The following is a 72,089-nucleotide window of genomic DNA, read 5'->3' as shown; positions in this document are numbered from 1 at the left end:
AGGATCTGACAAGTGGTTTTCAGCAAGGAAATATCTGCACGCACTGAAATTGTTGGTAACAAGTGATTGTGTGGTGAGATGATTCGTAGCAAGCAATAAGTAACAAAAGTAGCAACGGCGCAGCAAAGTGGCCCAATCCCTTTTGTAGCAAAGGGACAAGCCTGAACAAAGTCTTATAGGAGGAAAAACGCTCCCGAGGACACACGGGAATTTCTGTCATGCTAGTTTCATCATGTTCATATGATTCATGTTCGTTACTTTGATAGTTTGATATGTGGGTGGACCAGCGCTTGGGGACTGCCCTTACTTGGACAAGTATCCCACTTATGATTAACCCCTCTTGCAAGCATCCGCAACTACGAAAGAAGTATTAAGACAAAGTCTAACCATAGCATTAAACTAGGGTATCCAAATCAGCCCCTTACGAAGCAACGCATAAACTAGGGTTTAAGCTTCTGTCACTCTAGCAACCCATCATCTACTTACTACTTCCCAATGCCTTCCTCTAGGCCCAAATAATGGTGAAGTGTTATGTAGTCGACGTTCACATAACACCACTAGAGGAAAAACAACATACAACACATCAAAACACCGAACGAATACCAAATTCACATGACTACTATTAGCATGACTTATCCCATGTCCTCAGTGTAACGACCAAGATGCGGTCCTTTCCGATCTGGGGGTCGAGGCCCCCGAATAGGAAAGAAGCGCATCTAAGCGTTTCGCAAGCAAGTAACATAGCACAAATAATAATACAAGTAGACAATTCGGGATTCAACTGTCTTCTTATTAATAACTCAGAGTACAACACAGATACAAACAAGGTAGTTCCGCTACGGACTACAAAACATGGAAAATGCTATGCTACCCTGCCTGCACGCCCACGATCACGACCACGCCTCAGTCCTCTGGATAGTTCACGTAGAGGCGGTCTGTCTCCTCGTCGTACAGCCACGCCAGCTGGGTGCCGTCGGGATCATCTGTCTCTGGGGTACCTGTACTTGCTGGGAGTTTCGGAGGAATCCGTGAGCCACGGGGACTCAGCAATCTATGACCTTGGTGCCAGAACTAGTCATGTTGTTAGGTAGGGTAAGGATGAAGGGTATCAGGCTGCAGCATCCTATGCTTGATTAAGTGGCTAACTTATGCAAAGTAGAAGTGAAGGTGGTCTATACTAACGGTCGGGACTACTTGATCAGTAAGTGATCCTGAACACCTACCTACGGCATTCATAACCCCACCATGTTCCCGATCGAAGAGAGATCTTCGAAGGGACAGTCACGGTTACGCACACAGTTGGTAGTTTTATTAGTTTAAGTTTAAGTTCTCTAATACCGGATGTTAACAAAATATTCCACGTTGCCACATAACCGCGGGCACGACTTTCTGAAAGATTAAACCCTGCAGGGGTGCTCCAACTAGTCCATCACAAACGAACACAGGCCGCAAAGGCACCCTCTATCACGAATCTCGTGATCTCGTCGGATTCCTTAGAGGAAAACCTCAACTCAGGGGGAACCCAAAGCTTCACTGGGATTCCTATACGCAAGATATACCGCTAAGGTAAGACAAGGCTAGCAGGACCTCCCGACGTGTCGACGACCCCGATAAGAGCCGCTTATCTCAGTCTCAGGACACGCCGGATGGAACTAGCTACATGTACCAAACCTCAAGTTTCCTTGTGGTGGCCCCGCAGGCAGACCAGTTTGGACCAACACTCATGAGGAGCACTGGCCCGGGTTTGTTGATTAAAGATCCTCGGGGTAGCTACTCCCTATGCAGATTATTATTAAGTTATTAGCAAATTAACACCAATGTTGGGTCCTGCGGGACAAGCCTTAGCACTACGCGATTTATCAAGGGGGTCCCCATAACAACCCCGAATGTGTTAGGAGCGATCATTATGGAATCAAACACCGGTAACCGGTAACTAAGGCGGCAATAACGGGACAAAGCACCCGGCAAAAGGCTAGGCCTCCCGTCATTTACCAAGTATATAGGTGCATTAATTAAATAACAGAATTTAAGATAATGATATCAAGCTCATGTTATCACATGAGGCAAAGCACCTGCAACTAGCAATGTTACCATTAGTAGCTGAGCAAGCCTACTTAGCCACACAAGTTTTGCTAGGAAGGAGAACGGTGTTTGGGCTCATGGCATAAGTAGAGGCAATTTAATTTAAGTGGTAGGCAGCGAGCAATATGACATGGAAACGAAACTAACATAACAAGTCTAGAGATGGAATCAAGGTCATATCATCTTGCCTGTGATATCCTCAGCTTGGAATGGTTCTGGTTCGTCCTGCACGTACTCTCCTGACTCCACATATTCGTTCTCCGATCCCGGTGCTACCCAACATAAGAATAACAGCCAATGAACAGGAGCACCACAAGATGCAACAATCACATGATGCATGAGATGCAAATTGAGCATGCACCACTATTTCTATCACTAGCACAAGCAAAATAAACTTCTGCAAGTTTCTGGACATAACTATACACTAAGCTATTTTTCAACAGAATGACCAGCACATCGTCATCTATAAGAGAAGAAAATGTTTCCAGGATCCCAGACTTAGTGAAATTTCAGGTTTAACTAATCTGGAATTTTTCAGCCACATGCCCACTTTGTCTAGGCATAGTTTGCACACACATAACACCAAGTGATAAATGACACCACTATGGTGTAGAGCAAAACCCCTACTACTATCACACAAAAACTCATGCCCTTGGGCTCCACCTATTCCATGGAATCAAGGGTCAAACTTGCAACAAAACTGAATATGTCAACTCCATAGGGTATCCTACTAAGACAACAACTACAAAGGTTGGGTTCATGTGCACAATGACAAGGTGACATGGGGGTTTGAACCCCATGTTTGTGTCATGCACATCAACATCACAAGCACATCTACCAAACTATCCCCACACACAAACACCATGCCCTCTCACATATAGACATGTGAAGGTGCATAGTTTTGCAAAGGTGGGGAAGTTCCACACACACACATATATTCCACATCATTCACAACAACATCATGCTCTTACCCAAGAACAACTTGAGGGGAAAAAATACTAAGCAAGTAACTTGGAAGCATCACCTCTCAACACTTTTAGTAGGTACCACAAGTGGTGTGCACTCACTACAACACATCTCCATACCTACCCCATCAACTTCACTTACAACCTCTATGCACACAAGCCTATTTGCAATCACACCAACAACATAATCTAACAAGACCACATGCACACACCTACCACTTAAGCCACCAACACCATCTATCATCATACTAGTGTCTAAAACACACACACAATACAATCTGCACCCATCTACACCAGCAGGAAAAAATATTAACTAGGACACCTTGCTGTCTATGCATAAGGAAAAGGAAGTAACAAAAAAAAATAAAGGAAAGCAAAAAGAAAACAGAAATATGCATCAGGCTCCTGGGAATCGAACCCAGTACCCCTGATACACAGCAGCAACTCCTAGCCACTACACCACTGCCACTGTGTCGACAGGTTAGGGGAAGAAAACAGGGTATCATGACCCTGATGCTACTGTGCAGGAAATCAGAAAACAAAAATAGCGCCGAGGGGGGATCGAACCCGCGCCCTCCAACAGGCACGCAACGCTAGTTACCACTGGGCTACGAAACGGTGTCTGAACCACTACGCGCTGCGAAACAGAAGAGGTAACCTCCCTGCTCATCTGCTACCGGTGACTGACCGGAACAGGGGAGGGGTCTCGCCGGCGATGAGAGCCAAATTCAGCTCCGGCTCGTGGAGGGGAGGAAGCCCACACCCACATTAATCCATCCCCGCAATCATCTATGCCCAAGGAGCTCTACAGCGACGTGGTCACGGCGACCAGCGGCTCCGGCGACAGGGACAACTCGCCGACGAACTCTACTGCTTCGGCGCCCGATCTAAGACAGGGAGGAAGGAGGAGGTGCACTACCTCGCGTACGGGTCAAGGAGGGAGTGACCGTAGAGGAAGTAGCAGGAAGAAGAGCGCGGTGCGGCGGAGCTCGTCGGAGATGCGTTGCCGTCGGGAAGTAGTGGAAGCCGAGCGGGGGAAGGCGATCCAGCGGCGGGAACGGGCTCCTGGAGACGCCCTCGAGCTGCTGGCGTCTTCAAAGAGGAAGCAGGGGTAGCAGAACGACGGCGGCGACGATCTTCATCCGTCGGCCATGGCGGACCTGAGCTCCTCCTACCTTGCTGCGACGAGAGAGGGAGAGGGGATCGAGATCTGGACGGTGCGGCAGCGGGGAGGAACCCTAACACGGATGCACGGACGCCAAGGGGGTTAAATAGAGGGAAGGAGAGGTGAGGATCGCGACGCTGCCATGTGCGTGCGGGGAGCTTCGGTGGAAAGCAGAGAGGAGCGAGGTGAGAGGCTGACTTGTGGGGCCGCCTGCCTCGCTGGAAAGGGGAGGAGGACGACGCCCGCGCGCGTGAGCTGGGAAGGAGTGGGCCGGGCCGCGCTGGTTTGCTTGCCACCGGCGTCAGATAGAAGAGAGGGGCTGAGAGGGATTTGAACCTTTTTAAATAAACACAACTAGGACTTAAATCCACTCGCAGTTCTGTTGGGGTAAAAATCAAAGAAAAAATGCCCCTGGCCATAAGGAATTATGGCCTATTAGAACAAAATAGGAAAACAATATTTGGAGCAATTTGGAATAAATGCAAAACAGTAATTAATTTACTGTTTTGGGTTTATTTGCACCCTTAAAAATCAAGATACAATACAGCAAATACACACATCATCATTCCCACAATAAACTCTAATCACAAGACATTTTAGAACAACTTTTGGGAAGATGGAATTTTGAACATGAGATAAAAGGAAAGGAAAAGGGTTTGAAATAGCAAGGAGCTTTGAAATTACATAGCACTCACTCCTACACTCCACACACCATCATCACATGTGCATCAACACAAGAAATTACAAGACCACAACATCACACCTAGCAAGATCACATGCAATCATAACAGGACATAGAATCATAAGGTATGGCAAGGATGGTATGGCATGGATGCATGCATGCAAAAGAAGAATAGAAGGTGACACATGAAATCATACATGCCTAGAAACTCTCATGACAAAGTCAAGGTGGTCCCACATGGAAGGTTACAAAAAGGGAAAGTCCTACACTTGGGGCACTACACTCAGGAACAAAAGTAACTACTCACAAAGCATAATCATATTAATGACCAGAGAGGTAATGAGTAGCATCAAGGATCTGAACATAAACTCTTCCACCAAATAATCCAACTAGAATCAACTACAAAGAGTAATCAACACTACTAGCAACCTTACAAGTACCAATCGGAGTCGCGAGACGGAGATTGGTTACAAGTGATGAACTAGGGTTTGGAGATGAGATGGTTCTGATGAAGATGTTGATGGTGACGAGTCCCCTCTGATGAGAGGAGTGTTGGTGATGACGATGGCGATGATTTCCCCCTCCGGGAGGGAAGTTTCCCCGGCAGGATCGTCCTGCCGGAGCTCTAGATTGGTTCTGCTCAGGTTCCGCCTCGTGGCGGCGGCGAATCCATGAAAAAGTTCCTCCTTTATTTTTTTCCTGGACGAAACCCTTCATATAGCAAAAGAGGGGCGAAAGTGGGCGAGCAGGTTGCCCACAAGCCCTCATGGTGCGGCCTGGGGGGTGGCCGCGACGTGCAGGCTTGTGGCCAACCTCTGGCGCCCCTCTGGCACTTCTTCGGCCCAGTATTTTTGATAAATCCGGAAAAAAATCCTCGTTGATTTTTGCGGCGTTTGGAGTTGCGCAGAATAGGTATCTCAACTTTGCTCCACTTTTAGGCCAGAATTCCAGTTGCCGGCATTCTCCCTCTTCATGTAAACCTTTCCCTTGTATGTAAGAGAGAAAAGGCATAAGAATTGTACCTTGAAGTGAAATAACAGCCAAAGAAGCGATAAATATCAACATGAAAACATGATGCAAAATGGACGTATCAACTCCCCCAAGCTTAAACCTCGCTTGTCCTCAAGCGAAAGCCTAGCTCAATAAATGTGTCCACATGTTTAGGGAGACAGGTGTTGACAAAACAAGATACGAACATGCATGCATCATGATCAAGATCAGAACAGCAATACCAACATATAATCTCTCATGCTAAAGTGACAGTTCCTTCACAAAGTAAAGTATGTATCAAGAACCTTACCGAGAAATAGCAACCGATAGCCTTTAGTCATTGAAGCAATTGCAATTTATCACAACATCAGAAAGAGTCAAATAAGAGCTTGTAAAGCAAATCTGCACAATCAATCATTCTTTCGTTCTCTACAATTGCTACAACTCACATGGTACTCATGAGATCAAAGTTTCAGCTGGACACAGAGAAAGATAGGGGCTTACAGTTTTGCCTCCGAACTACTTACCTCAAGGGTAATGTCAACAATAATAATTCATGAATACTTACCTCCAAGTTGACATATGAATATAGATCTTTCCCAAGCATATGACGTTAGCCAAGATAAAGGTGAAACAAGGAATTGGTGAAGATCACCATGACTCTTTCAAGGGCAAAAATTAAAGGTAAAAGATAGGCCCTTCGTAGAGGGAAGCAGAGGTTTTCATGCGCTTTTGAGGTTTGGATGTGTGTCCTCTTAGTGCGGAGGAACGTCACTTTATATTGCCTCCTGTGATAAAGAACTTTATTATGCAGTCTGTCACTTTTATGTCTTCCTCATCACAGGTTCGTACAAAGTTTATTTTCCACACACTAATAGATCATACATATTAGAGAGCAATTTTTATTGCTTGCACCGATGACAACTTACTTGAGGGATCTTATTCAATCCATAGATAGGTATGGTGGACTCACATGGCAAAACTGGTTTGATGGTTTATGGATGCACAAGTAGTATCTCTACTTAGTGCGGGAGTTTTGGCTAATATGAGGTGGAAGCAATCGTCGCATGCTAAGGGATCTCTAATCATATAACATTGTTCGAAGCCAAGCAAACACAATTCATTATGTTGTCTTCCTTGTCCAACATCTACTTCTAGGCATGCAATAGTTTAGTGAGTGTTCACAATCATAGATGATGTTAGAGATGATATATTTATATGTGAACCTCTCCTTATTTATCACTTCCTATTAATTGCAACAATGACCAAGGTCTACGTTTGTCTACCCTCGACAAGTTTCAATCCTCATTCTTTTTATATGTGAAGCCATCACTTCCCATAAGATCATTACATGATCTTTCATGCTTTTGTTCTATTCTCACTCTTTTGATCATGGCAAGAGGCAAAGCCCTTCAACTAAGACACTCTTTATTATATGGCTCACGAGCAAGAATACATCGGGGGTGACACAAAGCAAAACTCAAGACTAAAACACTAAGACTTTTAATCTACTTGAGAAAAAGAAAACTGAAAAGGAAAACTAAAACAAAGGTAAAGGCAAAAGATGTGATGGTGATATGATACCGGGGCAACTCCCCCAAGCTTGGCACGAGCCAAGGGGATTGCCCATACCAATGCTCAGTTGTCTTCCTTTGGTGGTGATGGTGGTGGAGTTGTTGCAACATGAGTTTGATCCTCCGTCTTCCAAGGCATAGGTGCTCCATCATGGAAAGATGAACGAGTCTCCGGAATCCTCAAATCTGCAGCCAACCGTATTGATTTAAATCTATACTCATACTCACAGTTTTGGTTCTGCAGGTCATAGATCTGGGCCTGGAGTTGATCAATCCTGTCATAGAGCCTGGAGAGGTGCTTCCCAATGTCATTGGCATCAATCCTGTGCTTGTTGGTGAACTCCGTGATCATCATGTGGTTGGCGTTGAGTCCACGCTCCACCATCCCTTGGCATTTGAAGACTTGTTGCTCCATTGCTTCGAGCCTCGTCTCAATGCTTCCAGTCTTCTTAGGCCCCTCAACATCACGGATGTGCAACATTCCCTCACACATCTCGATAGATTGAGGGTGTTGCAGCACTCTCGTGAGGTAGGGATTGATGACCTTCTTGAAGAACTTGTCCTTCTAAGCTTTTGGGGAAGTCATAGCGACCTAGATCTGCAACAGAAATAGGCTCGAAATGAAAAACAGAGGAAATCTGCGTGATGCAGGGGTTGTTGGAAATATGCCCTAGAGGCAATAATAAAATGGTTATTATCATATTTCCTTGTTCATGATAATCGTCTATTGTTCATGCTATAATTGTATTAACAGGAAACAGTAATACATGTGTCAATAAATAGATCACAATGTGTCCCTAGCAAGCCTCTAGTTGGCTAGCTTGTTAGTCAATAGATGATCATGGTTTCCTGGTCATGGGCATTAGATGTCATTGATAACGGGATCACATCATTGGGAGAATGATGTGATGGACAAAACCCAATCCTAAGCGTAGCACTAGATCATATTGTTCGTATGCTAAAGCTTTTCTAATGTCAAGTGTATTTTCCTTCGACCGTGAGATTGTGCAACTCCCGGATACCGTAGGAGTGCTTTGGGTGTATCAAACGTCAAAATTTAACTGGGTGACTATAAAGGTGCACTACGGGTACCTCTGAAAGTGTCTGTTGGGTTGGTACGAATCGAGATCGGGATTTGTCACTCCGCGTGACGGAGAGGTATCTCTGGGCCCACTCGGTAGAACATCATCATGAGCTCAATGTGACTAAGGAGTTAGTCACACGATGACGTGCTACGGAATGAGTAAAGAGACTTAGCGGCAACGAGATTGAACAAGGTATAGGTATACCGATGATCGAATCTCGGGCAAGTTCTATACCGACAGACAAAAGGAATTGTATACGGGATTGATTGAATCCTTGACATCGTGGTTCATCCGATGAGATCATCGTGGAGCAAATGGGAGCCACCATGGGTATCTAAACCCCGCTGATGGTTATTGGCCGGAGAGGTGTCTCGGTCATGTCTGCGTGTCTTCCGAACCCGTAGGGTCTACACACTTAAGGTTCGATGACGCTAGGGTTATAGGGAATTGTTATAAGAGGTTATAGAAATTTGTTCTAAGTCCCGGATGAGATCCCGGACGTCACGAGGAGCTCCAGAATGGTCCGGAGGTAAAGATTGATATATAGGACAGATGGTTTCGGACACCGGAAGTGTTTCGGGCGTCACCGGTAACGTACCGGGATCACCGGAGGTGGCCCCAGGGGTCCACCGAAAGGGGGCAACGACCCCGGGAGGCTAGATGGGCCAAGTGGGGAAGGGAACCAGCCCCTAGGTGGGCTGGTGCCCCCCCCTCAGCCCATGGCACAGGAAGAGGGGGATGGGGGAACCCTAGCGCAGGTGGGCCTAAGGCCCACCAGAGGGGTGCGCCACCCCTCCTCCCTGCCCTGGCCGCCGCCCCCTCTCCCATCTGGGGCTGCCGCACCACCTAGGGGGGAACCCTAGGGGTGGTGCACCCCCCTCCCCTCGTCCTATAAATAGTGGGGTTTTTGGGGCTGTTGGAGACAGACTTTTCCCTTTCCCTCGGCGCAGCCCTGCCCTTCTTTCTCCTCCTCTCTGTCGGTGCTTGGCGAAGACCTGTCGGGAGACCTCGTCTCTCCATCGACACCACGTCGTTGTGCTGCTGGAGTTCTTCCCCAACCTCTCCCTCCTCCTTGCTGGATCAAGGTGCGGGAGACGTCACCGGGCTGCACGTGTGTTGAACGCGGAGGTGCCGTAGTTCGGCACTAGATCGGAATCACACCGCGATCTGAATCGCCGCGAGTACGACACCATCAACCGCGTTCTTGTAACGCTTCCGCTTAGCGATATTCAAAGGTATGAAGATGCACTCACCCCTCTCTCGTTGGTGGTCTCTCCATAGGAAGATCTGAATATGCGTAGGAGTTTTTTTGAATTTATGCTACGTTACCCTTTAGTGGCATCCGAGCCAGGTTTTCTATGCGTAGATTCTATGCACGAGTAGAACACAAAAGGTTGTGGGCGATGATTTGTCAATTGCTTGCCACTACTAGTCTTATTCTTTTCCGGCGGTATTGTGGGATGAAGCGGCTCGGACCGACTTTACACGTACGCTTACGTGAGACTGGCTCCACTGACAGACATGCACACCGTGCATAAAGGTGGCTAGCGGGTGTCTGTCTCTCCTACTCTAGTCGGATTGGATTTGATGAAAAGGGTCCTTATGAAGGGTAAATAGATTTGGCATATCATCGTTGTGGCTGTCACGTAGGTAAGAAAGCGTTCTTGCTAGAAACCCAAATCAGCCACGTAAAACTTGCATCAACAATTAGAGGACGTCTAACTTGTTTTTGCAGGGTTTGACATGTGATGTGATATGGACAAAGTTGTGATGTTGCATGTATGATGTATGAGATGATCATGTTATTGTAATAGGTTTCACGACTTGCATGTCGATGAGTATGACAACCGGCAGGAGCCATAGGAGTTGTCTTAATTTATTGTATGAGATGCAACGCCATGTGCTTACTACTTTTACTTCATTGCTAACGGTTAGCTATAGTAGTAGTGATAGTAGTAGTTGGCGTGACGACTTCACGGAGACACGATGATGGAGATCATGATGATGGAGATCATGGTGTCACGCCGGTGAAGATGATGATCATGTGATGCCTGAAGATGGAGATCAAAAGAGCAAAGATGATAATGGCCATATCATGTCACTATATGATTGCATTGTGATGTTTATCATGTTTTTCATCTTATTGCTTAGAACGACGGTAGCATAATAAGATGATCCCTCTTAAAATTTATAGAACGTATTCCCCTAAGTGTGCACCGTTGCGAAGGATCGTTGTCTCGAAACACCATGTGATGATCGGGTGTGATAGATTCTAACGTTCGCATACAACGGGTGTAAGCCAGATTTACACACGTGAAACACCTAGGTTGACTCGACGAGCTTAGCATGTATAGACATGACCTCGAATACAAGAGACTGAAAGGTCTAACATGAGTCGTATGGTTGAATACGATCACCATGAAGTTGCTCACCATGGTGACTAGTCCGTCTCACGTGATGATCGGACACGGGTTAGTCAACATGGATCATGTATCACTTAGATGACTAGAGGGATGTCGATTTAAGTGGGAGTTCATACTTAATCTGATTAAATGAACTTAATTGTCATGAACTTAGTCTAAAAGTTGTCTTTATAAATATTGTAGATGGCCAACGTCAACCTCAATTTCAACGCATTCCAAGAGAAAAACAAGCTGAAAGATGATGGTAGCAACTATGCGGACTGGGTTCGCAACTTGAAGCTCATCCTTGAAGCACCTAAAAAGGCTTATGTCCTTGATGCGCCGCTAGGTGACCCTCCCGCTCCCGCAGCAGCCCAGGACATTCTGAACGTCTGGCAAACACGGAGTGATGACTACTCTCTGGTTAGGTGTGGCATGGTATACAGTTTAGAAACGGGGCTCCAAAGGCGTTTTGAGCAACACGGTGCATATGAGATGTTCCAAGAGCTGAAGCTAGTTTTTCAAGCTCATGCCCGTGTCGAGAAATATGAAGTCTCCGACAAGTTCTTTAGCTGTAAGATGGAGGAGAACAGTTCTATCAGTGAGCACATACTCAAAATGTATGGGTTACACGGTCGTCTGACTTCACTTGGAGTCGAACTTCCGAATGATGCTATAATTGACAGAATCCTCCAGTCTCTCCCACCAAGCTACAAAGGCTTTGTGCTTAACTACAACATAAAAGGGTTGGAGTAGACCATTCCCGAGTTGTACTCAATGCTCAAGTCTGCAGAAGTAGAAATCAAGAAAGAGCATCAAGTGTTGATGGTCAACAAGACCACTAGTTTCAAGAAGGGCAAGGGTAAGAAGAACTTCAAGAAAGACGGCAAAGTCATTGCCGCGCCCGGTAAGCCAGATGCCGGGAAGAAGAAAAAGAATGGACCCAAGCCTGAGACTGAGTGCTTCTATTGCAAGGGAAAGGGTCACTAGAAGCAGAACTGCCCCAAATACTTAGCGGACAAGAAGGCCGGCAACGTTAAAGGTATATGTGATGTACATGTTATTGATGTGTACCTTACCAGCGCTTGTAGTAGCTCCTGGGTATTTGATACCAGTTTTGTTGCTCACATTTGCAACTCAGAGCAGGAACTGCGGAATAAGCGGAGACTGGCAAAGGACGAGGTGACGATGCGCGTCGGGAATGGCTCCAAGGTCGATGTGATCGCCGTCGGCACGCTACCTCTACATCTACCGTCGGGATTAGTTTTAAACCTTAATAATTGTTATTTAATACCAGCTTTAAGCATGAACATTGTATCAGGGTCTTGCTTAATGCGAGACGGCTACTCATTTAAGTCAGAGAATAATGGTTGTTCTATTTATATGAGTGATATGTTTTATGGTCATGCTCCGCTGGTGAATGGTTTATTCTTGATGAATCTCAATCGTGATATTACGCATATTCATAGTGTGAGTACCAAAAGATGTAAAGTTGGTCATATCGGCGTTAAGCGCATGAAGAAGCTCCATACTGACGGACTATTAGAGTCTCTTGACTTTGAATCATTTGACACATGCGAACCGTGCCTCATGGGCAAGATGACTAAGACTCCATTCTCAGGAATAATGGAGAGAGCAACCGACTTATTGGAAATAATACATACTGATGTGTGTGGTCCAATGAACGTTGAAGCTCGCGGTGGCTATCGTTATGTTCTCACTCTCATCGATGATTTGAGTAGGTATGGGTATATCTACTTGATGAAGCACAAATCTGAGACATTTGAAAAGTTCAAGGAATTTCAGAGTGAGGTCGAGAATCAACGTGACAGAAAAATTAAGTGTCTATGATGATTGTGGAGGAGAATATTTGAGTCACGAGTTTGGCACACACCTAAGGAAGTGTGGAATCGTTTCACAACTGACGCCGTCTGGCACACCGCAACGCAACGGAGTGTTTGAACGTCGTAATCGCACTTTATTAGATATGGTACAATCTATGATGTCTCTTACCGACTTACCACTATCATTTTGGGGATACGCATTAGAAACTGCACCATTCACTTTAAATAGGGCACCGTCTAAATCCGTTGAGACGACACCGTATGTACTATGGTTTGGCAAGAAACCTAAGTTGTCGTTTCTTAAAGTTTGGGGCTGTGATGCTTATGTGAAGAAACTTCAACCAGAAAAGCTCGAACCCAAAGCGGAGAAATGCGTATTCATAGGATACCCTAAGGAAACTATTGGGTATACCTTCTATCTTAGATCCGAAGGTAAAACCTTTGTTGCCAAGAACGGATCCTTTCTAGAGAAAGAGTTTCTCTCGAAAGAAGTAAGTGGGAGGAAGGTAGAACTTGATGAGGTAATTACACCCCCTCTCGAACAGGATAGTAGCGCAGCGCGGGAAGTTGTTCCTGTGGCGCCTACACCAACTGAAGAGGAAGTTAATGATAATGATCATGAAGCTTCGGATCAAGTTACTACTGAACCGCGAAGGTCCACGAGGGCACGCTCCGCACCAGAGTGGTACGGCAACCCTGTGATGGAAATCATGTTGTTAGACAACGGTGAACCTTCGAACTATGAAGAAGCGATGGCGGGCCCGGATTCCAACAAATCGCTTGAAGCCATGAAATCCGAGATAGGATCCATGTATGAGAACAAAGTATGGACTTTGGTGGACTTGCCCGATGACGGCGAGCCATAGAAAATAAATGGATCTTCAAGAAGAAGACTGATGCAGACGGTAATGTAACCGTTTATAAAGCTCGACTTGTCGCAAAGGGTTTTCGACAAATTCAAGGAGTTGACTACGAAGAGACTTTCTCTCCCATAGCAAAGTTGAAATCAGTCCAAATCATGTTAGCGATTGCCTCCTTTTATGATTATGAAATTTGGCAAATGGACGTCAAAACAGCGTTCCTTAACGGGAACCTTAAGGAAGAGTTGTATATGATGCAACCAGAAGGTTTTGTCGACCCTAAGGGTGCTAACAAAGTGTGCAAGCTCCAGCGCTCCATCTATGGGCTGGTGCAAGCATCTCGGAGTTGGAACATTCGCTTTAATGAGGTGATTAAAGCGTTTGGGTTCATACAGGTTTACGGAGAAGCCTGTTTGTACAAGAAAGTGAGTGGGAGCTCTGTAGCTTTCCTCATACTGTATGTGGATGACATATTATTGATGGGGAACAATACAGAAATGTTGGAGAGCATAAAGGCCTATTTGAACAAGAGTTTTTCAATGAAGGACCTTGGAGAAGCTGCATACATATTAGGCATCAAGATCTATAGAGATAGATCGAGACGCCTCATAGGTCTTTCGCAAAGTACATACCTTGACAAGATATTGAAGAAGTTCAATATGGAAAACTCAAAGAAAGGGTTCTTGCCAGTTCTGCAAGGTATGAGATTGAGTAAGACTCAGTCGCCGACCACGACAGCAGATAGAGAGAATATGAGTTGTGTCCCCTACGCTTCAGCCGTAGGCTCTCTAATGTATGCCATGCTGTGTACCAGACCTGATATAAACCTTGCTGTTGGAGCATATATCTCCATATGTGGTTTTGGTACTTGATGACAATTCCTATGGACTAATGGTTGCCTTAAGTTACATTTATAGGATTTGTCCATAGGCACTTCTTGAAGTCCATCAGTTGGGTTCAAGGAGTTTATATGATGACCAAGATGGTATTCAAGGTATTATCCAAAGAATGGTCATAGAGACACATGGTTGATCAAGATCTCAGACAAAGAGTAAATCAAGATGATCAACACACAAAGCGTACAAGATGTACCGAGAGGGATCAAGTGATCCCATGGTATGGATTTATCCATAGGCACTTCTTGAAGTCCATCAGTTGGGTTCAAGGAGTTTATATGATGACCAAGATGGTATTCAAGGTATTATCCAAAGAATGGTCATAGAGACACATGGTTGATCAAGATCTCAGACAAAGAGTAAATCAAGATGATCAACACACAAAGCGTACAAGATGTACCGAGAGGGATCAAGTGATCACATGGTATGGATTTGTCCATAGGCACTTCTTGAAGTCCATCAGTTGGGTTCAAGGAGTTTATATGATGACCAAGATGGTATTCAAGGTATTATCCAAAGAATGGTCATAGAGACACATGGTTGATCAAGATCTCAGACAAAGAGTAAATCAAGATGATCAGCACACAAAGCGTACAAGATGTACCGAGAGGGATCAAGTGATCCCATGGTATGGTAAGCATTGTCCATTACGTGTTTGTGTACTAACCCATGCTCTTCGTGAGAGTTCTATGTGGGGGTTAGGTGTGTTTACATGGGCTTGCGTCAAAGGGAAGATCTCATACAACCCATGGAGTATGACGTCAAGTTGTGATCATCATCAATGGTTGATCAAGATCTCAGACAAAGAGTAAATCAAGATGATCAACACACAAAGCATACAAGATGTACCGAGAGGGATCAACTGATCCCATGGTATGGTAAGCATTGTCCATTACGTGTTTGTGTACTAACCCATGGTCTTCGTGAGAGTTCTATGTGGGGGTTAGGTGTGTTTCCATGGGCTTGCGTCAAAGGGAAGATCTCATACAACCCATGGAGTATGACGTCAAGTCGTGATCGTCATCAAGATTGCGATGTGCAAGTTCAAGTGGATCAGCACGAAGATAGCATGCTTGAAGCTTGTTGTCCATTGTGGTGGCAATGGACTTGTGAAGATATGCTGAAGAGTGGCTCACCCATAGTGAGTATGGGGGAGCAATCAACTAGTCTTCATCAAGCCAACACAATCAAGAAAGGTGGTCCATCTTGAGGAAGCCAAGATCATCATCATCTAGCTCAAGAGGACGAGGTGCAAGGTATAGGTTTGCCCTTGATAGGTTTTCTGGTTAGGATAGATTGTTGTTCTATCAAGGGGGGCTCTCAAGTGAGTAGCTTGATCGTATCATTCGTTGAGAGCTCAAACCATTTGCATCCTTGCATCATACTTCTTGGTTCTTGTTTGGTGTTTCTCTTTGTGAGTTTTAGAGCTTATGGTCATCTTAGTGACAAGCTCGAGTTCATCGAAAACGGAGTCAATATGCATCTACTATGATGTTTTCGATGTTGGAGTTTTTTGCCGGTTCTTCATTCATAGAGGACTCACATCTCTATATCTTTGGCATTTTCATAACCGCATGGTCTTAAGATTTCCATTCGCTGTTTGGATAGCCCTTGTCGTCCTGAATCCAACAAGCTTGGGTTTGCTCGATTCGGAGCTCGTATGCGAAAGTTATGGCTGTTTCAGTGGCGAGCGGTAGTACCGTTGGATCTAGCGGTAGTACCGTTGGACCTAGCGGTAGTACCGCTAGAGTTGGCAGTAGTACCGCTGGCCCTAGCGGTAGTACCGCCCCTGGTCAGCGGTAGTACCGCTCCAGGAGCTTAGTACCGCCTGCCTAGCGGTTGTTCGTGGACGGACCTTTTTGCGAAGACTTTCTTGCCGGTGGTAGTGTCGTTGCACTACCAGGGGCCCAGCGGTAGTACCGCTGGGGCCAGCGGTAGTACCGCTGGAGTGCCGGCGGTAGTACCGCTGCAGCCAGCGGTAGTAACCCATGGCTGGCGGTAGTACCGCTGGCGTGCCAGCGGTAGTACCGCTGGAGCTCGGGCAGAAAGTGGGGGTAACGGTCTGATTCCTTCCCCCACTATATAAAGGGGGTCTTCTTCCCCCTTGGTCTTATCCATCCGTTGAGCTCTTGTTCTATCTCCATTGTTGACATTCTTAGAGCTTGATTACTCTCTATCCCTCCAATGATTCTTGCTTGTTCTTGAGGGAAAAGAGAGAGGAGATCTAGATCCACATCTCCACCAATCACTTTCTCCTCTATGTGAGGGGAACCCCTTGGATCTTGATCTTGGAGTTCTTTGTGAGCTCCTTGTTCTTCCTCTCATATTTCTCCATAGCTTTTGTTGTTGTGGAGGGATTTGAGTGTGAGGGACTTGACCACTTCGTGTGTTCTTGCCATTGCATTAGTTGCATCGGTTTGAGTTCTCCACGGTGATACGTGGAAGTGAGAAGTTGAGAAGCTTACTACCTTTGGTACTTAGTACCCTTGATATTGTTCTTCGTGGATGCTTTGGCATCCTAGAAGCTTGGTGGTGTCTCGGAGCTCAATCAGTGTGGTGTGAAGCTCCGGGAAGCGTCGGGGTCTCCAATTAGGTTGTGGAGATTGCCCCGAGCAATTTGTACGGGTACCGGTAACCGCCCCCAAGGGTTGCCACGTGTACGGGTTCGGTGACCGCCCCCAAGGGTTGCCATTTGTACGGGTTCGGTGACCGCCCTCAAGGGTCCCTTAGTGGAATCACGGCATCTTGCATTGTGCGAGGGCGTGAGGAGATTACGGTGGCCTTAGTGGCATCTTGGGGAGCATTGTGCCTCCACACCGCTCTAACGGAGATTAGCATCCGCAAGGGTGTGAACTTCGGGATACATCATCGTCTCCCCGTGCCTCGGTTATCTCTTACCCAAACCCTTTACTTATGCACTTTACTTTGTGATAGACATATTCTTTATTGTAATATATCTTGCTATCACTTAGTTGTTTATCTTGCTTAGCATAAGTTGTTGGTGCACATAGGTGAGCCTAGTTGTTTGTAGGTTTTGTGCTTGACATATTAAACGATTAGTTTTATTTCGCATTTGTTCAAGCCTAAACCTTAACTATTTTAAAGCGCCTATTCTCCCCCCCCCCCTCTAGGCGACATCCACGTCCTTTTCACTTGCCATAAGTTTGGTAGGGAGGTACCAAAGTGATCCCGGTATGGAACACTGGACAGCGGTCAAAAATATCCTTAAGTACCTGAAAAGGACTAAGGAAATGTTTCTCGTTTATGGAGGTGATGAAGAGCTCGTCGTAAAGGGTTACGCCGACGCCAGCTTTGACAAAGATCCGGATGACTCTAAGTCACAGACCAGATACGTATATGTTTTCAATGGTGGGGTAGTGAGCTGGTGCAGCAGCAAGCAAGAAGTCGTGGCAGCATCCACTTGTGAAGCGGAGTACATAGCTGCTTCAGAAGCGGCTCATGAAGGAATTTGGATGAAGGAGCTCATCACCGACCTTGGAGTGGTTCCAAGCGCGTCGGGTCCAATGACACTCTTCTGTGATAACACTGGGGCCATTGCCATAGCCAAGGAGCCCAGGTTTCACCGGAAGACGAAGCACATCAAACGCCGCTACAACTCCATCCAGGACTATGTCCAGAGTGGAGTGATAGATATTTGTAAAGTACACACGGATCTGAATATTGCAGACCCGTTGACTAAACCTCTTCCACGAGCAAAACATGATCAACACCATAATGCTATGGGTGTTCAATACATCACAATGTAACTATATTATTGACTCTAGTGCAAGTGAGAGACTGTTGGAAATATGCCTTAGAGGCAATAATAAAATGGTTATTATCATATTTCCTTGTTCATGATAATCGTCTATTGTTCATGTTATAATTGTATTAACAGGAAATAGTAATACATGTGTGAATAAATAGATCACAATGTGTCCCTAGCAAGCCTCTAGTTGGCTAGCTCGTTAGTCAATAGATGATCATGGTTTCCTGGTCATGGGCATTAGATGTCATTGATAACGGGATCACATCAATGATGTGATGGACAAGACCCAATCCTAAGCGTAGCACTAGATCGTATTGTTCGTATGCTAAAGCTTTTCTAATGTCAAGTGTCTTTTCCTTCGACCGTGAGATTGTGCAACTCCTGGATACCGTAGGAGTGCTTTGGGTGTATCAAACGTCACAACGTAACTGGGTGACTATAAAGTTGCACTACGGGTACCTTTGAAAGTGTTTGTTGGGTTGGTACGAATCGAGATCGTGATTTGTCACTCCGCGTGACGGAGAGGTATCTCAGGGCCCACTCGATAGAACATCATCATGAGCTCAATGTGACTAAGGAGTTAGTCACACGATGACGTGCTGCGGAACGAGTAAAGAGACTTACCGGCAACGAGGTTGAACAAGGTATAGGTATACCGACGATCGAATCTCGGGCAAGTTCTATACCGATAGACAAAAGGAATTGTATACGGGATTGATTGAATCCTTGACATCGTGGTTCATCCGATGAGATCATCGTGGAGCAAGTGGGAGCCACCATGGGTATCCAGACCCCGCTGATGGTTATTGGCCGGAGAGGTGTCTCGGTCATGTCTGTGTGTCTCCCGAACCCGTAGGGTCTACACACTTAAGGTTCGATGACACTAGGGTTATAGGGAATTGTTATACGAGGTTATCAAAAGTTGTTCGGAGTCCCGGATGAGATCCCGGACGTCGCGAGGAGCTTCGGAATGGTCCGGAGGTAAAGATTGATATATATGACGGATGGTTTCGGACACCGGAAGTGTTTCGGGCGTCACCGGTAACGAACCAGGACCACCGGAACCACCGGAGGTGGCCCCGGGGGTCCACCGAAAGGGGGCAACAACCCCGGGAGGCTAGATGGGCCAAGTGGGGAAGGGAACCAGCCCCTAGGTGGGCTGGTGCCCCCCCCCTCAGCCCATGGCACAGGAAGAGGAGAGAGGGGGGAACCCTAGCGCAGGTGGGCCTAAGGCCCACCACAGGGGTGCGCCACCCCTCCTCCCTGCCCTTGCCGCCACCCCTCTCCCATCTGGAGCTGCTGCACCACCTAGGGGGGAACCCTAGGGGTGGCGCACCCCCTCCCCTCCTCCTATAAATAGTGGGGGTTTTGGGGCTGTTGGAGACAGACTTTTTCCTCTCCCTCGACGCAGCCCTGCCCTTCTTTCTCCTCCTCTCTGTCGGTGCTTGGCGAAACCCTGCCGGGAGACCTCGTCTCTCCATCGACACCACGCCGTCGTGCTGTTGGAGTTCTTCCCCAACCTCTCCCTCCTCCTTGGTGGATCAAGGTGCGGGAGACGTCACCGGGCTGCACGTGTGTTGAACGCGAAGGTGTCGTAGTTCGGCACTAGATCGGAATCACACCGCGATCTGAATCGCCGCGAGTACGACGCCATCAACCGCGTTCTAGTAACGCTTCTGCTTAGCGATCTTTAAAGGTATGAAGATGCACTCACCCCTCTCTCGTTGTTGGTCTCTCCATAGGAACATCTGAATATGCGTAGGAATTTTTTTGAATTTATGCTACGTTACCCTCCAGGGGTCAAACCAAACGGAAGTATATATAATGATTTTTTTTTCATACCAGAAGGAGTACCTTCAACCAAAACGGAGTCTGGGAGGCGCACGAGGTGACCACAAGCCCTCACGGCGCGGCCAGGGGGTGGCCCCGCGCCGTGCAGGCTTGTCGCCTCCTCGCGCACTTTCTGGACTACTTCCAAATTTTTTATTTTTCAAATATTCCAAAACGGAGAAAAATTCCTACTGGAAAAGTTTTGGACTCTCTTTTCTTACCGAATCACATACCTCTTCGTTTTCGGAGTCTGAAACAGGCTGATAAATGTCCCTTAGGTATTCTTCTGGAGTTATGGTATTGATGATATTGCTTTCAACATTTATGGGAGTACCTGAGATATAATGCTTGATTCTCTGCCCATTTACCACTCTCGGACAATTACCTTCCGTGTTGTTGATCTTGATAGCACCAGAAAGATATACTTCCTCAACAACATAGGGACCTTCCCATTTAGAGAGAAGCTTGCCTGCAAAGAATCTTAAACGAGAGTTATATAGCAAGACATAATCACCTACATTGAACTCACGCTTTTGTATCCTCTTATCATGCCACCTCTTAACCTTCTCTTTGAACAGCTTGGCATTCTCATATGCCTGAGTTCTCCACTCATCAAGCGAGCTAATATCAAATAACCTCTTCTCACCGGCAAGTTTGAAATCAAAGTTGAGCTCTTTGATTGCCCAATAAGCTTTATGCTCTAGCTCAAGAGGTAAGTGACATGCTTTCCCATACACCATTTTGTACGGAGACATGCCCATGGGATTCTTATAGGCAGTTCTATAAGCCCACGGTGCATCATCGAGCTTCTTAGACCAATTCTTTCTAGACCTGTTGACAGTATTTTGCAGAATTAGTTTAATGTCTCTGTTGCTTAGCTCTACTTTACCACTGGACTGAGGGTAATAGGGAGACGCAATTCTATGGTTGACATCGTACTTAGCAAGCATTTTATGGAAAGCACCATGAACGAAGTGTGAACCACCGTCGGTCATTAGATATCTAGGGACTCCAAATCTAGGGAAGATAACTTCTTTCAGCATCCTGATAGAGGTGTTGTGATCAGCACTACTAGTGGGGATAGCTTCTACCCACTTAGTGACGTAATCAACAGCAACTAGGATATGAGTATACCCGTTGGATTTTGGAAAAGGTCCCATATAATCAAAGCCCCAGACATCAAATGGTTCAATAACAAGTGAATAGTTCATAGGCATTTCCTGATGTTTGCTAATATTACCGATTCTTTGACATTTGTCACAAGACAAGACAAACTTACGAGCATCCTTGAAGAGAGTGGGCCAATAGAAACCTGATTGCAATACCTTGTGTGCAGTTCTATCTCCCGCATGGTGTCCTCCATAGGCCTCGGAGTGACACTTCTGTAGGATCTGTCCATGTTCATGTTCAGGTACACAACGTCTAATAACACCATCTACTCCTTCCTTATAAAGGTGAGGATCATCCCAAAAGTAATGTCTCAAGTCAAAGAAGAATTTCTTCTTTTGCTGGTATGTGAAACTAGGTGGTATATATTTGGCAACAATATAGTTTGCATAATCAACATACCACGGTACACTACGTGAAGAATTGATGACATTCAATTGCTCATTAGGAAAGCTATCATCAATAGGTTGTGGGTCATCAAGAACATTCTCCAACCTAGACAAGGTATCTGCTACTAGGTTATCAGCACCTTTTCTGTCGACAACGTGCAAATCAAATTCTTGTAGAAAGAGAACCCATCTGATAAGTCTAGGTTTAGCGTCTTTCTTCTCCATGAGGTACTTAATAGCTGCATGATCAGTGTGAATAGTTACTTTGGAATCAACTATGTAAGACCTGAACTTTTCACATGCAAACACGACTGCTAAAAGTTCCTTCTCCGTAGTAGCATAGTTTCTTTGGGCATTGTCTAGAGTTTTACTAGCGGAGTGAATAACATTCAACTTCTTATCGACTCTTTGCCCTAGAACAACACCAACAGCATAATCACTAGCATCACACATGATCTCAAAAGGCAAGTTCCAATCAGGTGGTTGAACAATAGGTGTAGTTATCAAAGCCCTCTTAAGTATTTCGAAGGCTTCCTCACAATCATCGTCAAAAACAAAAGGAATATCCTTTTGTAAGAGATTGGTAAGAGGCCTAGAAATCTTAGAGAAGTCTTTAATGAACCTTCTATAGAAACCAGCATGACCAAGGAAACTTCTTATCCCTTTGATATCTGTGGGATATGGTATTTTCTCGATTGCATCAACCTTATCCTTGTCGACTTCAATACCTCTTTCAGAAATTTTATGTCCTAAGACGATGCCTTCATTAACCATAAAGTGGCATTTCTCCCAATTCAAGACAAGATTGGTGTCTTTACATCTCTGTAAGACTCGATCAAGGTTGCTGAGGCAATCATCAAAAGAAGACCCGTAAACGGAAAAGTCATCCATGAAGACCTCGACAATCTTTTCACAAAAGTCAGAGAATATAGCCATCATACATCTTTGAAAGGTGGCAGGTGCATTGCATAAGCCAAAAGGCATACGTCTATAAGCAAAGGTACCGAAAGGGCAGGTGAAAGTGGTTTTCTCCTGATCAAATTGTGCAACTGGTATTTGGGAGAAACGAGAATATCCGTCTAGAAAGCAGAAGTGTGTGTGTTTGGACAGCCTTTCTAGCATTTGGTCGATAAAAGGCAAAGGGTAATGATCTTTCCTAGTGGCTTTATTCAATTTCCGAAAATCGATCACCATCCTATAGCCAGTAATAATCCTCTGTGGGATCGATTCATCCTTATCATTAGGGACAACGGTAATGCCTCCCTTCTTAGGAACACAATGCACCGGACTCACCCAATCGCTGTGAGCAACAGGATAAATGATACCTACTTCCAGGAGCTTTAGTATTTCTTTTCTCACTACTTCTTTCATCTTAGGATTTAATCTCCTTTGATGATCAGCAACTGGTTTGAAATCATGATCGGTTTTAATCTTGTGCTAGCATAGGGTAGGACTAATGCCCTTAAGATCATCAAGAGTATATCCAATAGCAGCACGGTGCTTCCTCGGAGTTTTTAGTAACTTCTTTTCTTCATGCTCTGAGAGTCTAGCATTAATAATAACAGGATATATCTCTTTTTCATCAAGATAAGCATACTTAAAAGTATCAGGCAACTGTTTAAGCTCGAACACAGTATCACCCTTTTGTGGGGGTGGATCCCCAAGCAGTTCAACGGGCAAGTTATTCTTAAGGATAGGATATTGTTCTAAGACAACTCTATCTATCTCATTCCTTTCATCCGTATGCATATCATTTTCATGCTCAAGCAAGTATTGCTCTAAGGGATCAGTAGGAGACACGGCAATAGAGGCTAAGGCAATAGTTTCATCCCTACTAGGCAACTCCTTTTCATGAGGTTGTCTACCAAACTTAGAGAGATTGAACCCATGTGACAGACCTTCAAAGCCAACAGTGACAGTTTGCTTCTCACAATCAATATGAGCATTAACAGTATTGATAAAAGGTGTGCCAAATATGATGGGACAAAAGCTATTTTGTGCGGTAGCAAGAACGAGGAAATCAACATGATACCTTGTTTTACCACACAAGACTTCAACATCCCTAACAATTCCCATAGGGCAGAAAACATCTCTATTGGCAAGCTGAATAGTGACATCAATAGGCTCTATCTCAAGAGGTGCAATCTCATCTTTGATTTCATCATATAAGGATTGAGGTATTGCACTAACACTCGCACCCACGTCACATAAGCCATGATAACAATGATCTCCTATCTTAACAGAAACCAGAGGCATGCCAACAACAGGCCTATGTTTGTCTCTAACGTGAGGTTTAGCAATTCTAGCAGCATCTTCACAGAAGTGAATATTATGTCCCTCAACATCGTCGTACAGAAGATCTTTGATAATAGCAATGCTAGGTTCAACTCTAATTTGCTCAGGGGGTGTAGGTGTTATAATATAGCCTCTACGTATCACAGTTGAAGCTTTAGAATGATCCTTTATCCTAACAGGGAAAGGTGGTTTCTCAATGTAAGCAGTGGGAACAACAGGATCATTATAGGCAATGACTTTCTCTTCAACTGGAGTGGGTTTAACTACATTGACTTCTAAAGGAGGATGATATTTAAACCACTTCTCTTTGGGGAGATCAATATGAGCAGAAAAGGATTCACACAATGAAGCTACTATCTCAGAGTCAAGTCCATACTTAGCGCGAAAATCACTAAAGGTATTTGTCTCAACAAAGGATTTAACGCAATCAAACGTGAAATTCATACCTGACTCATTACCTTCTTCAAGCTCCCAATCTTCAGAGTTGCGTTTAATTCTCTCCAATAAATTCCATTCGAAGTCAATATCTCTCTTCATAAAAGAACTGGTACAAGAAGTGTCAAGCATGGTGCGATCATCATGAGAAAGCCGGGCATAGAAGTTCTGAATGATAATTTCTCTCGAGAGCTCATGATTGGGCATGAATATAACATTGATTTAAGCCTCCCCCAATCTTGAGCGATGCTTTCTCTGTCACGAGGCCAAAAATTGTAAATATAATTTCGATCACGATGTACTAAATGCATAGGATAAAACTTTTGATGAAATTCCAATTTCAACCGATTGTAGTCCCATGATCCAGTATCATCACATAGCCTATACCATGTCAACGCCTTATCCTTCAAAGATAAAGGAAAGACCCTCTTCTTGACCTCATCCTCGGGAAAACCTACAAGCTTAAATAAACCACAAACTTCATCTACATAGATTAGATGCAAGTCTAGATGTGATGTTCCATCTCCTGCAAAAGTATTAGCCAGCAGTTTCTCAAGCATACCCGAAGGAAATTCAAAGCAAATATTTTTTAGTAGGTGCAACAGGTTGAGGAGAAACTATTTGTGCTTCCGTTCGAGGTGAAGATATCCCGAACAAGCCCCTCAAAGGATTAGTATCCATAGTGACAAGTGACAATAAATTTCAGCACACTATATGAATGTTTCCTTACCAAGTTCCACTTACCAAAGGCGCTTCACTCCCCGGCAACGGCGCCAGAAAAGAGTCTTGATGACCCACAAGTATAGGGGATCAATGGTAGTCCTTTCGATAAGTAAGAGTGTCGAACCCAACGAGGAGGAGAAGGATCTGACAAGTGGTTTTCAGCAAGGAAATATATGCACGCACTGAAATTGTTGGTAACAAGTGATTGTGTGGTGAGATGATTCGTAGCAAGCAACAAGTAACAAAAGTAGAAACTGTGTAGCAAAGTGGCCCAATCCCTTTTGTAGCAAAGGGAAAAGCCTGAACAAAGTCTTATAGGTGGAAAAACGCTCCCGAGGACACATGGGAATTTCTTTCATGCTAGTTTCATCATGTTCATATGATTCACGTTCGTTACTTTGATAGTTTGATATGTGGGTGGACCAGCGCTTGGGTACTGCCCTTACTTGGACAAGCATCCCACTTATGATTAACCCCTCTCGCAAGCATCCGCAACTACGAAAGAATAATTAAGACAAAGTCTAACCATAGCATTAAACTAGTGGATCCAAATCAGCCCCTTACAAAGCAACGCATAAACTAGGGTTTAAGCTTTTGTCACTCTAGCAACCCATCATCTACTTACTACTTCCCAATGCCTTCCTCTAGGCCCAAATAATGGTGAAGTGTTATGTAGTCGACGTTCACATAACACCACTAGAGGAAAAACAACATACAACACATCAAAACACTGAACGAATACCAAATTCACATGACTACTATTAGCATGACTTATCCCATGTCCTCAGGAACAAAAGTAACTACTCACAAAGCATAATCATATTCATGACCAGAGAGGTAATGAGTAGCATCAAGGATCTGAACATAAACTCTTCCACCAAATAATCCAACTAGCATTAACTACAAAGAGTAATCAACACTACTAGCAACCTTACAAGTACCAATCGGAGTCACGAGACGGAGATTGGTTACAAGTGATGAACTAGGGTTTGGAGGTGAGATGGTGCTGATGAAGATGTTGATGGTGACGAGTCCCCTCCGATGAGAGGAGTGTTGGTGATGACGATGGCGACGGTTTCCCCCTCCGGGAGGGAAGTTTCCCCGGCAGCATCGTCCTGCCGGAGCTCTAGATTGGTTCTGCTCAAGTTCCGCCTCGTGGCGGCGGCGAATCCACGAAAAAGCTCCTCCTTTATTTTTTCCTGGACGAAACCCTTCATATAGCAAAAGAGGGGGGCAAGTGGGCCAGCAGGTTGCCCACAAGCACTCATGGCACGGCCTGGGGGGGTGGCCGCGCCGTGCACGCTTGTGGCCAACCCATGGCGCCCCTCTGGCACTTCTTTGGACCAGTATTTTTGATAAATCCAGAAAAAAAATTCATGTTGATTTTTATGGCGTTTGGAGTTGTGCAGAATAGGTATCTCAACTTTGCTCCACTTTCAGGCCAGAATACCAGTTGTCGGCATTCTCCCTCTTCATGTAAACCTTGCAAAATAAGAGAGAAAAGCCATAAGAATTGTACCGTGAAGTGAAATAACAGCCAAAGAAGCGATAAATATCAACATGAAAACATCATGCAAAATGGACGTATCATTGATACCTTGGCTAAAAACATGGATAGGATTGCTCCTGATGTAGAAACTCTTGAAAAAACCTTGCCTCCTACGCATGATTTTAGTGAGACTATTAAATTTATCCAAGTTTCTATTAATGTCTACTCCTAAAGGGGGACTTGGTAGTTTCCGTTTGATGACCCACAAGTATAGGGGAAATATCGTAGTACTTTTGATAAGTAAGAGTGCTGAACCCAACGAGGAGCAGAAGGATCTAACAAGTGGTTTTCAGCAAGGAAGTATATGCAAGCACTAAAATTATCGGTAACAAGTAGTTGTGTGGTGAGATGATTCGTAGCAAGTAGCAAGTAACAAAAGTAACAATGGTGCAGAAAAGTGGCCCAATCCCTTTTGTAGCAAGGGACAAGCCTAGACAAAGTCTTATAGGAGGAAAAACGCTCCCGAGGACACATGGGAATTTCTGTCAAACTAGTTTTCACCATGTTCATATGATTCGCGTTTGTTACTTTGATAGTTTGATATGTGGGTGGACCGGCGCTTGGGTACTGCCCTTACTTGGACAACCATCCCACTTATGATTAACCCCTCTCGCAAGCATCTGCAACTACGAAAGAAGAATTAAGACAAAGTCTAACCATAGCATTAAACTAGTGGATCCAAATCAGCCCCTTACGAAGCAATGCATAAACTAGGGTTTAAGCTTCTCTCACTCTAGCAACCCATCATCTACTTACTACTTTCCAATGCCTTCCTCTAGGCCCAAATAATGGTGAAGTGTTATGTAGTCGACGTTCACATAACACCACTAGAGGAAAAACAACATACAACACATCAAAATATCGAACGAATACCAAATTCACATGACTACTTATAACATGACTTATCCCACGTCCTCGGGAACAAAAGTAACTACTCACAAAGCATAATCATATTCATGACCAGAGAGATAATGAGTAGCATCAAGGATCTGAACATAAACTCTTCCACCAAGTAATCCAACTAGCATCAACTACAAAGAGTAATTAACACTACTAGCAACCTTACAAGTACCAATCGGAGTCGCGAGACGGAGATTGGTTACAAGAGACGAACTAGGGTTTGGAGATGAGATGGTGCTGATTAAGATGTTGATGGTGATGAGTCCCTTCCGAAGAGAGGAGCGTTGGTGATGACGATGGCGACGATTTCCCCCTCCGGGAGGGAAGTTTCCCCGGCAGGATCGTCGTGCTGGAGCTCTAGATTGGTTCTGCTCAAGTTCCGCCTCGTGGCGGCGGCGAATCCTCCGAAAAGCCTCCTCCTGATTTTTTCCAGACCGAAACCCTTCTTATAGCAAAAGGGGGGAGCCAGAGGGCCAGCTAGGAGCCCACAAGCCCCCTAGGCGCGGCCTGGGGGTGGCCGCGATGTGCAGGCTTGTGGCCCCCTGCTCGCGCCCCTCCGACACTTCTTCGGCCCAGTATTTTTTATAAATCCCAAAAAATCCACGTTGATTTTCATGGATTTTGGAGTTGCGTAGAATAGGTATCTCTAACTTGCTCCTTTTTCAGGCCAGAATTCCAGCTGCCGGCATTCTCCCTCTTCATGTAATCCTTGCAAAATAAGAGAGAAAAGGCATAAGTATTGTACCGTGAAGTGAAATAACAGACCAAAAAAGGATAAATATCACCATGAAAGCATGATGCAAAATGGACATATCAACTCCCCCAAGCTTAGACCTCGCTTGTCCTCAAGCAAAAGTCGAGCTCAATAAATATGCCCACATGTTTAGGGAGAGAGGTGTCGACAAAACAAGATACGAACATGCACGCATCATGATCATGATCAGAACAACAATACCAACATATAATCTCTCATGCTAAAGTGACAATTCCTTCACAAAGTAAAGCATGGATCAAGAACCTTACCAAGACTTAACAACCGGTAGCCTTTAGTCATTGAAGCAATTGCAATTTATCACAACATCAGAAAGATTCAAATAAGAGCTTGTAAAGCAAATCCACATACTCAATCATCCTTTCGTTCTCTACAATTGCTACAACTCACGTGGTACTCATGAGATCAAAGTTTCAGCTGGACACAGAGAAAGATAGGGGCTTATAGTTTAGCCTCCCAACCATTTACCTCAAAGGTAATGTCAACAATAATAATTCATGAATGCTTACCTCCAAGTTGACATATGAATATAGATCTTTCCCTAGCATATGATGTTAGCCAAGATAAAGGCGGAACAAGGAATTGGTGAAGATCACCATTACTCTTTCAGGGGCAAAAAGTAAAGGTACAAGAAAGGCCCTTCGCAGAGGGAAGCAGAGGTTGTCATGCACTTTTGAGGTTTGGATGTGTGTCCTCTTAGTGCGGAGGAATGTCACTTTATATTGCCTCCTGTGATAAAGAACTTTATTATGCAGTCTGTCGCTTTTATGTCTTCCTCATCACAGGTTCGTACAAAGCTTATTTTCCACATACTAATAGATCATACATATTAGGGAGCATTTTTTATTGCTTGCACCGATGACAACTTACTTGAGGGATCTTATTCAATCCATAGGTAGGTATGGTGGACTCTCATGGCAAAACTGGGGTTGAAGGTTTATGGATGCACAAGTAGTATCTCTACTTGGTGCGGGAGTTTTGGCTAATATGAGGTGGAAGCAATCGTCACATGCTAAGGGATCTCTAGTCATATAACATTGTTTGGAAACAAGCAAACACAATTCATCATGTTGTCTTCCATGTCCAACATCTACTTCTAAGCATGTAATAGTTTAGTGAGTGTTCACAATCATAGATGGTGTCCAAAATGATATATTTATATGTGAACCTCTCCTTCTTTATCACTTCATATTAATTGCAAGAATGACCAAGGTCTACGTTTGTCTACCCTCAACAAGTTTCAATCATCATTCTTTTTATATGTGAAGCCATCACTTCCCATAAGATCATTACATGATCTTTCATGCTTTTGTTCTTTCTCAATCTTTTGATCATGGCAAGAGGCAAAGCCCTCAACTAAGACACTCTTTATTATATGGCTCATGAGCTCGAATACATCGGGGGTGACACAAAGAAAAACTCAAGCCTAAAACACTAAGACCTTTAATCTACTAAAGAAAGAGAAAACTGAAAAGGAACAAACTACAACAAAGGTAAAGGCAAAAGATGTGATGGTGATACGATACCGGGGCAACTCCCCCAAGCTTGGCACAAGCCAAGGGTATTGCCCATACCCATGCTCAGTTGTCTTCCTTTGGCGGTGATGGTGGTGGAGTTGTTGCAGAGGTCTTGAGCTTATTTAATTTCCACTTGAGCATAAAATTTTGCTCCCTCAGATCATCATTTTCCTCTTCAAGCTTCAACACCCTTTGGCATAATTCTTGCTTACTCTCCTGCAAGAAACGAGAAGGGATAAACAAAGTCTTAGGATTCTTCCTTGAGTCAGGGAGGCTCGACTTCTTGAACTCCACATGCGTGTGTCCAGGTTGAGGTAGAGGAGCCTCCTCTTTATCGGAACTTGTTTGTTCCTTCCCCTTGGGATCATAATCTTCTTCCTCATCAGTCGTCCAGCCATAAGGATCGAAGTCCCCATAGACCTTGGGGTTAGCAAGGTAATCGGCCACATAGCTCTCCCCCTCTGAATCTTGACAAGACATCTTGCCCTAAATTTGCGGCAGAAAACAAGATCGAAACGAAAACAGAGGAAAATTGCGTGATACGAGGGTCAGACTTTACGGGAGAATATATAATGATTTATTCCGACCAGAAGGAGTACTCCGCACGAAAACGAAGTCCGGGAGGCACACGAGGTGGCCACAAGACCCCCACGCGTGGCCATGGGGGTGGCCCGCGCGGGGCAGGCTTGTCGCCTCCTTGTGCGCTTTCCGGACTACTTCCAATTTTTCTATTTTTCTAAAAATTCCAAAACGGAGAAAAATTCCTACTAGAAAAGTTTTGGAGTCTGTTTACTTACCGAAACACATACCTCTTTGTTTTCGGAGTCTGAAACAGGCTGATAAATATCCCTTAGGTATTCCTCTGGAGTTATGGTATTGATAATATTGCTTTCAACATTTATGGGAGTACCTGAGATATAATGCTTGATTCTCTACCCATTTACCACTCTCGGAAAATTACCTTCCGTGTTGTTGATCTTGATAGCACCGGAACGATATACTTCCTCAATAATGTAGGGACCTTCCCATTTAGAGAGAAGCTTGCCTGCAAAAAATCTTAAATGAGAATTATATAGCAAGACATAATCACCTACATTGAACTCACGCTTTTGCATCCTCTTATCATGCCACCTCTTAACCTTTTCTTTGAACAACTTGGCATTCTCATATGCCTGAGTTCTCCATTCATCAAGCGAGCTAATATCAAATAACCTCTTCTCACCAGCAAGTTTGAAATCAAAATTGAGCTCTTTGATTGCCTAATAAGCTTTATGCTCTAGCTCAAGAGGTAAATGACATGCTTTACCGTACACCATTTTGTACGGAGACATGCCCATGGGATTCTTATAGGCAGTTCTATAAGCCCACAGTGCATCATCGAGTTTCTTAGACCAATTCTTTCTAGACCTGTTGACAGTCTTTTGGAGAATTAGTTTAATCTCTCTATTGCTTAGCTCTACTTGACCACTGGACTGAGGGTGATAGGGAGACGCCATTCTATGGTTGACATCGTACTTAGCAAGCGTTTTACGGAAAGCACCATTGTGACATCCTCGACTTTTGCTACAGTAAATATTGTAATTAAGCTACAGTGATCACCCGCAAATGATGCCACATCATCGAGAATTACCGTCGTTGACCCGCATTGAATTTCTATCTGGATTCAGAAATTGAAAACAAAAGATGATTAAAATTATAAATTCATATTAACTATTAAAGAAAGAAAGTATTAAAAAAATGACAAAATAAAGAAAAGAAATTAAAAAGAAAAAAAAGAAATTCGAAAGAAGGAATAATAGAAAAGGAAAACAAAACAAAAAAAAGGAAAAGAGGAAACCCCCCACCCCCCGTGGCCGACTGGGCCAAAGTGGCCCAGCCGAGCCAGCCCACCCCGCACCCCCCTCAAACCCTAGGGCGAGGGAGCCCCTCCCGTGCCTCGCTCCCTCCCCCCCCCTTGCGCCGCCGCCCAGGGGCTCCTTCCCCTCGTCGCCCGCACCACCCCTCGTGAGGGGGCCCACCTCCCACCGACACCCTCCCTCTCGTAACCCCCCTCCCCACGAGAGACTCCCCCCGATCCACCCCCCACCTTCCCCACGAGAGCCCCCTCCTCTCTCGGCTCTCTCCCTCTCCACGCACCAGACCCCCACGCCCGAGCCTCCCATCGAGCCCTCCTCTCCACCTCGCCCCCACCCCGGCCGGCGAGCTCCCCCCCACCGCCGGCCTCTCCCTCCATCGGCCTCTTCCTCCTCCTCCCGCCGGCGAGCCCCTCCCCCACCGAGGCCCTCCCCTACATCTCCATCTCCCTCCCGGCCTCCTCCACCCGCCGGCAGCAAGGCCCCCTCGGCCCCTTCAACCACCTCGGCCGCCCCCCCCCCCCCCCTTCAACTCCAGCGACCACCATGACCGGCCGGCCTCCCTCCCCTTGAGGCCGGGGCAACCCTCGCCGGATCCGGCCGGCCCCTTCTTCACCGGAGGGCTCTCCTCTCCAGCCACGACTCCGGGAGGCCCCCTCCGGCGACCGTCACCGCTGCCACCACGTCCTCACCGGCACCACCGTCATCACCGCGTCATCACCATCGTCGCCTCTGCCTTCCCGCGAACTCCGGCTTCACCGGGCCGTCTCATCAACGTTGGTGAGCCCCTCCTCGGGCTCCTCCCACCATCGCGTTCCCCTCACCGTCCCGGTTCCGTTCCGGCAAACGGGGCTCCGATCCGTCGACGTTTGACTCCGGTAGGAGGAGTTGAAGTTGGCTCTCTTCTATGTTGAGGAGGTTAACATAGACTCTGTGTTGTGTTCTCTGTTGTTTGTTAACACAGAGAGATGGGAGTGTTGAAAGTTAAAAGATAATAAAACAAAAGATGTATTAGATGTCGTATGTATGTATGTATGTATGTATGTATGAGATGCGATGTATGTATTTTCGTATATAGATATTTGGAGGAATACGATATTTACATGATTATGTATCTGTGAATAAAATCGGGTATTTGGCCTAAGGTCACTTACCGGTGGGGCCAACGCACCCGTTGTCTATGGCAGGGAGGCCCTACGCGATAGTTAAAATAAATAAATAAAAATAATGTTAATGTTTTTATTAAATAAATAAATAGATATATTAGTTAAATTAATTAATTAGAATAATTAGAGTATGACACGTGGGTCCCCCACTAAATTAATCTGATTAATTAATATTTAATCTTAATTAAAATTTGTGCCCATGACGTTCGGGACCCGCTGGTCAGTTGACCAGTCAACTGTTGATGTCAGCATGACATCATGCTGATGTCATAATAGCTTTTTACTAAATTATTTAAATCTGTTTTTAATTCCTAATTATTGAATAAAACTTTAAAAATTAAAATTAAATAATCCGTAAGTCAGATCGAAATATTTCCAACATGAAAGTTGATCAGCAGAACGAGACGAACCCGGATACACGCCTTGTTCGTCTATCACACGTCCCTAGCATAGCAAACATGGAACATTTCCATCGTTTCCAGTATAACCGGTAGTAGCCCGAGACCGAGAAAATATCATCAGATATTCTTCCGACCCGTCTATGACGGATGTTGCTGCGTTAGCTCATGTCTAGCCTGCATCTTGCCATGTCATGCTTTGTGTTGCACCGTTACTATTATTTATTGTTTCTTCCCCCTCTTCTTACCGGTAGACCCCGAGACTGACGCTGCTGTCGGGTACATCTACGACCCTGCCGATCAGTCCTTTGCCGCAGAGCAGCAAGGCAAGCAACCCCCCCCCCTTGATCATTCCTATACCGCCTATGTCTTTCTTCCTACTGCTTGCATTAGTATTTTGCTACTTTTGTAGTTAGCTCATATATCTGATGCATAGCCTGTTTTTGATGAACTGCTACTTTCAGTCCTGTACCTTTAATATGCCTAGTATAGGTGGAGCAGTCATCCCCTCTGACCCCGTAGTTCAGTTGCCCCGCTTGTTTTCAATTCTCGATCTCTGATCGACGAGCCAGACCCGACACAGCACATACACCCCCCCTTCGTTGTACGACGCTATAGAGATACTATCGGGTACCAAGGGTGACACCTCGCTAAGTACTCCTGATGATATCTCTGTAGTATAACTAGTCGGTCGTGGTTATCGAGGGTGATTCCTCTTTCACCATTCCCGATGACGCCTCTGTCGTGCAACCCCTCAAGTGTGGGACCCCCGAGGGTGATTCCTCTAAGCCCACCTTGACGGGTACGTCATTCGGAATCCAACGAGGGTGATACCTCGGATTCCCCCCTCCCCCCATGTTACAACCCCACAGTTACTCGACCATGTTACCGGGATCATTGCTGATTAGTTGTAAGACGGGTGGATTCCCGTGAGACTGTGTTGATGGCCTAATTAAAATGTTAATGGATTTGGGTATTTTGATCAGGGTTGGTCGGAGACCTTTTCGCACTAACCGGCTACGCGGGAAGAATTATGGGTACTCGGCGTCGCGGTATCAGCCGAAGCTTTTCAGATGCCAGCAATGTAACGGCGCGCGCCCGAGTGGTCCCGAGATGCATCGCTCTTGTGATTAAGGGATGCTAGGACTGACGTCGGCCGCCCACGCCATGTGCAGGAGCGTGAAGGGGAACTGGGCCCACGAATCCTTTGTGCTTAGGAGTTAGACCGGCGGGCTGGCCTCTCTGATTAGTCTTAGGTGGGGCTGCGACGTGTCGATATTCCGAGGCCGGGCAGGACCCAGAAAAGTATGTCCGGCCAGAGTGTTATCGAGCGTGACGGGACATGTGGTGCACCCCTGCAGGGATGAAAATTAACTATTCGGATAGCCCTGTCCACGGTTACAGGACGACTTGGAGTTGTGCCCCGATCTTTTACAACTACAATTGTTACTTAACTGGAATTAGTTTGCCTCGGGATTGCTTCCTCGCAGGGAGTTGAGTGAGAATCTTTAGGCGTGACCTCACTTTAATATTGCTGCAACAATATGACTATTAATGTGTTACCCCTGTTCTACTCTCGTCTATTGCTGCAAGACCCTGAAGATGCTAGTCTTCGATAGGACTAGGCCTTCACTCTTTATTCTCGCATTGCTGCAGTCAGTCCACATATAACCCCCCCCCCCTTCTTTGATACTGATGCATAATTAGAATAGTTCTGATGTAAGACTTGCGTGTACTTTGGATGAGTACTCACCGCTGCTTTGCTCCCCCCTTGTCCCCTTGATCCGTTTGCTGCGACCAGATGATGGAGCCCAGGAGATGGAGGTCCCCGCCGCCGACGACTGCTACCCCGACGGTGCCTACTACTACGTGGAGGCCGCTGATGATCAGGAGTAGTTAGGAGGTTCCCAGGCAGGGGGCCTCGCCTCGTTCGATCGTTGTATATTTTGTGCTAGCCTTCTCTAAGGCACCCCATGTTTTATGTCTGTACTCAGATATTTGTTGCTTCCGCTGACTCGTGTGTTTATCGAGCTTCCGTATTCTAGCCCTCGAGGCCCCTGGCTTGTAATATGAAGCTGATGTTATTTTATTTGTGTCTAGAGTTGTGTTGTGATACCTTCCCGTGAGTCTTTGGGTTTGATCGTACACATTTGCGTGTATGTTTAGCGTACGATTAAATCGAGGGCGTCACAAGTTGGTATCAGAGCCAACTGCCTGTAGGTAGCCCCCTTTCCAACTCCTTGGCCGAAGTTGAGTCTAGTGTTTGAAAAACTTTACTAACACTGATGTTGCGGCTTACGGGCCCACATCTCAATTGGGTGGTATTAGTATCTTTTACTCCTTTCCTATACTCTCGGCTCTACTCTCTCTTCTCTTTCGGGTCAAAGATTTTACTAACTCTAACATTAGGTTCTCGAATCACATCGACCCGGAGCGCTGGACTATCTACTCTTTTTCTCCTGAATATGTATTACACACACTGTCATTGACATCCGTCAATCTTCTTTTAAGATGCGTCCCGCAAGACAGCACGTGCGCCTGACACAGGCCACTGAGACGACTGGGTTCCCGACCATTTTGGTCGATCTCCTGACCAGGCTGGGATATCGCTCGTACCCCGAGTACACTGTGTTCGAGGATTTCCGCGAGTACAACCAGTACCAGTACCAGGCTGAGGTTCGCATCTTCGACCAGAGGGGCAGCAAGACCCTCGAGCGCCACGTCTTCTGTGGTATTGGAGTGTCGGTCGAGATGGCCGTCCATGATGCGGCCTACGTCGCCATCACCCGTCTTCGTGGAGCGTACCCTCACCTGGAGGAGAGCCCTTTCAGATACATCCCGCATGCTCCTGCTGGGGATGAGACTGGGTCTGATCTCACTGCCTACGCTTCTGACGTTCGGGAGCGCAGCGACCGTTCCTACGTTGTTGTCTGCGCCCCCTACGTGACGCGTCGCTACGACGCGCGGGTTCTGGTGCAGTACACTGAGGCAATGGATCGTGCTTTCCGAGCTCTGACTGTGGAGTTGTATGCTACGCGTGCTCGTCTTTACGACGCGTTGACAGAGCTGCAGCCATCACACTGTCCGAGGGTTCCCCCTATGCGCATCCGCGAGCCGAGCAGGACAGAGCTACCATCAGCTCTCGAGTGGACTGATGTTGGGGGTAGAACCCCTGCACTTGGACCTCAGCTCCTCGACTGGATGCGGTACCCTCACCAGAGTCACAACGGGACACAGGGTCCTGTCCCTACCTTCTATCACCGCCAGCTACCAGGATTCGATCGTCCTCTCCGACGTTGATGTAGCCTTATCGCTACATCTCGTTGTGGTACTCTTCCACCGCGTGCCTGCGCGCCGCCTAGTGAGTCCAGGGTATCGTCTAATGCGTCTGGGTTATCGCCAAATTTCGAATTTGTAATCGTTAGTCTGTAATCGAACTTATGTATGGGTCTGTATGTCGAACTCAACTACTATGGAGTATCTATCGCATTTCCCTTTCATTATGCTTAATTACTTCATGAATGCGTGCGATGCCTTTGCAATTACTTTAAGCTAAACTACTCCTGCTAAATATTTAACAGGATGGTTAGACCAGCTGGCCGCCCGCGTGCCCCTGCCAACGATGCACCACCCCGCCTCCTGAGTATATGGCGGGGATGATCCAACAGTTTGAGCTGAACCGCTAGTTTATGCAAGGGCTCATGGATCAGTTCCAAAGGCCGAACATGAACCAACCGCAAGGCGTGACATTGCAAGACTTCTGCCGTCTCAACCCTGCGATCTGCCGTAGCTCAACTCAGACTCTTGATGCTGATGACCGGCTCCGTGACATTTCTTATGAGCTAGAGTCTGCCAATGTGCCCCTGGCGAGCTATGTCAACTTTGCCGCCTACTTTCTGAAGGGTCCCGCTGCTCAATGGTGGGACAACCACATGCACTCTCAGCCCGATGGAACTATCATCACTTGGGCAGAGTTCAAGGCTGCTTTCCGTTCTCGATACATTCCCCAGAGAATCATGGACCGAAAGAAGCGTGAGTTCCGCAACTTGGTCCAGGGCAACAAGACTGTGGATGCTTATCAGCGGGAATTTCTGGAATTATCTTGCTATGCTGAAGAAGACATTGCGACTGATGCACGTAGGCAGGAGAAGTTCCGTGAAGGCCTCCGCCCTGATATCAAGCTGACACTCCTCGTTCAGGACTATGCTGATTTCGCCACCCTGGTGAACAAGGCTATTCAGGTTGAGACTGGTCTGCAGGAATACAAAGATAGCAGCAAGCGCAACCGTGACATGGGCTCATCTTCGGGCTCATCTGCACAGAAGCGGAAGATCTGGATTCCCAACAACATGTACCATGCACCTGCTCCTACTCCGAGGCCGTCCTATGCTGCACCTCACCTGCCTCCTCCACCACCTAGGCAGCCGAGGCTTCGAGCTCCACCGCCTCGAGTTCCTCCTTCCCGTCCTGAGGACGGGCTGTGCTTCAAGTGTGGCCGTCCAGGTCACCGTGCTAGAGACTGCAGGCAGAATCCGAATCAGCTTACACTTCCCGCAACTGGCAGTGGCAACAACCAGAACCGCAATTTCAACGCTAAGCCTGCTTATGTTCGTGGTCAGGCCAACAACATTGATATGAGTCAAGCTCAAGACCAGCCTGCTACTGTGATGGGTACACTTCTCGTTAACTCAGTACCTGCTTCTGTATTGTTTGATATAGGAGCATCACATTCCTTTATGTCGGAAAATTTTGCATACATGCATGACATTAGGAGCGAAGAGATGAACATCTCGATAGTGGTAAACACCCCTGGGGTGAATGCCGAACCTCTGTGGTTTGCCCCCATGTTCCAGTTGAAATTGAAGGATTAGAATTCCTTGCCGACCCCATCCTACTAAAGTCATCCAACATTGATCTCATATTGGGGATGGACTGGTTGAAAGCTCATACGACATCGATCGTTTGTACCACCAAAACCGTCCACCTTCTACACCCTTCAGATGAACTAGTAAGCTACCATGCTCACCTCGTCCGAAATGCTGAGGCACGGCTGTATGCTTTGAATGCATTAAATGTGTCGCCTCTTGAAGGGATTGAAAACATACCAGTGGTCCGAGAATTTCAAGATGTCTTTCCAGAAGAACTTCCGGGGATTCCCCCTGCTCGAGCTGTCGAGTTTGTCATTGACTTGGTACCCGGTACCACTCCTATTGCCAAGCGTCCTTATAAAATGCCACCACATGAACTCCTTGAACTTAAGCAAGAAATTGACAACTCGCTCCGTCTGGGTTTCATCCGTCCGAGTTCCTCTGCTTGAGGGAGCACCTTCTCTCTTTGTTAAGAAGAAGGATGGGACAAATCGATTGGTTCAAGACTATCGTCCTATCAACCAGGCCACTATTCAGAACAAATATCTTCTCCCTCGGATAAATGATTTGTATGATCAACTTGCTGGTTCCACCGTTTTCTCTAAGCTCGACTTGAGATTGGGATACCACCAGATCTGTGTTCACAAGGAGGATATTCCAAAGACCGCCTTTGTTACTCGATATGGATCATACGAGTACACCGTCATGTCCTTCGGCTTAACCAATGCACCGGCAACCTTCTCTAAATTGATGAATTATATATTCATGGACTACCTCGACAAATTTGTCGTGGTATATCTGGATGATATTCTGGTGTTTTCGAAGAACAAAGAAGAGCATGCTGAACATCTTCGTCTTGTACTGGATAAGCTTCGGGAGCATAAACTCTATGCGAAGTATTCCAAATGTGAGTTCTGGCTAGACGAAGTGACTTACCTTGGTCATGTGATTTCCAAGGATGGTATTGCGGTCAACCCCGAACGAATTCAAGCTATTCTTGACTGGACTCCCCCGAAGAATGTCAAGCAAGTCAGAAGTTTTCTCGGACTCGCCAGCTATTGCCGTCAATTCGTCGAGAACTTCTCCAAGATTGCGAAGCCCTTAACCAACCTGCTTCACAAATGTGTTAAGTATGAATGGACTGATAAATGTCAGGAAAGTTTCCAGGCACTCAAGGACAAACTGACGTCCGCTCCAGTACTTGCTCCTCCAGATATGAAAAGGGATCTCGTCATATACTGTGATGCTTCTCGTCAAGGAATAGGTTGTGTCCTAATGCAGGATCGCAAGGTGATCGCTTATGCTTCACGTCAACTGCGTGCTCATGAAGAGAACTACCCAGTTCATGATCTCGAGCTTGCCGCAGTCATTCATGCATTGAAGGAATGGCGACAATACCTTGTCGGTAATCGCTGTGAAATCTACACCGACCATCAAAGTCTGAAGTACTTGTTCACTCAACCGGAGCTGAACCTATGTCAACAAAGATGGATGGAGCGTATAGCAAATTTTGACTGTAGTATATCATATACCCCTGGAAAGGCTAACGTAATGGCTGATGCCTTGAGTCGCAAGTCATACTGCAACCACCTCCAGGTTCATCAGGTTCACGATCGTCTGCAAGAGGAGTTCCGTAAGCTGAACCTCCACGTTGTTCCTCAGGGTTACCTTGTTCCCCCTCCTGAAGAGTGTCAAAAGATGAACCTTCGTGTTGTTAATCAGGGTTCCCTCAATAACCTAGTGGTTGAACCAGATCTTGTGAGCTCCATAAAGAATCTGCAAGATTTTGACGATGATGTCGATAGGATTAAGGGCTATATTGCGAAGGGTAATCCCTCCTTTTTCACTGTTGATGAAGGTGGCGCCTTGTATTTCAAGGGTCGCCTATTCGTCCCAAATAAGAAGGAAAATCTCAGGATGACTGGGAAGGTGATGGAAGAAGCTCATGACACACCATTGTCTATTCACCCGGGTAGTACCAAGATGTACCAAGACATCCGGCAAAGATTCTGGTGGCCCAATATGAAACAAGACATTGCATGCTATGTGGCAGAATGTGATATATGCCGGCGTATCAAAGCAGAACACCAAAAGCTTGCTGGAACTCTGCAACCTATCTCTATTCCCGAGTGGAAATGGGACCATGTTGAAATGGACTTCGTCACTGGTTTTCCCAGATCTCAGAAAGGTAATGATGCTATTCTTGTCGTCATTGATCGACTGTCCAAAGTTGCACATTTCCTGGCCGTCAAAGAAACAATTAATGCTAGTCAGCTGGCAGATCTTTATATGTCAAGAGTTGTTTCACTTCACGGTATTCCGTTGGTAATCAGTTCGGACCGTGGCAGCTTGTTCACTTCAAAATTCTGGGAAAGTTTTCAAAAGGCTATGGGGACTCATATGTCCTTCAGCACTGCATTTCATCCTCAATCCTAGGGACAAGTTGAACGAGTTAACCAAATTCTCGAGGACATGCTTCGAGCTTGTGTCATTTCTTTCGGTAAGAAATGGGAGGAATCTCTCCCGTATGCCGAGTTCTCTTACAACAATAGCTATCAAGCTAGTCTGAAGATGGCCCCTTTCAAAGTATTGTATGGGCGAAGGTGTCGAACTCCTCTGAATTGGTCAGAAACTGGGGAACGATCACTCTTCGGTCCGGATATTATTCAACGTGCCGAAGATCAAGTCCGCATTATTCATGAGAATCTGAAGGCTGCTCAGTCTCGTCAGAAGAGTCAGTATGACCGTCATCATCAAGATATGGTCTATCAACCTGGCGAAAAGGCTTATCTTCGTGTCACACCAATGAGAGGTGCACACCGTTTCGGAATCAAGGGCAAGTTAGCTCCTCGTTATATTGGTCCTTTCACTGTTCTCGAAAGGCGTGGAAGAGTGGCTTATCAATTGGAACTGCCGGCGAACCTTTCTCAGGTTCACGATGTCTTCCATGTTTCTCAGCTCCGTCGCTGCTTCAAGGACCCTATTCGAGCAGTGGATCACGATATGCTTGAGCTACAACAAGACCTCTCTTATAAAGAGCATCCGGTCCGCATTCTCGACCAAGCTGAACGTAAGACTCATCGCAAGGTCACCAAGTTCCTTAAGGTGCAGTGGTCAAATCACTCTGAAGATGAAGACACTTGAGAACGCGAGGATCATCTTCGTGATGAATACCCCGCGCTCTTTCCCTCTACCTCTTAATTCTCGGGACGAGAATTCTTGTTAGTAGGGGAGAATTGTGACATCCTCGACTTTTGCTACAGTAAATATTGTAATTAAGCTACAATGATCAACCGCAAATGATGCCACATCATCGAGAATTACCGTGGTTGACCCGCATTGAATTTCTATCTCGATTCAGAAATTGAAAACAAAAGATAATTACAATTATAAATTCATATTAACTATTAAAGAAAGAAAGTATTAAAAATAATAATGACAAAAGAAAGAAAAGAAATTAAAAAGAAAAAAAAAGAAATTTGAAAGAAGGAATAATAGAAAAGGAAAACAAAACAAAAAAAGGAAAAGAGGAAACCCCCCACCCCCCTTGGCCGACTGGGCCAAAGTGGCCCAGCCGAGCCAGCCCACACCGCACCCCCCTCAAACCCTAGGGCGAGGGAGCCCCTCCCCTGCCTCGCTCCCTCCCCCCCTTGCGCCGCCGCCAGGGGCTCCTTCCCCTCGCCGCCCGCACCACCCCTCGTGGGGGGGCCCACCTCCCACCGACACCCTCCCTCTCGTAACCCCCCTCCCCACGAGAGACTCCCCCCGATCCAGCCCCCACCTTCCCACGAGAGCCCCCTCCTCTCTCGGCTCTCTCCCTCTCCACGCACCAGACCCCCACGCCCGAGCCTCCCATCGAGCCCTCCTCTCCACCTCGCCCCCACCCCGGCCGGCAAGCTCCCCCCACCGCCGGCCTCTCCCTCCACCGGCCTCTTCCTCCTCCTCCCGCCGGCGAGCCCCTCCCCCACCGAGCCCCTCCCCTACATCTCCATCTCCCTCCCGGCCTCCTCCACCCGCCGGCAGCAAGGCCCCTTCAACCACCTCGGCCCCCCCCCTTCAACTCCGGCGACCACCATGACCGGCCGGCCTCCCTCCCCTTGAGGCCGGGGCAACCCTCGCCGGATCCGACCGGCCCCTTCTTCACCGGAGGGCTCTCCTCTCCGGCCACGACTCCGGGAGGCCCCCTCCGGCGACCGTCACCGCCGCCACCACGTCCTCGCCGGCACCACCGTCATCACCGCGTCATCACCATCGTCGCCTTCGCCTTCCCGCGAACTCCGGCTTCACTGGGCCGTCTCATCAACGTTGGTGAGCCCCTCCTCGGGCTCCTCCCACCATCGCGTTCCCCTCACCGTCCCGGTTCCGTTCCGGCAAACGGGGCTCCGATCCGTCGACGTTTGACTCCGGTAGGAGGAGTTGAAGTTGGCTCTCTTCTATGTTGAGGAGGTTAACATAGACTCTGTGTTGTGTTCTCTGTTGTTTGTTAACAGAGAGAGATGGGAGTGTTGAAAGTTAAAAGATAATAAAACAAAAGATGTATTAGATGTCGTATGTATGTATGTATGTATGAGATGCGATGTATGTATTTTCGTATATAGATATTTGAAGGAATACGATATTTACATGATTATGTATCTGTGAATAAAATCGGGTATTTGGCCTAAGGTCACTTACCGGTGGGGCCAACGCACCCGCTGTCTATGACACGGAGGCCCTACGTGATAGTTAAAATAAATAAATAAAAATAATGTTAATGTTTTTATTAAATAAACAAATAGATATATTAGTTAAATTAATTAATTAGAATAATTAGAGTATGACACGTGGGTCCCCCACTAAATTAATCTGATTAATTAATATTTAATCTCAATTAAAATTTGTGCCCATGACGTTCGGGACCCGCTGGTCAGTTGACCAGTCAACTGTTGATGTCAGCATGACATCATGCTGATGTCATAATAGCTTTTTACTAAATTATTTAAATCTGTTTTTAATTCCTAATTATTGAATAAAACTTTAAAAATTAAAATTAAATAATCCGTAAGTCAGATCGAAATATTTTCAACATGAAAGTTGATCAGCAGAACGAGACGAACCCGGATACACACCTTGTTCGTCTATCACGCGTCCCTAGCATAGCAAACATGGAACATTTCCATCGTTTCCAGTATAACCGGTAGTAGCCCGAGACCCGGAAAATATCATCAGATATTCTTCCGACCCGTCTATGACGGATGTTGCTGCGTTAGCTCATGTCTAGCCTGCATCTTGCCATGTCATGCTTTGTGTTGCACCGTTACTATTATTTATTGTTTCTTCCCCCTCTTCTTACCGGTAGACCCCGAGACTGACGCTGCTGTCGGGTACATCTACGACCCTGCCGATCAGTCCTTTGCCGCAGAGCAGCAAGGCAAGCAACCCCCCCCCTTGATCATTCCTATACCGCCTATGTCTTTCTTCCTACTGCTTGCATTAGTATTTTGCTACTTTTGTAGTTAGCTCATATATCTGATGCATAGCCTGTTTTTGATGAACTGCTACTTTCAGTCATGTACCTTTAATATGCCTATTATAGGTGGAGCAGTCATCCCCTCTGACCCCGTAGTTCAGTTGCCCCGCTTGTTTTCAAATCTCGATCTCTGATCGATGAGCCAGACCCGACACAGCACATACACCCCCCCTTCGTTGTACGACGCTACAGAGATACTATCGGGTACCGAGGGTGACACCTCGCTAAGTACTCCTGATGATATCTCTGTAGTATAGCTAGTCGGTCGTGGTTATCGAGGGTGATTCCTCTTTCACCATTCCCGATGACGCCTCTGTCGTGCAACCCCTCAAGTGTGGGACCCCCGAGGGTGATTCCTCTAAGCCCACCTTGACGGGTACATCGTTCGGAATCCAACGAGGGTGATACCTCGGATTCCCCCCTCCCCCCATGTTACAACCCCACAGTTACTCGACCATGTTACCGGGATCATAGCTGATTAGTTGTAAGACGGGTGGATTCCCGTGAGACTGTGTTGATGGCCTAATTAAAATGTTAATGGATTTGGGTATTTTGATCTGGGTTGGTCGGAGACCTTTTCGCACTAACCGGCTACGCGGGAAGAATTATGGGTACTCGGCGTCACGGTATCAGCCGAAGCTTTTCAGATGCCAGCAATGTAGCGGCGCGCGCCCGAGTGGTCCCGAGATGCATCGCTCTTGTGATTAAGGGATGCTAGGACTGACGTCGGCCGCCCACTCCACGTGCAGGAGCGTGAAGGGGAACTGGGCCCACGAACCCTTTGTTCTTAGGAGTTAGACCGGCGGGCTGGCCTCTCTGATTAGTCTTAGGTGGGGCTGCGACGTGTCGATATTCCGAGGCCGGGCAGGACCCAGAAAAGTATGTCCGGCCAGAGTGTTATCGAGCGTGACGGGACATGTGGTGCACCCCTGCAGGGATGAAAATTAACTATTCGGATAGCCGTGTCCACGGTTACAGGACGACTTGGAGTTGTGCCCCGATCTTTTACAACTACAATTGTTACTTAACTGGAATTAGTTTGCCTCGGGATTGCTTCCTCGCACGGAGTTGAGGGAGAATCTTTAGGCGTGACCTCACTTTAATATTGCTGCAACAATATGACTATTAATGTGTTACCCTGTTCTACTCTCGTCTATTGCTGCAAGACCCTGAAGATGCTAGTCTTCGATAGGACTAGGCCTTCTCTCTTTATTCTCGCATTGCTGCAGTCAGTCCACATATAACCCCCCATCTTTGATGCTGATTCATAATTAGAATAGTTCTGATGTAAGACTTGCGAGTACTTTGGATGAGTACTCACCGCTGCTTTGCTCCCCCCTTGTCCCCTTGATCTGTTTGTTGCGACCAGATGATGGAGCCCAGGAGATGGAGGTCCCCGCCGCCGACGACTGCTACCCCGACGGTGCCTACTACTACGTGGAGGCCGCTGATGATGAGGAGTAGTTAGGAGGTTCCCACGCAGGAGGCCTCGCCTCGTTCGATCATTGTATCTTTTGTGCTAGCCTTCTGTAAGGCACCCCATGTTTTATGTCTGTACTCAGATATTTGTTGCTTCCGCTGACTCGTGTGTTTATCGAGCTTCCGTATTCTAGCCCTCGAGGCCCCTGGCTTGTAATATGAAGCTGATGTTATTTTATCTGTGTCTAGAGTTGTGTTGTGATACCGTCTCGTGAGTCTTTGGGTTTGATCGTACACATTTGCGTGTATGTTTAGCGTACGATTAAATCGAGGGCGTCACAACCATGAATGAAATGTGAACCACCGTCGGTCATTAGATATCTAGGGACTCCAAATATAGGGAAAATAACTTCTTTAAGCATCCTAATAGATGTGTTGTGATCAGCACCACTAGTGGGAATAGCTTCTACCCACTTAGTGACGTAATCAACAGCAACTAGGATATGAGTATACCCGTTGGATTTTGGAAAAGGTCCCATATAATCAAAGCCCCAGACATCAAATGGTTCAATGACAAGTGAATAGTTCATAGGCATTTCCTGACGTTGACCAATATTACCTATTCTTTGACATTCGTCACAAGACAAGACAAACATACGAGCATCCTTGAAGAGAGTGGTCCAATAGAAACCTGATTGCAATACCTTGTGTGCAGTTCTATCTCCCGCATGGTGTCCTCCGTAGGCCTCGGAGTGACACTTCTGTAGGATCTGTCCCTGTTCATGTTCAGGTACACAACGTCTAATAACACCATCTACTCCTTCCTTTTAAAGGTGAGGATCATCCCAGAAGTAATGTCTCAAGTCAAAGAAGAATTTCTTCTTTTGATGGTATGTGAAACTAGGTGGTATATATTTGGCAACGATATAGTTTGCATAATTAGCATACCACGGTGCACTACGTGAAGTATTGATGACATTCAATTGCTCATCGGGAAATCTATCATCAATAGGTTGTGGGTCATCAAGAACGTTCTCCAACCTAGACAAGTTATCTGCTACGGGGTTATCAGCACCCTTTCAGTCGACAACGTGCAAATCAAATTCTTGTAGGAAGAGAACCCATCTGATAATTCTAGGTTTAGCGTCTTTCTTCTCCATGAGGTACTTAATAGCAGCGTGATCAGTGTGAATAGTGACTTTGGAATCAACTATGTAAGACCTGAACTTTTCACATGCAAACACGACTCCTAAAAATTCCTTCTCCCTAGTAGCATAGTTTCTTTGGGCACTGTCTAGAGTTTTACTAGCATAGTGAATAACATTCAACTTCTTATCAACTCTTTGCCCTAGGACAGCACCAACAACATAATCACTAGCATCACACATGATTTCAAAAGGTAAGTTCCAATCAGATGGTTGAACAATAGGTGCAGTTATCAAAGCCTTCTTAAGTATTTCGAAGGCTTCCTCACAATCATCGTCAAAAACAAAAGGAATATCCTTTTGCAAGAGATTGGTAAGAGGCCTAGAAATCTTAGAGAAGTCTTTAATGAACCTTCTATAGAAACCAGCATGACCAAGGAAACTTCTTATACCTTTGATATCTGTGGGGTATGGCATTTTCTCGATTGCATCAACCTTAGCCTTATCGACTTCAATACCTCTTTCAGAAATTTTATGTCCTAAGACGATGCCTTAATTAACCATAAAGTGGCACTTCTCCCAATTCAAGACAAGGTTGGTGTCTTTACATCTCTGCAAGACTCGATCAAGGTTGCTGAGGCAATCATCAAAAGAAGACCCATAAACGGAGAAGTCATCCATGAAAACCTCAACAATCTTTTCACAAAAGTCAGAGAATATAGCCATCATACATCTTTGAAAGGTGATAGGTGCATTACATAAGCCGAAAGGCATACGTTTGTAAGCAAAGGTACCGAAAGGGCAGGTGAAAGCGGTTTTCTCCTAATCAGATTGTGCAACGGGTATTTGGGAGAAACCAGAATAACCGTCTAGAAAGCAGAAGTGTGTGTGTTTAGACAGTCTTTCTAGCATTTGGTCGATAAAAGGCAAAGGGTAATGATCTTTCCTAGTGGCTTTATTCAATTTCTCAAAATCGATCACCATACTATAGCCAGTAATAATCCTCTGTGGGATCAATTCATCCTTATCATTAGGGACAACGGTAATACCTCCCTGCTTAGGGATGAAATGCACCGGACTCACCCAATCACTATGAGCAACATGATAGATAATACCTGCTTCCAGGAGCTTTAGTATTTCTTTTCTTACTACCTCTTTCATCTTAGGATTTAATCTCCGTTGATGATCAACAACTGGTTTGGAATCAGGATCGGTTTTAATCTTGTGCTAGCATAGAGTGGGACTAATGCCCTTAAGATCATCAAGAGTATATCCAATAGCAGCACGGTGCTTTCCCAGAGTTTTTAGTAACTTCTTTTCTTCATGCTCTGAGAGGCTAGCACTAATTATGACAGGATATATCTCTTTTTCATCAAGATAAGCATACTTAAGAGTATCAGGTAACTATTTAAGCTCGAACACAGGATCACCCTTTGGTGGGGGTGGATCCCCAAGCAGTTCAACAGGCAAGTTATTCTTAAGAATAGGATATTGTTCTAAGACAACTCTATCTATCTCATCCCTTTCATCCATATGCATATCATTTTCATGCTCAAGCAAGTATTGCTCTAAGGGATCAGTAGGAGGCACGTCAATAGAAGCTAAGGCAATAGTTTCATCCTTACTAGGCGACTCTTTTTCATGAGGTTGTCTACCAAACTTGGAGAAATTGAACTCGTGTGACACACCTTCAAAGCCAACAGTGACAGTTTGCTTCTCACAGTCAATATGAGCATTGACAGTATTGAGAAAAGGTCTGCCAAATATGATGGGACAAAAGCTATCTTGGGTGGTAGCAAGAACTAGGAAATCAGCAGGATACTTCGTTTTACCACATAAAACTTCACATCCCTAACAATTCCCACAGGGCAGATAGTATCTCTATTGGCAAGCTGAATAGCGACATCAATAGGTTCTATCTCAACAAGTGCAATCTCGTCTTTGATTTCATCATATAAGGATTGAGGTATTGCACTAACACTAGCACCCACGTCACATAAACCATGATAACAATGATCTCCTATCTTAACAGAAACATCACGCGTGCCAACAACATGCCTATGTTTGTCTCTAGCGTGTGGTTTAACAATTCTAGCAGCATCTACACAGAAGTGAATATTATGGTCATCAACATTGTCGGACAGGAGATCTTTGATAATAGCAATGCTAGGTTCAACTCTAATTTGCTCAGGGTGTGTAGGTGTTCTAATGTAGCCTCTACGTATCACAGTTGAAGCTTTAGAATGATCCTTTATCCTAACAGGGAAAGGTGGTTTCTCAATGTAAGCACTGGGAACAATAGGATCATTATAGGCAATGACTTTCTCTTCAGCTGGACTGGGTTTAACTACATTGACTTCTAAGGGAGGATGATATTTAAACCACTTCTCTTTGGGGAGATCAATATGAGGAGCAAATGATTCACACAATGAAGCTACTATCTCACAGTCAAGTCCATATTTAGCGCTAAAATCACAAAAGGTATTTGTTTCAACAAAGGATTTAACGCAATCAAACTTGAAATTCATACATGACTCCTTACCTTCATCAAGCTCCCAATCTTCAGAGTTATGTTTAATTCTCTCCAATAAATTCCATTTGAAGTCAATATCTCTCTTCATAAAAGAACCCGTACAAGAAGTGTCAAGTATGGTGCGATCATCATGAGAAAGCCGAGCATAGAAGTTCTGAATGATAATTTCTCTTGAGAGCTCATAGTTGGGGCATGAAAATAACATTGATTTAAGCCTCCCCCAAGCTTGAGCGATGCTTTCTCTATCACGAGGCCAAAAATTATGAATATAATTCCGATCACGATGTACTAAATGCATAGGATAAAACTTTTGATGAAATTCCAATTTCAACCGATTGTAGTTCCATGATCTAGTATCATCACATAGCCTATACCATGTCAATGCCTTATTCCTCAAAGATAAGGGAAATACCTTCTTCTTGACCTCATCCTCGGGCAAACCTGCAAGCTTAAATAAACCACAAACTTCATCTACATAGGTTAGATGCAAGTCTGGATGTGATGTTCCATCTCCTGTAAAAGGATTAGCCAACAGTTTCTCAAGCATACCCGAAGGAAATTCAAAGCAAATATTTTCAATAGGTGCAGAAGGTTGAGGAGAAACTCTTTGTGCTTCCGTTCAAGGTGAAGATACCCCAAACAAGCCCCTCAAAGGATTAGTTTCCATAGTGACAAGTGACAATAAATTTCAGCACACTATATAAATGTTTCCTAACCAAGTTCCACTTACCAAAGGCACTTCACTCCCCGGCAACGGCGTCAGAAAAGAGTCTTGATGACCCACAAGTATAGGGGATTTATCGTAGTCCTTTTGATAAGTAAGAGTGTCGAACCCAACGAGGAGTAGAAGGATCTGACAAGTGGTTTTCAGCAAGGAAGTATCTGCAAGCACTGAAATTATCGGTAACAAGTAGTTGTGTGGTGAGATGATTCGTAGCAAGTAGCAAGTAACAAAAGTAACAAGGGACAAGCCTGGACAAAGTCTTATAGGAGGAAAAACGCTCCCGAGGACACATGGGAATTTCTGTCAAACTAGTTTTCATCATGTTCATATGATTCACGTTCGTTACTTTGATAGTTTGATATGTGGGTGGACCGGCGCTTGGGTACTGCCCTTACTTGGACAACAATCCCACTTATGATTAACCCCTCTCGCAAGCATCCGCAACTACGAAAGAAGAATTAAGACAAAGTCTAACCATAGCATTAAACTAGTGGATCCAAATCATCCCCTTATGAAGCAACACATAAACTAGGGTTTAAGCTTCTATCACTCTAGCAACCCATCATCTACTTACTACTTCCCAATGCCTTCCTCTAGGCCCAAATAACGGTGAAGTGTTATGTAGTCGACGTTCACATAACACCACTAGAGGAAAAACAACATACAACACATCAAAATATCGAACGAATACCAAATTCACATGACTACTTATAGCATGACTTATCCCATGTCCTCAGGAACAAAAGTAACTACTCACAAAGCATAATCATATTCATGACCAGAGAGATAATGAGTAGCATCAAGGATCTGAACATAAACTCTTCCACCAAGTAATCCAACTAACATCAACTACAAAGAGTAATTAACACTACTAGCAACCTTACAAGTATCAATCGGAGTCGCGAGACGGAGATTGGTTACAAGAGATGAACTAGGGTTTGGAGATGAGATGGTGCTGATGAATATGTTGATGGTGATGAGTCCCCTCCGATGAGAGTAGTGTTGGTGATGACGATGGCGACGATTTCCCCTCTGGGAGGGAAGTTTCCCCGGCAGGATCGTCGCGCCGGAGCTCTAGATTGGTTCTGCTCAAGTTCCGCCTCGTGGCGGCGGCGAATCCTCCGAAAAGCCTCCTCCTGATTTTTTCAGACCGAAACCCTTCTTGTAGCAAAAGGGGGGAGCCAGAGGGCCAGTTGGGAGCCCACAAGCCCCCTAGGCGCGGCCACGGGGGTGGCCGCGCCTAGCAGGCTTGTGGCCCCCGTGCTGGCGCCCCTCCGGCACTTATTCGGCCCAATATTTTTTATAAATCCCCAAAAAAAATCCACGTTGATTTTCACGGCTTTTGGAGTTGCGCAAAATAGGTATCTCTAACTTGCTCCTTTTTCGGGCCAGAATTCCAGCTGCCGGCATTCTCCCTCTTCATGTAATCCTTGCAAAATAAGAGAGAAAAGGCATAAGTATTGTACCTGAAGTGAAATAACATCCCAAAAAAGCGATAAATATCAACATGAAAGCATGATGCAAAATGGATGTATCACCGTTCCATTTTTTTTGTCTCACCTCCCACCTCGTCTTTTTTTTCCGTCTCTCCTCCCCTTCGTCTGTTTTTTTGTCTTTGCTCCCACTACCTTCTAACCCATGCACATAATGCATGAAAAAAAGACCACGACCACTACCTTCTAACCCATGCACGTAATGCAAATCTCCAGATCAAGATGAAGAAACTACTGAAATTACAACAAATGCAAGATAACCTAATAGAGCTATATGGAGTACTCCAAGAAATTACTGCTTTAAAAGAAAGCATCTATCAGGGAAATCTATTATAGAAATGAGGAGGGTCATGAATAAATGGAAGTAACAATAACATCCATACATCCATCATTCAAGCAACTAGGAGTAGATCATATACCAAAACTCCAACAACTAAAAACATCATTCATATCCAGCAGTAGCAATCGTTCATCCTCTATCCAGCAGCAAATCTGTAGTAAGAACATATGAGAAAATCATCTTGCAAGAAAACTAAATATGCACCATCCATCAAGCAAGCAACTACTAGTATATCATATACCAAATCTCTAGCAAATAACAACATCATTCATCTGCCGCAACAATAATCATTCAACATTTGTCCAACAGGAAATCTGTAGCAGCAGCATCAAAGATAGAGATGAGGAGGAAGATGAGCTTGCTAGCGATACCCACGAGGGAAATGACACCCTTGGACATCACCATTCAGCGTGTAGGGGAGCTCGCTCGAGGCTAGGGGGCGCCGAAGGTGGTGGGCTTTCTCGGAGGAGGCAGAGGACGAAGGGCAGAGGGCTATCGACGAAGGGGAGGACGATGAAGGGGATGGACGACAGAGGGGGCGGACCATGGAGGGGGCGAACAACGAGGGGCGGACGACGGAGGGAGCCGAGGGCGAAGGACGCGGCGTCGTCATATGCTATGTCGGTCTTCAAAATCCCTAAAAAAATTGTAAGTGAATTACAGATGCGATGGCGCAATATTGGTGGGGTGATGATGCTACCCAAAAGAGAATGCACTTTGTTTGCCTGGTGGAAAATGTGTGTACCAAAGAAAGAAGGTGGAATGAGGTTCAGAGATATACACAATTTCAATCTTGCTCTATTGGCCAAACAAGCTTGGCGCTTGATAGATAATCCCAAGTCTCTTTGTGCCACAATACTTCGTGCGAAATACTTTCTTGATGGCGACTTGCTTAATGCCACTTTGAAGAAGAAGGAGTCCTATACATGACAAAGCATTATGGAAGGAGTGAATACACTAAAGCTAGGATATGTTTGGCGAGTTGGAGATCGACAAAATATTAATATTTGGTTTGATGCATGGATACCATAGTCCCATCTAGATTGTCGGTGGGTGGGAGGGGCAATCAATTGCTCTCTAAGGTGGCTGATTTGATATCTGATTTGATATTCGACCACAGGTTAATGGATTATACAACTAGTTGAGCAGATTTTTTGGCCGGTGGATGTGATTTGTATCCTCTTTATCCCGCTACCATCATATGATATGACAGATTTTGTTGCTTGGAACCTCACAAAAACTGGAGCCTTTTCGGTTAGGTCGGCTTACTATGCAGTATGGAATGATAAATATTTATCAAGGGCTGCAACATATCGTCCTAGTCCGTGAATATAAACCCAATTTGGGATGTTGTGTGGAAACTGGGTTACCCTGCCAAGGTGGATTTTTTCCTTTGGAGAGCTCTTCATGGTACCCTGCCATGCCGTTGTAACCCTAGCTGATAGACATATGAAGGTAAGTACAAAATGCCCAGCCTGCGAGTTGTCTGAGAGCGTTAAACATATGCTTTTCCAATGTCAGAAAACTAGACAGGTTTGGTTGGGTTTGGGATTTGAAGATGCTATTGAGCATGCTTGTAAAGTGGATCATGTGGGCGAGGCGATGCTTGAATATCTCCTTTGTCTTCATGCAGACGAAACACGTGTCCTTGGGCAAGTTAGATCAGACCATCTCATGGCTGTTGCGGTCTGGTACTTATGGTGGGAAAGAACAAAGTTGGTACACGACGAGCAAACGCAGCAACCTACAAATAATCTCTGCTATCCGAGCTGTGACATACAACTTTTCAGCAGCCTATAAGCCTAAGGCAAAGGTGAAAAGGATCATATGGACTCGCCCTAGTGCTGGCTTTGTAAAACTTAACGTGGATGTTGCTTATGATAGTGATTCACTCCGAGCCATTGTGGGTGCTGTATTACGTGACAGTTCCGGAAAGTTCTTGGCGGCAGGGAACAATAATCTAGGGGTTTGTGTGGATGTTCTCATGGTTGAAGCTACTGCTCTTCGCTTTGGTCTGAATCTTGCCCAGTCATTCGAATGCTCTAGGTTAATCATCAATTCTGATGTAATCGCCGCAATGCAAGATGGTGGTACTTTCTCGGGATTGTGTGCTGCTATTTTCGACGATTGTTATCATATGGCTCGATCTATCACAAATCCACTACAAACAATGTCATAAAGAAGAAAATTATGTAGCACATGAATTGGCGAGGATTGCTAGGTTTTATCCACGTGGTACCTGGTTTGATGAGGCACCTACTGCCATTGCCCCTGTGCTTGTAAATGATGCTATTTTGATTGCCACTTAATAAAGGGGTTTGCATTTTTTGTTGTTGCAAAATGGTGCGAGTAAAAATAAGAAATGGCCTCAAGTGGCTAGCCCACCAAGGGCCCGAAGTTTGACCCAACTTGCGTTGCCTCAGCCCAGCAGCCCGCTCAACAGACACCATCCCCTCTCCCACAGCGACGGCGCGACCACCCCCTCTCACTCTTTTCTCTACCATCCTCGTTGCCGTGGCGGCCCTCCCCTCCCCACCCTCCACGCCGCAACCAAAACCCTAAACCCTAGCATCAGCTCCACCGCGCCAGCGCCGAGATGGCGGACGCGGTGCAGTACCGCCTCGAGCGGATGTCCGATGAGCTCGACGACCTCGAGCGCCGGGGCCTCTTCACCCGCGCCGAGCTCGCCGAGGTCGTGCGCCGCCGCCGCGACTTCGAGTTCCGCCTCCGCCGTCACTCCCCGCGCAAGGCCGACTTCCTCGACTACATCGCCTACCTGCTCCGCGTTGACGCGCTCCGCGACCTGCGCAAGCGCGCCATCATACGCGCCACGCCCAACCCTACCCACTCCGACGAGGACAAGGACACAAACGAGGATGGCAAAAAGAGGAGGAGGAAGAAGAAGAAGTGGGCCAAGTCCATCTCCGACTTCGCGGGAGTCCTCCGCGTCCTCGACGTCTACAGGATGGCCACCGTCAGGTTCAAGGGCGACCTCGACCTCTGGTTCCGCTACCTCGAGTTCTGCCGCCAGAAGGGCCACGGCCGGATGAAGCAGGTACGCATCAAATACTTACCTGGCCACAATAGGGCATCAAATAGTTGTGTCCGCGAGGATCAAAGTTGTCAGCTTTTCTATGTAGAGCTCTTCCTGCAGCAACTAATTCGTGGGAAATTGTAGTATTTAGGACTGCAGCGTGGGCACATACAGTGAGGGGTTATGATTGGGTTTCGTCATGCTTGTTTTTCATCGCTGCTGAGTTGCCCTTGTTCTTGACTTGAAAAGTTAAGGTATTAAGTAGCGGGCTAAATAGTTTAGCGGCGGCCTTCCCAGAAGCTATAATAGCTACAGCGAGCTAGAGGAACCTAAACTATCTAGCGGTTTGTAGAAAAAAACATGTCATATATGGTCTAGAAATCAGGAATTTCACCACATTTAGATGAAACAAGGAGGACGAGACAGAGTCGAAGACGAAGGGGAGAAGCAAGTCCCGCTGCCGAAGATTGAAGTCGCCGCCTTCGCTTCCTCTGATCTGATTCGCCGCCGCTGCCAAGAACTGATGTTGGGTTTGTCCTACCGCTAGAGGTGAGCGAGTAAGTGTGTGTGTTTGTGTGTGTGTGTGTTGGGGGGGGGGGGATGCATGATTTTGTACCATCCTGGGTCGGCGGATTTTGGTCTTCCGCCATCTCCACGCCTATTCCTCCCTGCACCGCCTCGTATGCCATGCGCCCTTCTGCACTTGACTCAGCCTAGCTCGCTGGAAACGGCATATTCGAGCGTTCCTAGTTTGGGCTGCTTTAAGGTTCGTGAGAGTGCAAGCCTGTGTATGGTATCAAACGCGTTTTTCTTGCACCCAGTGGGCCAAATGCCTCCCCAATAGATGGATCTAAGCTGCTAAAAACAACGAACACACTCTTACAACCGGGACCCACTCGTCCAATCCGTCCACGATGCACCAGAGAGCTACATTTCTAGGGAGCTTAGTATATTTAGAGATGTAAATTTGTAAACTCATAAATATTTGTCATGGTGTCAGTGAAGGCCAGAGTCCTATGTGGGCACTCACTGCTAGTTGCAGCCTCAGGTGTAGCAGCCGCAGTATGCAGCCTCCTCAGACCCACAGTCTTTTGGGTGCAGAAGAGAGGGGAATGGTTAGTCTAGTCTTTCTAATCATTGGTGCTGGTTTATCGATTGTGTTTTGGGCCGCTGCATGATGGAAACTGGCGCGGGCTTCTTTTCTAGCATTCTGACTGGCAAATTTGGAATAGCGGCGCTAAGCTCCTCCAACTGCTATGGTATTTAGCAGAGGTTAGCCGTGCTTCAGTGGGCGTAGCTGCAGTAGCAGTAGAAACCGCATCGCTGTAGCGGGAGCTCGTCTAAAATGTTATACAGGTGCTATAGCCCGCTATTTTTCCATGCTTGAAACTATGCGATTTTGGGATGAGCACAAACATTTGTTTATGTTTGGGAACTTTGGAAAGTTGAGATGGCTTTCTGAGCACTTTGTATTTGTGAGCCTAGAAATTTAATGCCAATGTAGGATGTGCATTGTAATTTTGGGTGAATATTTATGCCAGGTAAATTGCCTTATGCGTCCAATTGCTATAAATTAGACCGGGAAATCCAACTGCTAGTTCCAGACGTGCATGAAATTTATTAAGGCGCCAGTTCAGTTCTGAAAGTGGTCATGACCTTACTAATTTGGAATGGCCTATGCTGAATGTTTGCCCTCTACAAGCTGGTAAACAGTTGTTGCCGCCCAATAATTCTTTCCTGGTTAATGATGAGTACCCTGATTTGCCTCTCAAACAAGGTGGGGTTACAAGGGTGCCATCTGGGGTTTCAATTCTCAGCAGTAATGTGCATATATATTACCAAGAATGTATTGACAAAGTTGAATCTGGGGTTCCTAGAATAGGCGTAGGGACATCTTGAGCCAAAAGTTAAACCCCTGTACCACTAGCTATGGATTATGGAGGTGGGCCATGTGGCAGTGCTAGTGCTGGCAGCTATCTTGGCGGTGGTTGCTTGGGCGGATACAGGGATATAGGTGGTGATAATGGGATGAATACTTCACGTGATAGGTGCAGCAATTGATCATGGATCCAGATTTGGTGAATAATCACCTATTAGGTGTTGCCGTATCAGTTTGCGGATTTCTGTATGCATTGCCCTCTGAGGGATAAGACAAGAAAGCTGTAGTGGAAACGATTGTGGAGTGTTTCATTTCGGATTATCATGTAAGCTTATAAGAAGTTTTATGGCGTTATGAGTTCACCATGTAGGAGTGTGTATTTGATTTAGAAATGTGATGTGTATTTTGCGCCATTAATTGACAAAAGGCTGGGGTTTTCATGTTCTTTTTATGCCAGTCGTTGTTGAGTGTGGAATCTGCAATAAGATTTAGGTTAGAGTCTAATAAACCATCAAGGTTAAGAGACTTTCTTGTTCTTGTGCCTGCTTATAGTTGCATTTTAGGTTGGTGCCTGTTGACAAGATAAGTGGATTTTCAAAAATTCATTTTGTGGGCCAGTGCAAGATAAAACTGTTAAATGCAGGACTGACTTAGTATTAATGTTAGTATTCTCATGTTTGTTGTATTATTTGCAGGTTATGGCGCAAGCCATTCGTTACCATCCCAAGGTTCCTGGGCTTTGGATGTATGCAGCAGCATGGGAATTTGATCAGAACTTGAATGTTGCTGCAGCACGTGCACTTATGCAGAGTGGTCTCAGATCCTGTCCAGAATCTGAAGATATGTGGATTGAATATCTTCGCATGGAGCTTACCTATCTTAACAAGCTTAAGGCTCGAAAGGTAGCACTTGGGGAGGATGTGAAGACACTGGAGAAAAGTAGTGATGATTCGGGTCAATGGAAAGAGGAGAACAAAGAACTGTTCATGTCACTTGATGAACAAGGTGATAGTCCCAAGGAGTCTGGCTTGCAGGATGTTGCTTTGGAGGACAAGGAAGATCTATTTTGGCAGCAAGGAGTGTTAATCATCCGAACAATTTATCATGGTGCTATGGAAGCTCTTCCCTCAAGCTTAACTTTGAGGAAGAAAATTTTGGAGATATTAAATAGTGTTGAGCTGGCACATTCTGAAGAGCTGAGATTAGAGGTCATGGATGACCTGAAGAAAGATTTCTCTCATAGTGAGGACTATTGGGATTGGCTCGCTAGGCTTCAGCTTAGTGACTCCACTAATTCCAGTACTTTGAATAAAAAGGACTCTGTATTGAATAAGCTTAACAAATCTATCCAGGTGAAGAATTATGCCATCACTTTATTACTTATTCTCCATCACGAATTATCAATGAAAGTAATCTTTTTGAATTTCTTCGGATGAAAAAGGCACATACTTGTTGATTAATGTGCCTTGGCCATCTTTTCCTGTAATGAAATGCTTGCTGGATAGTAGCTTTGCCCATGACTAGATTAGTGCTAAGTTGATGTTCATGGTAAGTATTAAGTATCACTATATGCTTGTTATAAGAAGTGTCAGTCAAAATTTGATATTTCAGCTGGACTTATCCATACAGTAGATTGCTTACCCTAGCTACCCATATATAGCATAAACCCAGTCAGCACAAACAGCACCGATTTTGATACGCCATCTCACAGTATTTTTTCCAAGATATCAGTGTCACTAATTGCTCATTGAACACAATATTTTGAATGTTCTTAATACGCGTCTTTGATTCTAGGTGTATGATGAAGCTGTCAGAAAGTTGCCTACTTCCAAAATGTACTCCCTGTATGCAAACTTTTGGTTGGGTGTTGTATTCTCCGACAGAGAGGACTCCATCTCATTGTTCCATGATGCTGATTTTGATGCTTCAGAATTCACTTCATCTATACTGAAAGTTTTTGAAAATGCTGAATTGTGTGGATGTCTCTCCGAGGATCTTGCCTGCCAATATGTCTCACTTTATTTGAAACTTGGAAGATCGGAGGAAGCTAAGAATCTCGCAGAAAAGCTCTGCAGTGGTCCTCTTTCACAGGCTGCAAATCTGTGGAACTTAAGAGCTTCTATAGAGATAAAGTCACTTGCTACTGCTACTGGCAGTGCTTCCTTTAGTGAGGAGAATCTAAGTTCTCTGTTTGATTTATTTAATATTGTACTTCCGAAGTTATCCATAACCAAGGCTGAGGGACTCTGGCATACGGTATGTCTAGCGTTATCTTGCGCTTTCCTAATTATCATGGCTCTCTAGTTTCCAGAAATTTATTCCATTGTCTCTGGACCTATGCTACCAAAAATATAAATTTTGCTCCTCTGTTTCTAGTGTGGATGTGTGATTATTGTTATGGATTTAGTACTTATATATCGACTTTAGTATGGCATATGCTCTTTGTCTTCTATTTCATTTGTCTCATTGATATGCGTTTTACTTTCTATGTCAATACCTTGCATATTGTTATACTGATTGGACTACTTGTCTGTAAATGTGATGAAATTGCTTGTAATTGCATTGCAGGCGATGAAATTGTTTTCTCATGAAAAGATATATTTTGAAAAGCTGGTGAAATGTGCAATGCTATCATTAAGTTCCGCTGGTGGGAGTGACTGTGGAGCTTCAGTTTCTTCAGCTTTTGTTGGATGGGTTTTGCAGAAAGATGGTATTAAGCAAGCTAGGAAAATGTATAAGAGGTATGAAAATAATGGTCCTTCAGTGATTCATTTGTGATGCTAATGTTGAGTTGCCATGCTCATTACACGAGCGAAATGAGCAGTTGGCATTTCTAGCAATTTCTCAGTGTTTTGACATTGATCCTAACATGCTATGAATTAAAGATTTTAGATATTGGCATAGTTGCAGAAAGGTTCCTTAAAAAAGAAATCTTGTACTTAGTTCAGATGTATTACCAGTCTTCATTGCCCCCTTTCGTTACATTGTACTGATGCATTGAAGATCTAACAGAGATGAGATATTGTTTGTTGGGAGATCTAAGATCGTACTGATGCAGTGCGTTGGGTTGCTGCTTGTGTGACGTTGAGGGGGCATGTTTCTGACACTTGTGTGTCCATGCAGATTTTTGGCTTTACCACGCCCCAGTCTTAAGTTCTTCCAGTTCTGCATAGAGCTGGAAGCTAACCTTGCATCAATCGGAAACAGCGATGGCCTTGCAAACGCGCGCAAGCTATATGATTCAGCAACCAGCCTCTATCCACAAGAAAGGGAACTATGGAGGAAGTACTACAATATGGAGTTGACGGTATGTTTACATATTGGCAAACAGACTCTTTTCCTCGTTTGCTTGCTCGTACATCAAAATTAATTGCTTACTGGTTGAGACATTTGTATTATATAAACCAGGTGGGAACATCAGAAACATCAAATGCTATCTACTGGCGTGCCCGCAAGGTGCTCAATGACTCCACGGTGCTTGACATTCCCCGTAGTTAGCAACGTGTGCCCATGTGTACCATGTAATACCATTTTTGATTGTATTGATTTGTCTGTTGCTATAGGCATATGTAAGTCAACTTGACATAAGTTTTGGCTCTTTCTTTTGTTGGTCCGAAGAATTTTATATGCTTGTGGGGATGTTTTGTGTAAACTGGAATAGCTTGTGTTTGCTAAAACAGTCTATCTACAAGCAGCCTAGCACAGGCTGCAGTACATGTCCACCTGTTTAGCTACTACTGTAAACGATAAGGGCAGTTAGAGTGTTGTCAGAGCTTTCATTTGTGCGACAAGGGCAGTTTCTGTTATAGCAATAGGAATCTGTGCTGTTAGTCTCAGCTAGATTAGAGGTTTAGCATCGACTAAATTCCAGACATATATGTTGAATGAATAGTGATATGATTACTCGACAATACCAGCAGCTTGGAGCAAGTAAAGCGGTTACTAGTCAATACATGAAAAAATATTCATATTAGCTCGTTTATATGGTCCAAGCTGCTTATAGCTCGTTTATATGGTAATTTTGTCCATGTAAAGAAGAAGACATGAAAAAATAACAGTGAACTCTTATGCAAAAGTCAAAATGCATGTATGTTCCTAGACAAAGGTAATATTCATATTAGCACATATGTCTGTGCATTGCAATGGAAAAAAAGTAAAGTTAAGATGTCCATTAAAACGACACTTCCTAAATTTTAAACCCATTTGGGTTTGGTTTAGTTTGACTTTAAATTCAAACAAGTTTGTATTGAATTAAACTTATTTAAATTAAAGTCGATAAAATTTCCCAAATCACTTCATTTTTCCTCATATTTCCGAGATCCTACAAAAATATGGAAACATTTGATGCAACCGGCTGTAAACACGAAAAAAACAACCGTCCTGAATGGGCCATCTGCCTTTTACCTTATCTCCAGTCGAAGAACCTCCTTCAAATATTCTTTATTGCATCTTTGAATTCCCGTGGGTCTTCCTTCTCTCCCTCTCCTTCTGCACCTCACCGGTAAAGGGAACAAGAAGGGGACGTACCCGTTCGAAGTCCGGTCTCCATTCCTGGGTTGCATATATATATATATATATATATATATATATATATATATATATATATATATATATATATATATATATATATATATATGCTCTCTCTATATCTACACACACAAACAACGGATTGGTGAGGTGGCTAGCGCAAGTTTGCCGGAGGCGATGTTTCTGTGTTCCAATCATGATCTGTGCAATTTATTTTTTTAATTCATGCCAAATTGGACGGGTGGGTGTCTGTTTTTTTTAATTTTTTGACATGGAACACTCATATTCCATTTAAGACAAGCATAATTTCCGGTTACAAGACGGGTTACATCAGCAGAGAAATCGTCCAGCCAAACTTGCATTTCTCTAGTAGCTAACCCTGCACCCATTGCCGCCAACACATGTCCTGGCTTATGACATTCACGATGGACATGAACTACATCCGCATGGACAAACTGATTATTGAACTTAGCCTTGATATCTCTAAACACTTGTCCTAGTGGGGCGAAGTCATATAAACTGATGACCACTGATTGCTGCAACGTGAGACTATCCGTCTAAAAAAGCACTCAACCCACTCCAGTTGATCAGCTAGCTGAACGGCGTTAGAGAGGGCCATGGTTTCAGCATGAAGTGCATCCGCAAGATTACTAACAACACCGGCCGCCAAAAACCGAATATCTGATGCCGAATCTCTCCATATAACACCTAACCACCCTGCATAGATGTTGCTTCGAACGCAACGTCCACGTTAATCTTGAAAAACTCTTCCTGTGGTGGCTGCCATCTTGCGTGCAACGGTGATGGTAGAGTAATTCTTGGGGTAAAAAATTCAAGCCATTCTCCAACATGCCGTCGAACTGTGAATTTGAAAGCATCAACATCAAGACGTTGCTTTCGGTGATTCCCCCGATTTCGTTCAGACCACCATTGCCACAAGCACGCAACAATTAGAAGTTTCTTTTCCGTCGGTAATTGCAGGACCGCCAGAATCACATCTTTTGGAGAGGTTAGTTGGGTGAGTTGTATACGGATATCATCCACCGAAAGGGCTCTCCAACACTGCTTAACCCATTTGCACTTAAAAAGTTAATGGCCTCCATCTTCAAATTATGCCCCACATACGTCCAGTTCTACACCACTTATTTCAATATTCATATACATGGGATGAGAATTGTGCACAAACCTCCACAAGAAATGGTGTACTTTTGGCAGGCACTTTAGTTTCAAGAGTGATGTGAACATAGCTGATAATTGATCATTAGTTTATGAACTTTGACCCACCTGCCTACCAGCCTTCCTTTTAGCATTTGCACATGAATTATAGGCAAATTTAACTGTAAACAATCCCTTATTGTCAAAATTCCATGTCAAAAAAATCCTCCTCTTGATTGTTGACTGGAATGTTCAGAATAACGCCTACATCGTCACGGTGAAAACAACTCTCAACCAATTCTTTATTCCAGGTTCCGGAATTTGGATCAATGAGTTCAGAAACGCGAGACAAAGTGCGATGTACTTGATGGGAAGAGGGACACCTCGTAGTTCCTCTAGGTATCCAAGGATCCTCCCAAATTCACACGTTCGTACCATTCCCGATCCGCCAAATCCGACCCTCTTTTAGGACTTCTAAGCCCTTAAGAATGCTTCTCCAAACATAACTCATTCCTTTGGTAGGCTCAACAGAAAGCACATCTCTATGTGGGAGATACTTAGCTCGAAGGATTTGCGCACATAATGACTCCGATGCTTGGATCAACCTCCACCCTTGTTTTGCCAACATTGCCATGTTAAATGAGTACAAATCTCAGAAACCTAGACCCCCTCCTTCTTTGACAATTTCAGCTTCTCCCATCCAACCCAATGCATTTTGTTCTCTTCTTGTTGCCTGTTCCACCAGTAGTGGTTTATGTTGGAAATATGCCCTAGAGGCAATGATGAAATAGTTACTATTATATTTCCTGTTTTAAGATAATCGTTTATTATCCATGCTATAATTGTATTGAATGAACGCATAGATACATGTGTGGATATATAGACAAAACAATGTTTCTAGTAAGCCTCTAGTTGACTAGCCAGTTGATCAAGGATGGTTAAGGTCTTTTGACAATATGCAAGTGTTGTCACTTGATGACTGGATCAAATCATTAGGAGAATGATGTGATAGACAAGACCCAAACTATGAACGTAGCATGTGATCGTGTCATGTTGTTGCTATTGTTTTCTGCGTGTCAAGTATTCATTCCTATGACCATGAGATCATGTAACTCACTGACACCGGAGGAATACCTTGTGTGTATCAAACGTCGCGATGTTACTGGGTGACTATAAAGGTGCTCTACAGGTATCTCCGAAGGTGTCTATTGAGTTAGCATGGATCAAGACTGGGATTTGTCACTACGTGTGACGGAGAGGTATCTCGGGGCCCACTCGGTAATACAACATCACATATAAGCCTTGCAAGCAATTTGGCTAATGTGTTAGTCACGGGATCTTGTATTACAGAACAAGTAAAGAGACTTGCCAGTAACAAGATTGAAATAGGTATAGGGATACTGGCGATCAGGCAAGTAACATACCGAAGGACAAAGGGAATGATATACGGGATTATATGAATCCTTGGCACAGAGGTTCAACCGATAAGATCTTCGTAGAATATGTAGGATCCAATATGGACATCCAGGTCCCGCTGTTGGATATTGACCGGGGAGTGTCTCAGGTCATGTCTGCATAGTTCTCGAACCCATAGGGTCTGCACACTTAAGGTTCGGTGACGTTTCGGTATAGTTGAGTTATAGGTGTTGGTGACCGAAGGTTGTTCGGAGTCCCGGATTAGATCATGAACGTCACGAGGGTTTTTGTAATGGTCCGGAAACAAAGATTGATATATAGGATTATTTCATTTGGTCTCCGGAAAGATTTTGGGCATTACCGGCAGTGTACCGGGAGTGACGAATGGGTTCCGAGTTTTTATCGGGAGGGGCCCACCCACCCGGGAGTGAGCCTAATATCCCAAGGGTGGTGCACCGACCGTTAGTGGCTAGTGAGGCCAGCCCAAGTGGGCTATGGCGCCAAGGAAAGAAATCCGATCTAGAGGAAGAACTACGAGGTATAGGTTTGAGTTGCACGTGGCAAAGTTGTGTCTCAAAAGGAGGAGATGGACTCCCACTCCAATTCGGTTTGGAGGAGGAGTCAACTACTTTCTTCCCACCCCCCTCTCTCTTTTCTTTTCTTTTCTTTTCTTGTGGCTTTTCTTTCCTTGGCGCCATAGCCCACTTGGGCTGGCCTCACCAGCCAACTAAGGGATGCTGCGCCATCCTAGGACTATTGGGCTCACTCCCGGGTGGGTGGCCCCATCCCGGTGAATACCCGGAACCCATTCATCACTCCCGGTACACTGCTGGTGTTAGAGCATATATCTCCATATGTGGTTTTGGTAATTGATGACAATTCCTATGAACTAATGGTTGCCTTAAGTTATATTTATAGGATTTGTCCATAGGCACTTCTTGAAGTCCATCTTTTGGGTTCAAGGAGTTTATATGATGACCAAGGTGGTATTCAAGGTATTATCCAAAGAATGGTCATAGAGACACATGGTTGATCAAGATCTCAGACAAAGAGTAAATCAAGATGATCAACACACAAAGCGTACAAGATGTACCGAGAGGGATCAAGTGATCCCATGGTGTGGTAAGCATTGTCCATTACGTGTTTGTATACTAACCCATGGTCTTCATGAGAGTTCTATGTGGGGGTTAGGTGTGTTTCCATGGGCTTGCGTCAAAGGGAAGATCTCATACAACCCATGAAGTATGACGTCAAGTTGTGATCGTATTATCCAAAGAATGGTCATAGAGACACATGGTTGATCAAGATCTCAGACAAAGAGTAAATCAAGATGATCAACACACAAAGCGTACAAGATGTACCGAGAGGGATCAAGTGATCCCATGGTATGGTAAGCATTGTCCATTACGTGTTTGTGTACTAACCCATGGTCTTTGTGAGAGTTCTATGTGGGGGTTAGGTGTGTTTCCATGGGCTTGCGTCAAAGGGAAGATCTCATACAACCCATGAAGTATGACGTCAAGTTGTGATCGTCATCAAGATTGCGATGTGCAAGTTCAAGTGGATCAGCACGAAGATATCATCCTTGAAGCTTGCCGTCCATTGTGGTGGCAATGGACTTGTGAAGATATGCTGAAGAGTGGCTCACCCATAGTGAGTATGGGGGAGCAATCAATTAGTCTTCATCAAGCCAACGCAATCAAGAAAGGTGGTCCATCTTGAGGAAGCCAAGATCATCATCATCTAGCTTAAGAGGACGAGGTGCAAGGTATAGGTTTGCCCTTGATAGGTTTTCTGGTTAGGATAGATTGCTGTACTATCAAGGGGGGCTCTCAAGTGAGTAGCTTGATCGTATCGTTCGTTGAGAGCTCAAACCATTTGCATCCTTGCATCATACTTCTTGGTTCTTGTTTGGTGTTTCTCTTTGTGAGTTTTAGAGCTTATGGTCATCTTCGTGACAAGCTCGAGTTCATCGAAAACGGAGTCCATATGCATCTACTATGATGTTTTCGATGTTGGAGTTTTTGCCGGTTCTTCATTCATAGAGGACTCACATCTCTATATCATTGGCATTTTCATATCTGCATGGTCTTAAGACTTCCAGTAGCTGTTTCGATAGCTCTTGTCGTCCTGGATCCAACAAGCTTGGGTTTGCTCGATTCAGAGCTCGTATGCGAAAGTTATGGCTGTTTCAGTGGCGAGCGGTAGTACCGCTGGACCTAGCGGTAGTACCGCTAGAGTTGGCGGTAGTACCGCTGGCCCTAGCGGTAGTACCGCTGGCCGGCGGTAGTACCGCCCCTGGTCAGCGGTAGTACCGCTCCAGGAGCTTAGTACCGCCTGCCTAGCGGTTGTTCGTGGACGGACCTTTTTGCGAAGACTTTCTTGGCGGTGGTAGTGCCTTTGCACTACCAGGGGCCCAACGGTAGTACCGTTGGGGCCAGCGGTAGTACCGCTGGAGTGCCAGCGGTAGTACCGCTGCAGCCAGCGGTAGTACCGCTAGCTGGCGGTAGTACTGCTGCAGTCAGCGGTAGTACCGCTGGAGTGCCAGCGGTAGTACCGCTGGAGCTCGGGCAGAGAGTGGGGGTAACGGTCTGATTCCTTCCCCCACTATATAAAGGGGGTCTTCTTCCCCCTTGGCCTTATCCATTTGTTGATCTCTTGTTCTACCTCCATTGTTGACATTCTTAGAGCTTGCTTACTCTCAACCCCTCCAATGATTCTTGCTTGTTCTTGAGGGAGAAGAGAGAGGAGATCTAGATCCACATCTCCACCAATCACTTTCTCCTCTATGTGAGGGGAACCCCTTGGATATTGATCTTGGAGTTCTTTGTGAGCTCCTTGTTTTCCTCTCATATTTCTCCATAGCTTTCGTTGTTGTGGAGGGATTTGAGTGTGAGGGACTTGACCACTTCGTGTGTTCTTGCCATTGCATTAGTTGCATCGGTTTGAGTTCTCCACGGTGATACGTGGAAGTGAAGTTTGAGAAGCTTATTACCTTTGGTACTTAGTACCCTAGATATTGTTCTTCGCGGATGCTTTGGCGTCCTAGAAGCTTGCTGGTGTCTCGGAGCTCAATCATTGTGGTGTGAAGCTCCGGGCAAGCGTCGGGGTCTCCAGTTAGGTTGTGGAGATTGCCCCGAGCAATTTGTACGGGTTCGGTAACCGCCCCCAAGGGTTGCCACGTGTACGGGTTCGGTGACCGCCCCCAAGGTTTGCCATTTGTACGGGTTCGGTGACCGCCCTCAAGGGTCCCTTAGTGGAATCACGGCATCTTGCATTGTGCGAGGGCGTGAGGAGATTACGGTGGCCTTAGTGGCATCTTGGGGAGCATTGTGCCTCCACACCGCTCTAACGGAGATTAGCATCCGCAAGGGTGTGAACTTCGGGATACATCATCGTCTCCCCGTGCCTCAGTTATCTCTTACCCGAACCCTTTACTTATGCACTTTACTTTGTGATAGACATATTGTTTATTGTAATATATCTTGCTATCACTTAGTTGTTTATCTTGCTTAGCATAAGTTGTTGGTGCACATAGGTGAGCCTAATTGTTTGTAGGTTTTGTGCTTGACATATTAAACGTTAGTTTTATTCCGCATTTGTTCAAGCCTAAACCTTAATTATTTTAAAGCGCCTATTCACCCCCCATCTAGGCGACATCCACGTCCATTCAGCTGGTAATGCCCGAATCTTTCCGGTGACCAAATGAAACCATCCTATATATCAATCTTCGTTTCCGGACCATTCTGGAAACCCTCGTGACATTCGTGATCTCATCCGGGACTCCGAACAACCTTCGGTCACCAACACCTATAACTCAACTATACTAAAACGTCACCGAACCTTAAGTGTGCAGACCTTGCGGGTTCGAGAACTATGCAGACATGACCCGAGACACTCCTTGGTCAATATCCAATAGCGGTACCTGGATGTCCATATTGGATCCTACATATTCCACAAAGATCTTATCGGTTGAACCTCTGTGCCAAGGATTCATATAATCTCGTATAACATTCCCTTTGTCCTTCGGTATGTTACTTGCCCGAGATTTGATCGTCGGTATCTCTAAACCTATTTCAATCTCGTTACCGGCAAGTCTCTTTACTCGTTCCGTAATACAAGATCCCCTAACTTACACTTGAGTCACATTGCTTGCAAGGCTTATATGTGATGTTGTATTACCGAGTGGGCCCCGAGATACATCTCCGTCACACGGAGTGACAAATCCCAGTCTTGATCCATGCTAACTCAACGGACACCTTTGGAGATACTTGTAGAGCACCTTTCTAGTCACCCAGTAACGTTGTGACGTTTGATACACACAAGGTACTCCTCCGGTGTCAGTGAGTTACATCATCTCATGGTCATAGGAATGAATACTTGACACGCAGAAAACAATAGCAACAAAATGACACGATCACATGCTATGTTTATAATTTGGGTCTTGTCCATCACATCATTCTCCTAATGATGTGATCTAGTTATCAAGTGACAACACTTGCATATGGTCAGAAAACCTTAACCATCCTTGATCAACTGGCTAGCCAACTAGAGGCTTACTAGGGACATTGTTTTGTCTATATATCCACACTTGTATCTATGCTTTCATTCAATACAATTATAGCATGGATAATAAACGATTATCTTGAAACAAGAAATATAGTAACAACTATTTTATCATTGCCTCTAGGGCATATTTCCAATAGTCTCCCACTTGCACTAGAGTCAATAATCTAGTCTCACATCTCTATGCAATTTACATTGAAATGAATCTAACACCCATACAGTTCTGGTGTTGATCATGCTTCGCTCGTGGAAGAGGTTTAGTCAGCGGATCTGCTACATTCAGATCCGTGTGCACTTTGCAAATATTTACGTCCTCTCCTTCGACATAGTCACGGATGAGGTTGAAGCGTCATTTGATGTGTCTGGTCTTCTTGTGAAACCTTGGTTCCTTTGCTAAAGCAATGGCACGAGTGTTGTCATAGAACAGAGTTATTGGATTTAGTGCGCTCGGAACCACTCCAAGATCCATCATGAACTGCTTCATCCAGACACCCTCCTTAGCTGCCTCCGAGGCAGCCATGTACTCCGCTTCACATGTAGAATCAGCTACAACGCTTTGCTTGGAACTGCACCAGCTTACCGCACCCCCATTAAGAATAAATACATATCCGGTTTGATACTTAGAGTCATCCTGATCAGTGTCAAACCTTGCATCGACGTAACCCTTTACGACGAGCTCTTCGTCACCTCCATAAACGAGAAACATTTCCTTAGTCCTTTTGAGGTACTTCAGAATATTCTTGACCGCCGTCTAGTGATCCACTCATGGATTACTTTGAAACCTGTCTGCCATACTTATGGTCAGGCTGACGTCCGATCTAGTGCACAACATTGCATACATGATAGACCCTATGGCTGAAGCATAGGGGACGGCACTCATCTTTTCTCTATCTTTCGCAGTTACTGGACACTGAGTCTTAGTCAACTTTATACCTTGTAATACTTGCAAGAACCCCTTCTTGTACTGCTCCATTTTGAAACTTCTTCAAAACTTTATCAAGGTATGTGCTTTGTGAAAGTCCTATTAGACGCCTTGATCTATCCCTATAGATCTTAATGCCTAATATGTAAGTAGCTTCTCCTAGGTCCTTCATTGAAAAACATTTGTTCAAGTAATCTTTTACGCTCTCTAAAAACTCCATACTGTTTCCAATCAACAATATGTCATCCACATATAATATTAGAAACGCCTCAGAGCTCCCACTCACTTTCTTGTAAATACAAGATTCTCCAACAACTTGTATAAACCCAAATGCTTTGATCACCTCATCAAAGCGTCATTCCAACTCCGAGATGCTTGCACCAGTCCATAAATGGATCACCGGAGCTTGCATACTTTGTTAGCATCCTTTGGATCGACAAAACCTTTGGGTTACATCATATACAACTCTTCCTTAAGAAAACCGTTAAGGAACGTCGTTTTGACATCCATCTGCCAGATTTCATAATCGAAAAATGCAGCTATTGCTAACATGATTTAGACGGACTTAAGCATCGCTACCGGTGAGAATGTCTCATCGTAGTCAATTCCTTGAACTTTTGAAAAACCCTTTTCCACAAGTCGAGCTTTATAAACGGTCACATTACCGTCTGCGTCAGTCTTCTTCTTGAAGATCCATTTGTTCTGAATAGCCTTGCGACCTTCAGGTAATACTTCCAAAGTCCACACTTTGTTTTAACTTGATCTGAAGCTTCATGATCATAATCATTAGCTTCCTCCTTAACTGGTGTGGCCTCGACAGAGGTTTCCCCCTGCCGTGCGCCACCATCTAGAGGGAGCAGAGGTTCTACAACGTCATCAAGTTCTATCTTCCACCCACTCAATTCTTTTGAGAGAAACTCCTTCTCAAGAAAAGCTCCGTTCTTAGCAACAAACACTTTGCCCTCAGATCTGAGATAGAAGGTGTACCCAACTGTCTCCTTTGGGTAACCTATGAAGACACACTTTTCCGCTTTGGGTTCCAGCTTTTCAGGCTGAAGCTTTTTGACATAAGCATCGCATCCCCAAACTTTAAGAAACGACAACTTTGGCCTCTTGCCATACCATAGGTCATATGGTGTCGTCTCAATGGATTTTGACGGTGCCCTATTTAAAGTGAATGCAGCTGTCTCCAATGCACAACCCTAAAATGATAACGACAAATCGGTAAGAGACTGTAACGACCAAGATGCGGTCCTTTCCGTTTTGGGGGTTGAGGCCTCGAATTGGAAAGAAGCGCATCTAAGCGTTTCGCAAGCAAGTAACACATCACAAATAATAATAAAAGTAGACAATTCGGGATTCAATTGTCTTCTCATTAATAACTCAGAGTACATCACAGATACAATCAAGGTAGTTCCGCTACGGACTACAACACATAGAAATGCTATGCTACCCTGCCTGCAGGCCCACGATCACGACCACGCCTTAGTCCTCTGGATAGTTCACGTAGAGGCGGTCTGTCTCCTCGTCGTACTGCCACGCCAGCTGAGTGCCGTCGGGATCATCTGTCTCTGGGGTACCTGTACCTGTTGGGAGTTTCAGAGGAATCCGTGAGCCACGGGGACTCAGCAATCTAAGACCTTGGTGCCATAACTAGTCATGTTATTAGGTTGGGTAAGGGGATGTGTATAAGGTTGCATCATCCTAAGCTTGATTTAGTGTTTAACTTACGTAAAACAATTATGAAGGTGGTCTAACTAGCGGTCGTGAGTACTTGATCACTAAGTGATCCTGAACACCTACCTACGACATTCATAACCCCACCGTGTTCCCGATCGAAGAGAGATCTTCGAGGGGACAGTCACGGTTACGCACACAGTTGGCAATTTTATTAGCTTATGTTTAAGTTCTCTAATACCGGATGTTAACAAAATATTCCAAGTTGCCACATAACCGCAGGCACGGCTTTCCGAAAGATTAAACCCTACAGGGTTGCTCCAACTAGTCCATCACAAACGTACACAGGCCGCAAGGGCATCCTCTATCACGAATGTCGTGATCTCGTCGGATTCCTTAGACGAAAACCTCAACTCTGGGGGAAACCAAAGCTTCACTGGGATTCCTATACGCAAGATATACCGCTAAGGTAAGGCAAGGCTAGCAGGACCTCCCGACGTGTCGACGACCCCGATAAGAGCCGCGTATCTCAGTCTCAAGACACGCCGGATGAGCACAACATACAGTGGCCTGATAGACATCTCCTGAGTTGCCCCGGGTTGGCCCCGCACACGACTCTAGTTTGGACCAACACTCATGAGGAGCACTGGCCCGGGTTGTTGATTAAATCCTCGGGGTAGCTATTCCCTATGCAGTTTATTATTGAGTGATTAGCAAATTAACACCAATGTTGGGTCCTGCCGTACAAGCCTTAGCACTAAGCGATTTATCGAGGGGGTCCCCATAACAACCCCGAACATGTTAGGAGCGATCATTATGCAATCAAACACCGGTAACCGGTAACTAAGGCGGCAATAACGGAACAAAGCACCCGGCAAAAGGCTAGGCCTTCCGTCATTTACCAAGTATATAGGTGCATTAATTAAATAAGAGAATATAAGATAATGATATCAAGCTCATGTTTTCACATGAGACAAAGCACCTGCATCTAGCAACACTAACATTAGTAGCTGAGCAAAGCCTACTTAGCCATACAAGTTATGCTAGGAAGGGATCAGTGTATGGGTTCATGGCATGTCAAGAGGAAATTTAATTCAGTGGTAGGCAGCGAGCAATATGACATGGAAACGCAAACTAGCATAACAAGTCTAGGGATGGAATCAAGGTCATATCATCTTGCCCGTGATATCCTCAGCTTGGAATGGTTCTGGTCCGTCCTGCACATACTCTCCTGACTCCACGTATTCATTTTCCAATCCCGGTGCTACCCAACATAAGAATAACAACCAATTAACAGCAGCACCACAATATGCAACAAGCACATGATGCATGAGATGTAAAATGAGCATGCATCACTATTTCTATCACTAGCACAAGCAAAAGGAACTACTATAAGTTTCTGGACAGAACTGTACACTAGGATATTTTTACATGCATGAGAATGGCATGAACAGATGCGTCTCGTGAAAACGGTGCAAAAACATATAAAGAACAATACAATCGGAGCTACGGATCAACGGGAATCAACAAAACAAGATATGAAGCTCTACGTGTAAGAATCAACACCACACCCA

The 72,089-nt window shown here is 45.2% G+C and overlaps 1 protein-coding gene across 1 annotated transcript; it reads left to right on the top strand.

Moving 5' to 3' along the window:
• The first annotated feature begins 53,807 nt into the window (after positions 1 to 53,807).
• On the top strand, positions 53,808 to 59,968 carry LOC123426368 (U3 small nucleolar RNA-associated protein 6 homolog). Its single transcript, XM_045110179.1, has 6 exons — positions 53,808 to 54,394; positions 56,948 to 57,604; positions 58,047 to 58,508; positions 58,821 to 58,993; positions 59,376 to 59,559; positions 59,661 to 59,968. The coding sequence occupies exons 1-6, from the start codon at positions 53,936 to 53,938 to the stop codon at positions 59,748 to 59,750; spliced, it is 2,025 nt and encodes a 674-aa protein (XP_044966114.1). The 5' UTR covers positions 53,808 to 53,935; the 3' UTR covers positions 59,751 to 59,968.
• Positions 59,969 to 72,089: the final 12,121 nt, after the last annotated feature.

This window comes from Hordeum vulgare, chromosome 2H (assembly GCF_904849725.1).
Source record: "Hordeum vulgare subsp. vulgare chromosome 2H, MorexV3_pseudomolecules_assembly, whole genome shotgun sequence".
Classification (NCBI taxonomy): Eukaryota; Viridiplantae; Streptophyta; class Magnoliopsida; order Poales; family Poaceae; genus Hordeum; species Hordeum vulgare.
This window is presented reverse-complemented; position numbering and strand designations above follow the sequence as displayed.

Coding starts and splice junctions, on each gene's coding strand:
- LOC123426368 (XM_045110179.1), top strand. CDS start 53,936: ATGGCGGACGCGGTGCAGTACCGCCTCGAGCGGATGTCCGATGAGCTC. Junction 57,605..58,046: donor AGCTTAACAAATCTATCCAG/GTGAAGAATTAT, acceptor CTTTGATTCTAG/GTGTATGATGAAGCTGTCAG. Junction 58,509..58,820: donor CTGAGGGACTCTGGCATACG/GTATGTCTAGCG, acceptor ATTGCATTGCAG/GCGATGAAATTGTTTTCTCA.